Source organism: Papaver somniferum, chromosome 9 (genome assembly GCF_003573695.1).
Source record: "Papaver somniferum cultivar HN1 chromosome 9, ASM357369v1, whole genome shotgun sequence".
Classification (NCBI taxonomy): domain Eukaryota; kingdom Viridiplantae; phylum Streptophyta; class Magnoliopsida; order Ranunculales; family Papaveraceae; genus Papaver; species Papaver somniferum.
The window spans coordinates 90501145-90572675 of NC_039366.1; the positions used below are offsets into that span (position 1 = coordinate 90501145).

Here is a 71531-nt window from a genome sequence, read left to right on the forward strand (position 1 = left end):
AGTTGCTTGGATTCTGGACTGCTGAGTCACAACTAAAATGTTTTTTAAACTCCTGAGCATTGACTGGAATGGAATTGCTTTCATCCTGACTCTTTATCTCATCGGCTCATTCTTTCCCTTCTGATTACGATGATGAAATGCTTGGAATGCTTATATGGGCAAAATCTTCCGGAGTCTTTGAGTGAAGTAAACGGGCTGAGAGGCGTTCTGTTTCCGACGCGCTGCTATCAAGTCTTCAAGGACTTCGTTACAAGCGACATCTTTTCAACCATCTTCTGAATCTTGGATTGTTGTATGGAATGGGATGCGATTGGGCAGTCCCCAGTTATACTTTAGATCCGATGGCATGGTCGGATATGTGAAAATATATCTACGACGTACTTTTGGATTCGTCATTTGTTGATCAATGAGCGGGAGTCGTATTTGATAGATCTGTATTGTATTCAAACTTTTGGAAGCTCATGCACCCCTTACATAGGAAATTGGAAATCTAGAAACACCGAACCTGACTTTGTCGGCGATGTGGCAGACATGGTGCGGTTGGTCTGTGTGGCTTGCTGAGATGTTGAAACGGCTTCGGCTTCTGGAGAGGACATTGAAGCGGCTTCTGGAGAGAACGTTGAAGCGGATTTTGGAGAGAACGTTTAAGCGGCTTCTGGAGAGAACATTGAAGCGGCTTCTGGAGAGAACTCCAGTGAGGGTGCCATTAACCCTTGATTTCGAAAAACGAGTTCTTCCCAATCTTCTGTTTGATAATCCCCGGTGCAGACTACATGCTTCTTGAATATTTTTGGCGTGCCGGCTAGGCATGTAGAAGCATGGACGCATTGTCACGAATTAATAAATACAAAATCCATATGTGTAGAAGCATGGACGCATTTCCACGGACTAAGAAATCTAAAATCCATGCTTGTTAGGTTAGGAGGCTTCATCTCCAATTAATGGCGCGTGTAATGTGATTTGACGCGCCGTTTCTGAAGAAGTAGTGGCAACCCGGGAGTGTTATGTGTGCTGACTTCAAGTTCGTTGCTTCTTGGTTCCGTGAAGGGGATTCCCAAAATCCGGAAAACTGCAGACAATAAAACTTCTTCTAGGAATCTCGTCAGGCGAAGGTTGAAGCAGGCTGCTCTTCGGATGCGAAATATGCTTGCTCCAGAAAGAATGTACCGCTGCTTGATGATCTTGTGCTTTCTTTTCCTTTACATATTCCCCTCTTCGGTATTTTGAAAGACATGAGACATCTCTTGCATGGTTTGATTTTTTCTGGTTTCGAATTAATGGGTAATGATTTTGTGAGGGTTTTGGGTTTACTCGATTTTTCCTTGAGATGATTCAGGAGTAAAGATATTTCTAAAAGGGAAATGATACTTGATTAACTGACAAATTGAGACCCTAATTATGAATGCAAACAGTGCAATCATTTTGGAGGAATTACAAATATTGCATGAAAAGGGAAATTTCTAAAGGAAACACTAAAAGGAATTTTGGAGGAGAGGGAGGCGCGACATCTTAGGTATTGAAGGGTTTGAGCCATCAGGCGTGTATTACTACGCCTTCTAGCTTGTCAGTATTAATGAGCCTGCAGTAACCTCCCAAAATAATTTCCGCCACTAGGTACGGCTCGTCTTTCCTTCCTGTGGAATCGGACGGAGCAGGCTGAGCCACAACTACCATATCTCCAACTTGTAATCGGTTTGGGCGTTGCGCCATTACTCTCCTAGATTCCTTATCTTTAACTGTGACAACTTCTAAACTCTTGATAAAATACTTGAAAGTACCGGCATCCCATTCACATCTCCTAATGACGGCTGGGTTGATAGTCGGATCGAGTCCCCAAGCCTTGGCGGAAGAAGGAGTGACTAGTTGCAAAAAGGGTTGTTCAATAAGACTTACTTGTGTCCGGAATCTGAGAACAAATGTTGATGCGCTCTCTCCAGGTAGCTGTGTCACATTCGCAAGTTGTTAATACGACAACAAATAGTCTTCAGGATTGAACGGCCTGTTGGAGACCCTTTCAGGTATAGACACTGGCAAAGGGCATACTCCTAGCTTTGCTTTGTTATCGTGTATCCATGAGCGCCCCAAGATCATATTATAATTCGGATACTCTTTAACCACATGAAATTTGGCGTGTGTTAGAGCATCTCCCACCTTGATTTCGAGATTGATGTACCCGTAAGCGTCTTTGGGTTCTCATTCTGAGTTTTTGATTATGGTTGGGCGATGAACAACTTCCTGTTTTGAAATCTTTGCAGCTCTCAGCGTCTTGATGGTGACAATATTGAAATCAGAGGCCGCGTCAATCAATGTTCTATCAAACTCGACATCCTTCACGTGAGAGGTGGTTAGGAGTCCCCAGTTACATCTATCGGTCGCGCTTTCCAAGAAAGATTGGGGTTTGGGAGCGGCTTCCCTGACTGGGAACAGACGCTTGCCTGATACAATAAGGTTGAGGGCTGCAAATATGTCTTGACGCTGCTCCTTGGAGAAATACAAAATTTCACATAAATGCTCCATCATAGACTGTACGTATTTGTGGACAGAGTCCCCAGAAATCATGCAGCTCCTGACGGGAAGAGGGTCTCTGCGAACTCATTCAGTGCGTAGTTGAAGTTCCCCTGCATCTACCTTTCTTTGAAAATGTGCTTCTATTTGTTGCATTCATTGGTTGGATGACTGAAGAACCTGTGGTAATGACAATATTTAGGATTTGCCATTTCTTCCTCAGTTGGTGGGCGCCTGATAGGAGGTAGTTTGATTGCATCATCTTGAATCCATATTTCCAGGAGTTCAATTACTTCCTCGATCGGGAACGGGAAGTTTGGAGAAACATCTCCAGTTTCTTGTTGTTGCGCTGGTGCCGCACGTTTGAGTTGTTGTTCCGCTGCTAGAGATTTTCTCTTTCCTCTTTCACTAGCGATTGACTGGAGGTTGGATCTTTTATTTGAAGGACGCCTGCTTTCCTGAACATCTTTACGAGCTTCATCATTCTGGGACGGTCCGGATTGACTGAGTAAAGCAGCAGCGGATCTCTTAGCAGCTTCTGATGCAATATGGAAATTGATACTTTCCAGCAAGGACACACATAATGAAATCATCTTTTTCATTGCGAGGAATCTGATGGGAACGTGACAAACCCCACGAGTCTTCTTTCCGAGCTTGAGAAAACATCTCTTGATCCTCAGTATTGGTCCAAAATGAATTGTTGATGGCGTTTCCTCCAGAATGAATATTTGTTGGTCCCTTCGATAGTTGATCCGTGAAGTCTTTCAAAAGCGTAAATACTTCGTCTTGCGTCTTGACAATAATAACTTGATCCCTGACAATATAATTCAGGATTTTCATCAAATCGTGAATAGTTGTTAAATATTGAGACTCCATAGCCTCCACAAGGGTTTTAAATGGAAGAACAGTTTTAGGAATAACATGTGAAGTATTTTCAGTGCTAGGGGAAGTAAAGTTGGGATTGAGGGTTTCTGAACCATTTCTAAGATCAACCATCTTGAAAAACTTAGGAAATTGAAAATTGATTTTGCAACCGAGAGATTAATCTCCCATTGTGGTCGCCAGTTGTTTTGGGGTAAAAACTGATTCTGCTGTTTTTGGTAAATTTGGGTGTGTTGATGAGAAACGAATTCAAACCCTAAACAAATGTACTACACAGAAGTACTTTGAGATTCGAGAGAATAATCTGTAAGACTCTGGCCTAAACCAAGAAATGGTCGTTCCAGATTCAATTCGGTCACAAAGTGAAGGAGAAGGGTTGATCTTAGGGAGGGAAACGAAAAAGGTGTTTGAGATCAGAATGTTGAATTATGAAGGTGTGGCTGTTTTATGACTTGTATCAGAATATGGTTTCTGGCTACTTGTGTTGATAACACTTGTCCCTCTTGTCGAAATAGGTCGAAAACCTATTTATACAAGTCATGATTGAGCACACCTGATCTCGTAGGAAGTGGAGACAGTTAAGAAGTGGAGTCGTGTAAAAAGTGGTGACCATCATGTTTCCATCACGAGGGAAGACTGGTCAGCCTTACACCCACTACTCACTTACTTCTCATTAACCGTCTGCATTTTCCTGACACTTTCTCGTAATGGGCGCGTTGCACGCCGCACGTTGTAAACCGCCAGACCAATACCCCAGTGAGCATCCCCCAGTTTGTGACATGTTTGATGTCTCGAGTATTTTCGTGGAAAATATGCAGCAGATTGTTGTGTGGGTCTTGTGTGCAAGACCTATTTATTCTAACCAATCGCGCAAACTAGGCGGCGGTTGATCATGTGTGGCGAGCTAAGTCATAAGACTTGCTACAAGAAATAGCGTGTGACGCTATTAAGTTAGTCTTGGTTGGTCGCCTGAGATTTAATCTAGGTCCGTCAATTCAGATGGCGAAGTTGGACGACCGAGATTGTAATTTATGGAAGAGGGTGGTCGTTGATTATGGCCACATATTGTTAGCGCCTGCCAGTGGCATAGTGGCGTAATGGCGCGGCAACTATATCTTGGCATGTTGGTATTAGATCCAAATATGACCCAACAGTATTGGCCCTAGTTTCCGTATCAAACTTAATTCCTTAGGTGGCATTATTTGGTATGGGACGGCATAACGGTCTTAACCAAATTAGGGTTTGGCATGTAAAATCCCTAATTAGTGTGTGCGTCTATGTTTACGCGACGACCACTAGGTGTTGGCGCGGTTTGGATTTATTTAATGTGTGTGGCGGGTTTAGAGCGACCTGATTGGTCGTTGGAAAGGGGGGCCGACAAGCGGCATGGGGCCGACCTCATTCAAGGCGCATTTAGAGCGATCTGAGTGGTCGATGGAAAGGGGTCCGGAAAGCAGCATGGGGCCGGCCTCATTCTAAGTGTGTGTGGTGCATTTAGAGTGACCTGATTGGTCGATGGAAAGGGGGACGACAAGCAGCATGGGCCGGCCTCATTCTAAGTGCGTGTGGCGCATTTAGAGCGACCTGATTGGTCGATGGAAAGAGGGTTGGCAAGCAGCATGGGGCCGACCTCATTCTCAATGCATGTGGCGTATTTAGAGCAACCTGATTGGTCGATGGAAAGAGGGCCGGATAATAGCATAGGGTCGGCCTCATTCTAAATGCATGTGGCGCATTTAGAGCGACCTGATTGGTCGACGGGAAAGGGGGGTCGGCAAGGGAAACATGGAGCGTGGTCATCCGGCTACAGGTGGTGCCTGCTAGGGCGAACTGGCCAGCCATGTGGCGCGGCCACGCCTCCTCTTGTTGCTGCTCCTATTTACCGCAGCTCCTTTTTTATTTCTTGCTTTCTGATTTTTGGTAGGATTTTGCTCCTACTAGTCCGTGGCGGATTAATTTCCTAGCTTACCTAGGTTTGGTCTCGACCAATTGGGTTCGAGATATTGTGCAGGGCGCAAAAACTTAACTTTTTGCAAATTGATAAATTAGGATAAAGAACTGAATTTTGCGGGTTGCCGCAAAATCAATCACTTTTGGGTGAATTTTGCATATTGATACAAAAAATCACTAATTTAATATCAAAGGGAAGCATAACTTTGCGTGCCTCTGATTGAGTACTTCCACACGCATCTTAATCCTGACACTTCGGGAGATTCATGCTACTCGGCTGGGAGCGAGCATTAGTCGTCATGTCATGTCAGTATTAAGAGTTCAACTGGGGAACATGGCATAAAATAAACTCAGAAATATACAGAATATTCGGGGTTGCTGCTACACACACCATTATGAATAAATTTCATATAAATATGTTGAATTGCTCAATACATATGTAAGTAAAGAGGCTTGGGCACTCATCAATTTTAAATGGTTCAATCTTCTTTGCAGAATGACGACGCATTAAATACAAGGTTTTACAATTTTACCCCTGAACTAAAAACCACCATCAATACTCCGAGGTCAAGGTTTCCTGAAAAATATTAAGTTGGGTCAGACCCTAATTAAAAGTAGACTTTCGCATGCTTATAATATCGATAGATTAATTCAAAAGGTTAAAATAGTATTTGAAGGAACGAAACAAATAGAAAATAACCCTTTTAAATAAAACTTATGCATATAGGTGTCATAGTCAAAACAGTGCTTCAACATTTGTGAAATAAATAGAAGTTTCTCGAAAATGAAAGACAGTGTAAGGTCCCAAACACCCATGTAAACTACACAGAAGCTAGAACGTCTCACTCTCTTATTAGCTTAGTCACTACGATATTCTAGTTAAACTCCTTAATCGAGCTATAAAATTCACATTTGTCGTTTTACAGGTTCACTTAATTGACCAACCGTGCATTAGGTAAATAAGTGTTCGCATCGACTCTCCCATCCAATAACACCATGGAATACTATGTGACCTCTCGGTCGTCGCAATTTAATTCACGAGAGTCGAGCCAACCACGACATCCAATTACATATCGCTATGCACCGTCACATAGCGCTACCATAACTATTATACCACACACCCGTCTGATCACGACATTTTCTCAGAAAAATACAATCCATCCCCTTGGATCTTTAAACTCTAGAACCAAGATTGTCAGTAATATTTTCATTGTACGGAGCACTATTAGAACTATAAGTCCTCTTACCTATATTACATAACTCATGTACACACCACTAATCAAGAAAAATGAATCAATTAAATTATTCATGCACATTAGACTGGATTCTAACAAGAATACGACTGTGGAAGTTAATTGACCTCATAACTGAAATAACATGTACTCTGTACAACACTTTATTCCATAGACTTAGTTAACGTTAAGGTTAGCCAATTCCAACTAATACATTATTTAGATCAATTGACACTAAAAAAAATGATTGTTGACTTCTCTTCACTTGGACCAACATGAAACTTAGTAACTTAGAAATACACATCGAGACGGATCCATATCCAGATCTAACTGAAACTAATATATATACTATTAACTGTATGAAACCAGACTCACCACTAAATTCGTACAAGGTAGAAAATATTGATCAAAATACTAATAGAAGGAACAACAGTGCACGTCAGAATTAATAGGGACAAATTCCTAAAATATTCAGAAGAAAAGGATGTAAACCCAAGGCTTGCTCACATCCCTGGTTTGTTAAAAGAAAAAACTTAAACTTCACAAAAAGAGTAGACGTACTCTATTAACTTAATCCATAAACGTTATAAGGGATAGAAAATTTACTTGATTTGTGGCAAGAAGATGATCCTCCAAACGATACAAAGCTTTAACCCTTCGATCAATCTTGCTTCTTCAAACTATTTCTTGCTGCAACTAAAGTTTTTGACAGAAAATATTTTAGACGGCTGGTTTCTTTCAAGTTCTTGTAAGATGAAAAGTAACCCCAAATTAATATTCTTAGTTAACTTTCCTAAAATATATGAGATTTCTTCCACCAAAATTCTTGTGACAATTACTGATTAGGGTAATGGTGTAATATATTGTGGATACTGTTAATCAAAATAGATTAGAGGATGAGGGGGTTTTATATATCTATAAAAACATTTGTTCAAGCTCTATATATACATTGGGGTTTATGAGTTGCCAGATAAATAATATATCTCTGTTTAATTGTCAGTTATCTTTTCTTTTTACCATACTGAAATGTCTTATGTTTATACTTGCGGTGTATGAACATTGTGTTTACAGTAAAATGATTTCTTATTTTTCACAAAAAATCCAGTATTAAAATATGCACTCTTACCTGATTGTGATCGTTGAATCCTGGGGAATAGACGTCGTTAAACCATGTTGCAGCTTGAGGGGAGAAATATATTCTTAAGGACGGTGACATGTTCACGCCTCGATCAAGTTTTGCTCGCGCTTATAGCATCCTTTGCCTTAAATATCCAATAGATATATGAGTGCACGCATATGTAGCAGGACATATGGTCTCATAATCACATTAACACACCTCTTGAATGAAATAGTGAATAGAATGTACGAAGATTTAGATATAAGACAAAAAACAGTTGTAGATTCGTGGAATTTCGTAGTCAGAAAATTCAGATATGAGACCATTCACTAAAACTATTGTAGATTCTTCATACGAACTCAGATTTGATGGTTGACCCCACCATTCTGATCAGAATAAAATTTCCTATCAATTATGGGAAGTATAATATAGGACATTGCGCGAGAATATTTAGGTTTTGAGCTCGTTTAGGAGGTGAAAACAACCCGACAGTAAAAACTCAGGAGGAATTCTTCCAGTTTTCAGCCATGACCTAGCTCGCTCTTTAAGCTCTATCTTTTAGCTCGTCCATCCGATTGATGTGATTTTTTAGTATGTTATACTAGACATCCATACGAAAATTTTGGCATAGAGATTAAATTCTTTACCAATTGCTCCCAGCTGGTCGGCCAACCTTGGGTGATCTTTGGATGTTGTCCGACCAAGTTGAAGAGATATGATTGGTCGGAAGGGAAGGAGAGATGGCCGACCAAATTGAAGAGATATGATTGGCCAGACATGTGAATTGGGAGGCCAACCAAGTTGGCTGCAGGTTATAGATATCCAACCAAGTTAGAGATTTTGATTGATCAGTCACCATGAGCACGTCAGGTCAGCTTCGAGCGTTATGAGTGGCCGAAGTAAAAGAGGGGTGACATGCCAACTCCATGAGACCTGATTGTCGATCATGGAAGGTGAGAGGCCTATCAAGTTGGATGGTTGAAACCAATCCGTGACTAGCAGTCACGGCTAATCTTAATTACAATTTTGTTTGTTTCTCGACCATGATTAGGGTTTTATTGCAACCAATCATAGGAAGTCTTCACTCCATGCTTGGGCAAGCCAGCCTTCGACCAATAAGAATCAAGATACTATGCTTCACTGCAAATTGAGCAAAAATAGAGAAATTCATGCCTTCACATGAATTGACGTCTTCTCATGAAATTGAATAAAATTAAAGAATTTTATGTTTTTAGGAGTTCAGTTGAGAATTATACCACTAAAACATTTTGACAATTAAGTATTGAGGGAAACATCGAGAGGAATCCCAAAATGACATTTTTGCTCTTTTTCGCTCGACCTTCCATAAAATGACCATTTCACCCCTGACCCAAATTTTGACGAAAGACTTTTCTCGTTAAATTATAAAATGACTGTTTTTCCCTTGCAGTATAAAATTACCATTTTACCTGATCTAAAAAGTCACCCAAAATTATTGTTTTACCCTTTATCAAAAATACACCATCAATAGGGAGATACCATTATTAGCGGAGTGATACCATCTCATATAGGACAATTATAACAGATCCTAACCGTTGGATCGTTCAAATAATATCCCCGCTAATATTGGTATTCCTTTAAAAATCATGCGAAATAGAAGGTAAATATGGTGGATGATTGAAAATGATTGATTTCCCCGAGAACCTTAAAAAACGGTAAATTAGATTCCTTCTGTTAATATGACTGCATACCACCAAACAACACACTCTAAGGTGCTCGTGATTAATCTGATTCTTCAGAAAAATAAGAACAAGGTGTACAAAATAAACAGCAAAATTTACTATATACATTATAGAATATAATTACATAAATAAACTTTTTTATTGCATGAGTGTGCGTACACGGATCAAAATGTAGATATCTTGTCAGGCTTCTGCAATTTTTTTGATTATAATGGACACATAATTGGCAACAGTTTCATCTGGGGATTGTTTAAGACGTCCAATAATGGGCAACAGTTCTGAAGAACGGACAAACTGCCTACAAGGTGAGTAGGAACACATTTTTGCCAATGAAAATAGAGCAATCTTCAATGGTGATTCATTTACTGCATCCTTTCTACTCGGGCTCAAAGCTACGGTGGAACAGTCGGCAACCAACTTCAGCAGAGCCTGTAAAGGCAAAAGAAAAATAATTACCACAATCAAACAGCCTTAGGTACTTAAAAATGACAAGAAGGAAATCATAGATACTAAGTCTATGTTTCAGTTGGATACTTGGAAACTTGTATTCCTAAACTAAGTCTATTTTCCGGTGGAATCAGTTGTACCACTGTTTGTAGATGATCCACAACACTAATTTCAACTTCTTCTCAGATGTGCCACTGTTTTCTAGCGCCATCCAGTTCGACGGGGTCCATATGTAGATGATCAACAACACTAATTCTTTTGCGATTTTTTTTTTTATCCTTCTCTCCGTGTATATACCAAACAAGCCCATTCGTAAACTTTTAACGCACTGAAAGCTAGTTTAATTAATGGTTCTGAGAGAGTTGTCTTTTGGTTTTGGTTTTGATTTTGAGGTTAAATTAGCTTTAGATTGAAGGATTAAGAAAAAAAACTTCTAGAAAGATCTGAAGGTTTGTCCCCCCTAGAGAGGAAGCATGTTTAGCATATGTATCACAAACAAAGGCATCAACAAGGAATGTGTACGGATCTGACAAACCTGCATGGCTCCTTTCGAGATTATATCTTCACAAAGCCTATTAGAGTTGCGGACAAGATTGCTCAGTGCACCAGCTGCATTTGCTCTCGTTTTATCTTCCTCTGACGAAACCAGCAGACTAGTAAGTAGAGGATGGATCTCCTAAGTTCTTCATACAACAGGTCATTGTGATATGCGGCATTACCAATCTGAGACAGATAAGAACACTAAATAAGAAGAATTTGCGGGTGTAGAAGATAATGAAACCACAATATTAGATACATTAGATAGAGGAAGTGATTAGCCACATTCGCTGCCGTCAAAATTACATTTACCAGAATGCAATTTATATCCATAATCTTATCAAACTGAAACAAAGGCCTTCTATCCACTTTATCCATTGATACCCAAGCGAAAAGGATATGCTACTATTGGTCTTACAGTCAAATTGAATTAGCTTATTCTACTTGATATGGTACCCACAGAAGAGAATTGCAGGAAATATTCTTACAGAACTAGAATTAAACAGATGAACTTATATTTGGACATGAGAAGAATGCTCTTCCAACATCTCATTCTGGAATCATCAGACAGATAAAAGATATGAATATAGATTGGGAATAATCTTACAGCAAAACAAGCATATTTCTGGTACGTTTGTCTGGATCAGCACATCTATAAGGAGACTGATGATATGTTGACTTGCCTGAAAAATGGAATACATGAATAACACGAAGTGCACAGAAAATTGGATCTTTTAGAGCAACAAAACCATGTCATGCAATAAAATATAATACCACATGGATTACGTCCTTACCAGTGAGCTATAAAAGTAAGGGCTATGCCGACACATGTTCCCTATAGCACTGCAAGTTTTTGCACTACATTTGGATCTTCATGGCTAAGGAATGTCTTCATGGACTCCAAGAGATCTGCCCTATTAAGGTGTTCATACAAATCCTGCAAACCATTATACTATTTAAAATGCAAAAAATAAAATAAATAGGCAAGGAAGTAGGGAGAGAGTTAAAACTTGGCAAAGCAAACAAATTTAACCGGTTGATAACCAAAAGAATAAGAGTGTACTTGCATTATTCAATCACCACATCACATACTGAAGGTGTCAACAGTTCACATTCCAGTTTGGTCTAACTACCAAGAATTGCAACCTGTTAAATATGTTCGTTGCAGCTCGTAGGAGTTCTTAGTCCAGTATTGAGATAAGTCGAACCAGAAGGTTCCTGTGGTTATTCTGGTGACGTCGTTAATATTCTATAATTTAATACTGAGAGGCCAAAAATATCAAAATCTAAGTAGAAAGGAAATCGGCATCTCTAATCATTCTGGTTACTACCTGTCCTGATACCAAATAACCCAAACCGAAACAGGTTATAATACTATGGATATGATTTAGTATTTTGGTAGTACTTGTTCCCCAAAAATCAATATATTTAGTACCCGAAGCAAAGAATGCGTCTCACTTCTCTTCGATTAGGTCTAGGTAAACAGCTATAATTGACACCCTTAGATGAACTCATCAAGCAGCAGTGTGAGATTCTCACCTTATCCATCCGAGCTAAGTCTGAAATTATCATCATATCCAAAACAACCTCCCTTGGGTTTGAACTGTTGAGCAATTTCCTCACGTTCCCTGGATCCAACAGACCTTTCCCTAGAAGATGAAGTGCAAGGGGACGAACACTTGCCATCTTTGCCAAAAAAGCTACAGGTTTTCCTAAATCTCTTGACTTAACATAATCCAAGCACTTAAGAATACGATCAGGCACTCCTACCTGCAAAAGTGGATGTATCAGTAACCAGCACCGATGAAGCAAACTGCTTTATATTCAGAGGATTGAAGATACAACCTCTAGGAGAACTTGAACATACTTGGGCATGTTTGCCTCAATCCATATTTCGCCTATATGGATTGAGGATTGAAGGTACAAGTTCTCTTTCTGAGATCTAACTTCAGTCTCTGATTCCCTATATTCCGCCTTCTAGGTAGTATCACCAGTTGGACATCCGCCCCCATGGAGAAATCTCATACTACCTCTGTTTCTGGAAAATAGTTACTATCACTTTTTTTCAATTTGGCCTATAGGGAATGAATTTTTCCCAGTTTTACAATATATTCCTATTCATAATGTGCAGCAGAACTACTTTTGAACCATTAAACATTATAACTACTTTTGAAGTTCAACTAGATGGTCAGTACTTAGACCTTAGAGCATGTTCATTCTGATATTTGGAAGCCTAGTAGGCACCTTGTTTTAGGTGGTTCTTGCTGAGAAAATTGTGGTCAGGGATGATTATTAATTTACGAGCACGTATGTAACTGTTTACTGCTTCGAAATACTTTAAAGCCGAAATTATGAAACTCTGTTACTACTACCTAATCAGTTCTAGCAATGCTAGAAAGTAACTGGGGTGATCTGTTATTTGACTCTAGGATTGTCACTCACCAGACTATTCTATCTTTCTTGGATACTCGCAGATGTAAGAAGGGATCTATTCTTTCTCTAATCAAGCTATGACATTTTACAAAAATGTGCTGAATATTTTGGGGAGAATAGCCATAGAAGCTTGATTGCATATACTATAAAACATATATATTTACCATCAAGATATTCTGCAACACATTTTCTTTTACACTGCATGAGTCTAAGTTAACAGTTTATTTATTTACATTCTGCTGTCAATAAACTTATAATAATGACTGAAAATGGAAGGAAGAAGATAATGAAAGAAGAAAACAAACATTTCTTAAGTTTAAGACATACTGATATTCAAATTTTCGCGAGGCTTTTTCTTTGTCCACCGTTGTTGAATGCTATCTTCCAAGTTGTTCAATTGACTAATTGCGTACTGTGGGTGACACATAGTATTCAATATCAAAAGATGTAAACGAGGAACGGTACATTTTAAAAGTATGAACTCAAAGTCAATGAACTACTCTAATCATGTACAAGTTAGTTGATTATATAATTTTGAAGTCCATGAGCATTTGATAGTTTCGGAGCAGAACCCAACCACTAAAATAGTTGGTAAGCAGCAGAACCTATTAACTAACCTGTTTTGAGAAACTAGGTTCATATCAAACTAGAGTGTTACATCTTCTGTTATCTGCAGACCTGATTATAATGAGAAACATTCGCATATCGCAGGTACTTCTGGTGAATTATTGATACCACATGTATAAACTAATCCTCTACCAATTAAGACTTGAGAGTCCAGTCAGTAATGTACGGCAATCAACTTGAGGCTTGTAATACACCTAGATGTAATATAGCTATTGACTGAAAACTATTTATCATTAATGAAGAGGTAATTTCTGGTGTAACTTGACAGCATAGAGGAAGCTAAACTTACAAAAAGAGTATTCAGTCGAACACAGAGTTTTGGTGTTGTTAGGTCGTTAATTTGACTGCTCCGTCTCTCATCAGGCAGCCTTGGGTCAACACTTTCTTTTTTCACAAATGCCTTAATTCCACTTTCTTTTTTGTATCGTGTGAGAATAGGCACAGGTGGTATGAGATCTTCTTTGCTAACTGCAACAGCCCAGATAAATTTGTCAATCCCGAATCAGAAGATTATAGAAATCAACACAGAAAATTAAAACTTAGTAATGCTTGTAATAGAAGTGATGCAAATTTAGAGTAGGAGTTTTCTGTGGAGGTTTGACATCTAAGGAAACCTACAGAATTTGCCAGGGAAGCAATGTGACACGTCCCATCAGCTCAAAACTGAGAATGGTGCAGAAACACTTATTATCACTGATGAGTAAAGACAATCAGTAGCAAAGGCTAATAGCAAGTACTACATGTTACATACTAGTAGAGTTACACATGCAATACAATTTGTAAAAATGTGGTTCTAGGACCTTCGCATCATTACACATGAGGTCCACCGTATCTCTTCATGACCTATATACACCCAAGATCTACCAAAAGCTGTGGGCACATCATCAATAGTAGTTTTCAGCTAATAGAAAACAGACTATTAGTAACTTAACAATTAATAAATGAAGAGAGGTCATACTCAGTGCTTACCTAGCTTGTCGACAACATGATTTGTATAAACTTGAAAGGCATTATCAATTCCATTCAATAGGCTATTCAGTTCCCCAGATCTCATTGGAACTTTGAGAGCAAAAAATTGATCAACTGTCTGCAATTGAATATAACATATGGCGTTAATGCATCCATCATTTTGTCCTGTTCCACACATAAGTTTTTAATCGGTTCAATCAATAAAAAAAACACATGAAAGGGGAAAAAAATGATGAAACATAAAAACATCCCAATGGATAAAGATCATCGGGATTAATATTACAATTTCAACCTCCCCATCCCACTTCACTTGTCCTGTATTCCAATTACAGATGTTCTAAAATAATAACTGTCCAATTCCCCAACAAAATGTGCATTCAATTAGTACGTTAAATAAGTTTTCAGAATGACCCTTCATTTTGTATGATTAAAATGTATTCTTTATGGTGGGACCAAATTAAACAAAGACGATTTAGAAAGTGGGTTCTCCTAAAGGCTAAGTGTGGATTATATTCTAAGAAATCATTTCAGAAGATTACTTATGCTGTTGTTACTGTTAATGTGAATGATGATGAAGAAGAAAGATCTACGCAGTCGGGTCAGTGTGAACCTGAAGCTTTCATATGTCAGGTCTGAGAGGCGATTCCCCCAAAGCCTTATTTTAAAGATCCAAAGTCAGGATTTTGATGGTTCTTGCGTAACTGATGGAAGATGGAAACATATCAAATTAATTCCCTAATTCTGCATTAAATTAGTTCATTTTTTCCAAGATGTTGTGATATGGAAGCCTATTCCGATATGGCTTTCAACCACGTTGGCTGGTAAATCTTATAAATAAAAGTCTAGGTTGCCTTAAGAAAACAAGTGAAATGTGGAAAGACCCTACTTTACTATAGTTGTCAATAACAAATGATGTCTCCTGGACTTTTCAAAACGGAAAAACAAAAAGAATGGAGGGTGGGAGTCAATCTTAAACCAGAACAAGCTTGCACAGAGCAACGTACACATAGCTTCTAAGGCAAATACTTCAGTAACAACAAGAAGGGAAAAGAATAAGCATCAGGTGACGCGCTAATCTCTTTTGCTGATGCAAATGTCATGCCTCTGCTCATTTTACTTCATAGTTATTATTTTCTTCTGACCTCTTTAAAAGATAATTCGTACATAGTCTTGATCAAGTAGGAAGCGATATGAGTGCAATCAGATATATGTTCATCGTTGGATTATGTGCAGCAAATAATAAGAGGTTGTAATCAGCGGGCAAGAGGCCTTAAACAAGCAAAAGTTGCATAAAAGATACTGTTAGTGTATGCCCACGACATTACACATGCGGACAATCCACTGGTGGTGGACTGTAGGGAAACTGAGGAATTCTTAGAAAGTGGTTTACCCCACACATCTTCTGATTTGAATATACATTTTGCCACATGTGTAGGAAATTTCACGCAGTTAATTTTTGCACTGTAGTCATGATTTTCATGCTTCTTTTTTTTCAAAGAACTAGGTCAATTGGGTTAGTGATATATGGTTAAGAGTTTGACGCACCAAGGGATGTGTAGGAACGTTGGGAAGTAGAGGTTAGCGTTAGAGCTGCTAAAATGATGAATTTACACGTATGTGTAACAAGATTGGGATGTAGAGAACTATTTAGTAGTAATATCAATAACGTGAAATAATAAACGCAATTCAGGATCACGGAGAAACAGGTAGTGACCTTAAATATAATTAAAAAGCAGAAATATGTCTTACGGAGATGCTAAAACAAGCGTAACAAACATGCATACCTCTTCCACAATCCGGTAAACTTCAACAATTGAACTCCCATGTCGTTGTTGAGCCGATATCGGATTCCATGCCTGCACACAATATTTCACAACCATTAATGTGGCATCAAACCAGAATGATTCATTAGGCGAGAGAATAGAACCATCAACTCATATAAAAGACGAATTCAAGGTATAAATTTCAATTATATCTTAAAGTCACAAAGACCTTCCTTACGAGTTGAAGCTGAGATGGATTCAGTTGGTCTGTCCGTAGTTATCAAACTCATGTGTGCTCTCAATTTTTAAGCGAAGCGTTTATCCACTAAGACAGAAAACCCAAGTTCTATAATAAATCAAACAAACAGTTGCTTTACATCCTTGAACTAGAGGACTTTTTACATCCCACCATCAGAAAATCGTGGTCTCAAGGGCACTAAGCCAGTCATAGGAACCCAAGTTATATTGGGGCACTCTCCCTTCAAGGACCAAGAGCTGCTTCTTTTAAGCAAACCCCTCTTAGAATATTGGTCTGTAACCTGAGTGATATAGTTGCATGGAAAAAAAGTAATATACATATTTCATAAAAAGTTCAGATATTACCTCTTGTTGAATAGCACGTTCAACCCATGATAATATTCTTCCAAGTTGTGAATTCACCCAACGTAACACTAGTGTCCCAGATATAGTTTCAAGCTGAAAAAAGTACAAAGATACCCAAAGTTGTCAATTCAAACATATGAACCATATGAAGCCAAAATCTGACAACTTTTGTGAGACAAAACCTAACAGATCCTGACATTGTGACCCGTACAAAGAAAGGATGTACAACAAAAAAATAAGTGAAGCAACAACAAGAAGAAACATCCAAAGGAGTTGTAGAAGAGTTAGCCTAAATGTCGTCAATGTGAAGGACGGACAAAATGAAAATCAAGCCATGGATACATAAAAAGCTAGAAAGAGTAAAACCTACACAACTATAGGGTGGAAAACAGGGAGATAAAGACAATGACCTAAAAATAGAAATAATATTTCCATATTTCCAGGAGTTCAATTACTTCCTCGATCGGGAACGGGAAGTTTGGAGAAACATCTCCAGTTTCTTGTTGTTGCGCTGGTGCCGCACGTTTGAGTTGTTGTTCCGCTGCTAGAGATTTTCTCTTTCCTCTTTCACTAGCGATTGACTGGAGGTTGGATCTTTTATTTGAAGGACGCCTGCTTTCCTGAACATCTTTACGAGCTTCATCATTCTGGGACGGTCCGGATTGACTGAGTAAAGCAGCAGCGGATCTCTTAGCAGCTTCTGATGCAATATGGAAATTGATACTTTCCAGCAAGGACACACATAATGAAATCATCTTTTTCATTGCGAGGAATCTGATGGGAACGTGACAAACCCCACGAGTCTTCTTTCCGAGCTTGAGAAAACATCTCTTGATCCTCAGTATTGGTCCAAAATGAATTGTTGATGGCGTTTCCTCCAGAATGAATATTTGTTGGTCCCTTCGATAGTTGATCCGTGAAGTCTTTCAAAAGCGTAAATACTTCGTCTTGCGTCTTGACAATAATAACTTGATCCCTGACAATATAATTCAGGATTTTCATCAAATCGTGAATAGTTGTTAAATATTGAGACTCCATAGCCTCCACAAGGGTTTTAAATGGAAGAACAGTTTTAGGAATAACATGTGAAGTATTTTCAGTGCTAGGGGAAGTAAAGTTGGGATTGAGGGTTTCTGAACCATTTCTAAGATCAACCATCTTGAAAAACTTAGGAAATTGAAAATTGATTTTGCAACCGAGAGATTAATCTCCCATTGTGGTCGCCAGTTGTTTTGGGGTAAAAACTGATTCTGCTGTTTTTGGTAAATTTGGGTGTGTTGATGAGAAACGAATTCAAACCCTAAACAAATGTACTACACAGAAGTACTTTGAGATTCGAGAGAATAATCTGTAAGACTCTGGCCTAAACCAAGAAATGGTCGTTCCAGATTCAATTCGGTCACAAAGTGAAGGAGAAGGGTTGATCTTAGGGAGGGAAACGAAAAAGGTGTTTGAGATCAGAATGTTGAATTATGAAGGTGTGGCTGTTTTATGACTTGTATCAGAATATGGTTTCTGGCTACTTGTGTTGATAACACTTGTCCCTCTTGTCGAAATAGGTCGAAAACCTATTTATACAAGTCATGATTGAGCACACCTGATCTCGTAGGAAGTGGAGACAGTTAAGAAGTGGAGTCGTGTAAAAAGTGGTGACCATCATGTTTCCATCACGAGGGAAGACTGGTCAGCCTTACACCCACTACTCACTTACTTCTCATTAACCGTCTGCATTTTCCTGACACTTTCTCGTAATGGGCGCGTTGCACGCCGCACGTTGTAAACCGCCAGACCAATACCCCAGTGAGCATCCCCCAGTTTGTGACATGTTTGATGTCTCGAGTATTTTCGTGGAAAATATGCAGCAGATTGTTGTGTGGGTCTTGTGTGCAAGACCTATTTATTCTAACCAATCACGCGCAAACTAGGCGGCGGTTGATCATGTGTGGCGAGCTAAGTCATAAGACTTGCTACAAGAAATAGCGTGTGACGCTATTAAGTTAGTCTTGGTTGGTCGCCTGAGATTTAATCTAGGTCCGTCAATTCAGATGGCGAAGTTGGACGACCGAGATTGTAATTTATGGAAGAGGGTGGTCGTTGATTATGGCCACATATTGTTAGCGCCTGCCAGTGGCATAGTGGCGTAATGGCGCGGCAACTATATCTTGGCATGTTGGTATTAGATCCAAATATGACCCAACAGTATTGGCCCTAGTTTCCGTATCAAACTTAATTCCTTAGGTGGCATTATTTGGTATGGGACGGCATAACGGTCTTAACCAAATTAGGGTTTGGCATGTAAAATCCCTAATTAGTGTGTGCGTCTATGTTTACGCGACGACCACTAGGTGTTGGCGCGGTTTGGATTTATTTAATGTGTGTGGCGGGTTTAGAGCGACCTGATTGGTCGTTGGAAAGGGGGGCCGACAAGCGGCATGGGGCCGACCTCATTCAAGGCGCATTTAGAGCGATCTGAGTGGTCGATGGAAAGGGGTCCGGAAAGCAGCATGGGGCCGGCCTCATTCTAAGTGTGTGTGGTGCATTTAGAGTGACCTGATTGGTCGATGGAAAGGGGGACGACAAGCAGCATGGGCCGGCCTCATTCTAAGTGCGTGTGGCGCATTTAGAGCGACCTGATTGGTCGATGGAAAGAGGGTTGGCAAGCAGCATGGGGCCGACCTCATTCTCAATGCATGTGGCGTATTTAGAGCAACCTGATTGGTCGATGGAAAGAGGGCCGGATAATAGCATAGGGTCGGCCTCATTCTAAATGCATGTGGCGCATTTAGAGCGACCTGATTGGTCGACGGGAAAGGGGGGTCGGCAAGGGAAACATGGAGCGTGGTCATCCGGCTACAGGTGGTGCCTGCTAGGGCGAACTGGCCAGCCATGTGGCGCGGCCACGCCTCCTCTTGTTGCTGCTCCTATTTACCGCAGCTCCTTTTTTATTTCTTGCTTTCTGATTTTTGGTAGGATTTTGCTCCTACTAGTCCGTGGCGGATTAATTTCCTAGCTTACCTAGGTTTGGTCTCGACCAATTGGGTTCGAGATATTGTGCAGGGCGCAAAAACTTAACTTTTTGCAAATTGATAAATTAGGATAAAGAACTGAATTTTGCGGGTTGCCGCAAAATCAATCACTTTTGGGTGAATTTTGCATATTGATACAAAAAATCACTAATTTAATATCAAAGGGAAGCATAACTTTGCGTGCCTCTGATTGAGTACTTCCACACGCATCTTAATCCTGACACTTCGGGAGATTCATGCTACTCGGCTGGGAGCGAGCATTAGTCGTCATGTCATGTCAGTATTAAGAGTTCAACTGGGGAACATGGCATAAAATAAATACTCAGAAATATACAGAATATTCGGGGTTGCTGCTACACACACCATTATGAATAAATTTCATATAAATATGTTGAATTGCTCAATACATATGTAAGTAAAGAGGCTTGGGCACTCATCAATTTTAAATGGTTCAATCTTCTTTGCAGAATGACGACGCATTAAATACAAGGTTTTACAATTTTACCCCTGAACTAAAAACCACCATCAATACTCCGAGGTCAAGGTTTCCTGAAAAATATTAAGTTGGGTCAGACCCTAATTAAAAGTAGACTTTCGCATGCTTATAATATCGATAGATTAATTCAAAAGGTTAAAATAGTATTTGAAGGAACGAAACAAATAGAAAATAACCCTTTTAAATAAAACTTATGCATATAGGTGTCATAGTCAAAACAGTGCTTCAACATTTGTGAAATAAATAGAAGTTTCTCGAAAATGAAAGACAGTGTAAGGTCCCAAACACCCATGTAAACTACACAGAAGCTAGAACGTCTCACTCTCTTATTAGCTTAGTCACTACGATATTCTAGTTAAACTCCTTAATCGAGCTATAAAATTCACATTTGTCGTTTTACAGGTTCACTTAATTGACCAACCGTGCATTAGGTAAATAAGTGTTCGCATCGACTCTCCCATCCAATAACACCATGGAATACTATGTGACCTCTCGGTCGTCGCAATTTAATTCACGAGAGTCGAGCCAACCACGACATCCAATTACATATCGCTATGCACCGTCACATAGCGCTACCATAACTATTATACCACACACCCGTCTGATCACGACATTTTCTCAGAAAAATACAATCCATCCCCTTGGATCTTTAAACTCTAGAACCAAGATTGTCAGTAATATTTTCATTGTACGGAGCACTATTAGAACTATAAGTCCTCTTACCTATATTACATAACTCATGTACACACCACTAATCAAGAAAAATGAATCAATTAAATTATTCATGCACATTAGACTGGATTCTAACAAGAATACGACTGTGGAAGTTAATTGACCTCATAACTGAAATAACATGTACTCTGTACAACACTTTATTCCATAGACTTAGTTAACGTTAAGGTTAGCCAATTCCAACTAATACATTATTTAGATCAATTGACACTAAAAAAAATGATTGTTGACTTCTCTTCACTTGGACCAACATGAAACTTAGTAACTTAGAAATACACATCGAGACGGATCCATATCCAGATCTAACTGAAACTAATATATATACTATTAACTGTATGAAACCAGACTCACCACTAAATTCGTACAAGGTAGAAAATATTGATCAAAATACTAATAGAAGGAACAACAGTGCACGTCAGAATTAATAGGGACAAATTCCTAAAATATTCAGAAGAAAAGGATGTAAACCCAAGGCTTGCTCACATCCCTGGTTTGTTAAAAGAAAAAACTTAAACTTCACAAAAAGAGTAGACGTACTCTATTAACTTAATCCATAAACGTTATAAGGGATAGAAAATTTACTTGATTTGTGGCAAGAAGATGATCCTCCAAACGATACAAAGCTTTAACCCTTCGATCAATCTTGCTTCTTCAAACTATTTCTTGCTGCAACTAAAGTTTTTGACAGAAAATATTTTAGACGGCTGGTTTCTTTCAAGTTCTTGTAAGATGAAAAGTAACCCCAAATTATATATTCTTAGTTAACTTTCCTAAAATATATGAGATTTCTTCCACCAAAATTCTTGTGACAATTACTGATTAGGGTAATGGTGTATATATATTGTGGATACTGTTAATCAAAAATAGATTAGAGGATGAGGGGGTTTTATATATATCTATAAAAACATTTGTTCAAGCTCTATATATACATTGGGGTTTATGAGTTGCCAGATAAATAATATATCTCTGTTTAATTGTCAGTTATCTTTTCTTTTTACCATACTGAAATGTCTTATGTTTATACTTGCGGTGTATGAACATTGTGTTTACAGTAAAATGATTTCTTATTTTTCACAAAAAATCCAGTATTAAAATATGCACTCTTACCTGATTGTGATCGTTGAATCCTGGGGAATAGACGTCGTTAAACCATGTTGCAGCTTGAGGGGAGAAATATATTCTTAAGGACGGTGACATGTTCACGCCTCGATCAAGTTTTGCTCGCGCTTATAGCATCCTTTGCCTTAAATATCCAATAGATATATGAGTGCACGCATATGTAGCAGGACATATGGTCTCATAATCACATTAACACACCTCTTGAATGAAATAGTGAATAGAATGTACGAAGATTTAGATATAAGACAAAAAACAGTTGTAGATTCGTGGAATTTCGTAGTCAGAAAATTCAGATATGAGACCATTCACTAAAACTATTGTAGATTCTTCATACGAACTCAGATTTGATGGTTGACCCCACCATTCTGATCAGAATAAAATTTCCTATCAATTATGGGAAGTATAATATAGGACATTGCGCGAGAATATTTAGGTTTTGAGCTCGTTTAGGAGGTGAAAACAACCCGACAGTAAAAACTCAGGAGGAATTCTTCCAGTTTTCAGCCATGACCTAGCTCGCTCTTTAAGCTCTATCTTTTAGCTCGTCCATCCGATTGATGTGATTTTTTAGTATGTTATACTAGACATCCATACGAAAATTTTGGCATAGAGATTAAATTCTTTACCAATTGCTCCCAGCTGGTCGGCCAACCTTGGGTGATCTTTGGATGTTGTCCGACCAAGTTGAAGAGATATGATTGGTCGGAAGGGAAGGAGAGATGGCCGACCAAATTGAAGAGATATGATTGGCCAGACATGTGAATTGGGAGGCCAACCAAGTTGGCTGCAGGTTATAGATATCCAACCAAGTTAGAGATTTTGATTGATCAGTCACCATGAGCACGTCAGGTCAGCTTCGAGCGTTATGAGTGGCCGAAGTAAAAGAGGGGTGACATGCCAACTCCATGAGACCTGATTGTCGATCATGGAAGGTGAGAGGCCTATCAAGTTGGATGGTTGAAACCAATCCGTGACTAGCAGTCACGGCTAATCTTAATTACAATTTTGTTTGTTTCTCGACCATGATTAGGGTTTTATTGCAACCAATCATAGGAAGTCTTCACTCCATGCTTGGGCAAGCCAGCCTTCGACCAATAAGAATCAAGATACTATGCTTCACTGCAAATTGAGCAAAAATAGAGAAATTCATGCCTTCACATGAATTGACGTCTTCTCATGAAATTGAATAAAATTAAAGAATTTTATGTTTTTAGGAGTTCAGTTGAGAATTATACCACTAAAACATTTTGACAATTAAGTATTGAGGGAAACATCGAGAGGAATCCCAAAATGACATTTTTGCTCTTTTTCGCTCGACCTTCCATAAAATGACCATTTCACCCCTGACCCCAAATTTGACGAAAGACTTTTCTCGTTAAATTATAAAATGACTGTTTTTCCCTTGCAGTATAAAATTACCATTTTACCTGATCTAAAAAGTCACCCAAAATTATTGTTTTACCCTTTATCAAAAATACACCATCAATAGGGAGATACCATTATTAGCGGAGTGATACCATCTCATATAGGACAATTATAACAGATCCTAACCGTTGGATCGTTCAAATAATATCCCCGCTAATATTGGTATTCCTTTAAAAATCATGCGAAATAGAAGGTAAATATGGTGGATGATTGAAAATGATTGATTTCCCCGAGAACCTTAAAAAACGGTAAATTAGATTCCTTCTGTTAATATGACTGCATACCACCAAACAACACACTCTAAGGTGCTCGTGATTAATCTGATTCTTCAGAAAAATAAGAACAAGGTGTACAAAATAAACAGCAAAATTTACTATATACATTATAGAATATAATTACATAAATAAACTTTTCTTATTGCATGAGTGTGCGTACACGGATCAAAATGTAGATATCTTGTCAGGCTTCTGCAATTTTTTTGATTATAATGGACACATAATTGGCAACAGTTTCATCTGGGGATTGTTTAAGACGTCCAATAATGGGCAACAGTTCTGAAGAACGGACAAACTGCCTACAAGGTGAGTAGGAACACATTTTTGCCAATGAAAATAGAGCAATCTTCAATGGTGATTCATTTACTGCATCCTTTCTACTCGGGCTCAAAGCTACGGTGGAACAGTCGGCAACCAACTTCAGCAGAGCCTGTAAAGGCAAAGAAAAATAATTACCACAATTATACAGCCTTAGGTACTTTAAAATGACAAGAAGAAAATCATAGATACTAAGTCTATGTAGAACTTGTACTTCTTCCTGAACTTCAGTGGGAATCAGTTGTACCACTGTTTGTAGATGATCTACAACACTAATTTTCAACTTTTTTTCTCAGTTGTACCACTGTTTTCTAGTGCCATACAGTTCGACAGGGTCCATTCGTAAACTTTTAACGCACTGAAAGCTAGTTTAATTAATGGTACTGAGAGGGTTGTGTTTTTGTTTTGATTTTGAGGTTAAATTAGCTTTAGACTAAAGGATTAAGAAAAAACTTATAGAAAGATCTAAGGGTTCCCCACCCCCACCCCGAGAGAGGAAGCATGTTTAGCATATGTATCACAAACAAAGGCATCAACAAGGAATGTGTACGGATCTGACAAACCTGCATGGCTCCTTTCGAGATTATATCTTCACAAAGCCTATTAGAGTTGCGGACAAGATTGCTCAGTGCACCAGCTGCATTTGCTCTCGTTTTATCTTCCTCTGACGAAACCAGCAGACTAGTAAGTAGAGGTATGGATCTCCTAAGTTCTTCATACAACAGGTCATTGTGATATGCGGCATTACCAATCTGGAGACAGATAAGAACACTAAATAAGAAGAATTTGCGGGTGTAGAAGATAATGAAACCACAATATTAGATACATTAGATAGAGGAAGTGATTAGCCACATTCGCTGCCGTCAAAATTACATTTACCAGAATGCAATTTATATCCATAATCTTATCAAACTGAAACAAAGGCCTTCTATCCACTTTATCCATTGATACCCAAGCGAAAAGGATATGCTACTATTGGTCTTACAGTCAAATTTGAATTAGCTTATTCTACTTGATATGGTACCCACAGAAGAGAATTGCAGGAAATATTCTTACAGAACTAGAATTAAACAGATGAACTTATATTTGGACATGAGAAGAATGCTCTTCCAACATCTCATTCTGGAATCATCAGACAGATAAAAGATATGAATATAAGATTGGGAATAATCTTACAGCAAAACAAGCATATTTTCTGGTACGTTTGTCTGGATCAGCACAGCGATCTATAAGGAGACTGATGATATGTTGACTTGCCTGAAAAATGGAATACATGAATAACACGAAGTGCACAGAAAATTGGATCTTTTAGAGCAACAAAACCATGTCATGCAATAAAATATAATACCACATGGATTACGTCCTTACCAGTGAGCTATAAAAGTAAGGGCTATGCCGACACATGTTCCCTATAGCACTGCAAGTTTTTGCACGTACATTTGGATCTTCATGGCTAAGGAATGTCTTCATGGACTCCAAGAGATCTGCCCTATTAAGGTGTTCATACAAATCCTGCAAACCATTATACTATTTAAAATGCAAAAAATAAAATAAATAGGCAAGGAAGTAGGGAGAGAGTTAAAACTTGGCAAAGCAAACAAATTTAACCGGTTGATAACCAAAAGAATAAGAGTGTACTTGCATTATTCAATCACCACATCACATACTGAAGGTGTCAACAGTTCACATTCCAGTTTGGTCTAACTACCAAGAATTGCAACCTGTTAAATATGTTCGTTGCAGCTCGTAGGAGTTCTTAGTCCAGTATTGAGATAAGTCGAACCAGAAGGTTCCTGTGGTTATTCTGGTGACGTCGTTAATATTCTATAATTTAATACTGAGAGGCCAAAAATATCAAAAATCTAAGTAGAAAGGAAATCGGCATCTCTAATCATTCTGGTTACTACCTGTCCTGATACCAAATAACCCAAAACCGAAACAGGTTATAATAACTATGGATATGATTTTAGTATTTTGGTAGTACTTGTTCCCCAAAAATCAATATATTTAGTACCCGAAGCAAAGAATGCGTCTCACTTCTCTTCGATTAGGTCTAGGTAAACAGCTATAATTGACACCCTTAGATGAACTCATCAAGCAGCAGTGTGAGATTCTCACCTTATCCATCCGAGCTAAGTCTGAAATTATCATCAGAATATCCAAAACAACCTCCCTTGGGTTTGAACTGTTGAGCAATTTCCTCACGTTCCCTGGATCCAACAGACCTTTCCCTAGAAGATGAAGTGCAAGGGGACGAACACTTGCCATCTTTGCCAAAAAAGCTACAGGTTTTCCTAAATCTCTTGACTTAACATAATCCAAGCACTTAAGAATACGATCAGGCACTCCTACCTGCAAAAGTGGATGTATCAGTAACCAGCACCGATGAAGCAAACTGCTTTATATTCAGAGGATTGAAGATACAACCTCTAGGAGAACTTGAACATACTTGGGCATGTTTGCCTCAATCCCTTTCACCATGTCCTTGTCTTGGACACCTAGCTTTCCACCGGGTGAACCCATGTTGAGAAGGAAACCACTGCTAACTGAAGCAGTGGTTGATGGTAAACCTGAGGTAACATTCTGCACTGCAACAAAAGGAAATGCTAGGAGATCTATAACTGTATTGATTAGATCTCTGACTCCATCAGTTCCACCACCAGGTCCACTCCAGCATTTCAAGATCTTGAGGTGTGCTTCAGATATCAAACTAGATATTAGCTTGACATTGTCACTCCTAACCAAGATCTCACGAAATAATAACGCTCCATTTGAAAGACAATGACAAATTGAAGATACCATCCACGTAACACCAGTAGGTGACAAGCCAATTAAATCTTTTGATTCATCCATCTCAACATTCGGAAGACGATTTGCTAATAAACAAAGAAGTATCTGTGGAGCTTTCTTTGCACAGGCTTGCTGAACTGCTAATGGTCCACCCCACTTTAATCTAGTTTCTAATAAACCAACGCAACCATCTCTAACCCCATGCCAGTATGAGAGCATACCACAATGGTTAGAAGACGCTTCATTTCTGTCTGTTGATGGAATAGCGAGAATGCTACATAGTGTGGTAGTTGGGGGTATCATAGGCATCGCAGACTCAGAAAGAGAGGATTCAGAAGGAACTCCACTTTCAAGAGATAAAACAGAAGCAAGAGCTAACATGGCAGAGAGACAATGTGGTTGTAAGGAAGTTGTAACCGTATCATTAGAAGAAGAGTAATGTGCAAGGACTGAAAGTCGAGAAAGTTGTTTTTTGGGAGTAGTTGTGAGAATGAACGACGCCGAAACTCGTCCAGACAGCTTCAAATATTGTGCAGTTGTGGCAAGGATGAGGCATGAATGCAGGACAAGGGCATTCGGGTTTGATATTTTCGATTTACTTGCTTCTCCTGTTGGCGGTTCTTTGTTTGGATGCAAAGTGCAGAGACATAATATAGAGAATATTTCTGAAATGATTGTACCATCTCCACCTCCACTGACCACAGTTGTAGCAGGCAAGGAATTAGGTAGGCCACAAAGCAAACCACATATGGATTCATTATGAACGCAGCACCTTAACATCAGCTGAAAGGGAAGTGATGTTATATTAGCATATATATGCATAAATAAGTAAAGAAGTGGCTTACTATGTGAGAAACTGATAAATTCGATGAAGTTAACGAGCTCAGTAAGATATTGCTAGTTAAGAAAGTGAATGTACGGCGTGCCCCAGCACTAAATCCATGCAGAATGTCTGACAGATAAGATACTGCTATTTCATTAAACAAAAATGGATACATTTAGTGGCATGAGAGAGTAAGTAAGACCTGAATAGCAGCAGATAAAGCAGATTCCATGCGTTGATGTAGACAATAGTAAATTGCAACCTGCATTGCTTTTGATTTGATCAGAGCTTTTGCTACTGCATCAATAACTTTTGCTGATTCTATTCCAAGCATTGACCCTCTTTCATGCTCCCCAATGTCAAGTCGATGTAAAGAATGGCTCCAGAAAGTTTTTAGTGGGAACAAATAAATATTTCCTGCTGTGAACAAAATTTCAAATCCGTTCACCAACGCCCACAGACCCCTGCACGCTTCGCAAGCAGCACGTAACATATTTGGAGAACCTGCTATTAGACTGGTTCCTGAAGCAACTAAGCAAACAGACAACGACTCTGCCACTCCAGCTGTTTTTGCATGACGCAAGATCTGTTTCGGAACTTCATTTGGCGAAGCCACCTCTGGGCCTCCACCTACAAGAGATCTTTTAAGTCCCTGCACAACTCTAGATAACATAACAGCAATGCACCCAGTTGACTCATTCAAGACCCTTCCAGATGCATCCTCGGTATAGTCGACCACCTACATCAAAATGATAAGATGTTGAGAAAAACAGAATCCACAGGTGGTGGTGAAGATCGATCTACTCCACAAATCAAGCTAACCTTTGAGTACAGTTCTACTAATATCGACCAATGCTGGATATAAGAATCTCGAAGATCAGTTCCGCTAATATCCACTAATTTCTTCATAAGTGAGAAGCTCTGCAGTTTGGATTTGAAACCGCATCAGACACATCGAAGCATCAAAAGAATACAAAAGCTTTAACTGCCAGTAATACTAAAATAGCCTTAGAACCATTAAGTACAAAGACACCTCGCAAGATAACACGAAAATAAAATGCAATTACAGAATCAAGATATGAGAAACAGAAATATGAAGTGTCTTTCATGTTATTACCTTCTCCGTTAAACCATTACCATCCAAAGATTTCATGTTGATTACATTATCAGTGAAGACAAGAAGTTCCCTGATCATGTCGTCGAGTGCCACATTAGAATGAAGAGCACCTGCTACGGCTAAGTTGGACAAGATTCTAAGAGACACATTTACACGAACAATATCCTGAGCCCTGAACAATTTGGGCAAGCAAATTACTTCATAGAGCATGGCTCAATAACCATATCACAAAAATTCAAGCAATAGCAAATGTACTTAATGCACTGCAATGAAGTGAAATCGTTTAGTACTGAAACAGTACATCAGTAGCTGAAGATTCTGACTACAAATATATATATTCATTTGTACAGGGGAAAGGAACGGACTTCTATTGTCATTTGTTAAAAGGAAGCCTACTAAGATTGGTTCAGTGAGGAAGTGAGGAATGAGGATACACAATTAGGCAACACGTGAAGGTTCCCTAAGTTATTGCATTGTTTTTTCAAAAAACAATTTGAAAAGACTTGCTATTAAAGGAAGTTAGATTTAAAAAAGATCTCAAATGAAAGCAGTGTTGCTTAGATGACCTCCATACTAACTGCAATAGGATTTTTACAATGATTTAGAGCATTCTTTGAGAGTGGATATTGTCGTATGAGGGCATACAGTAATTATGATAAAGCCATACAGTAATTACGCGCACATGCTATACGTAATTACATATTTCCAGTCAAATGCACAAGCTATACGTTATTACATATCATGATATGTTAACTTAAAAACTTAAAATGCAGACAATGTGAAAGAACCTAGCATCTAAGCGAGCCTTGTTCAGCAGCCACTATGTCTGCCAAAGACTTGAATGACTATCTAGTAACATATGTATTTGGGGGGAAATGGTACAATTTTGAGAAAGTGTAGAAATTTCAATTCACCTGCTTGGTTTTGATGAATCTTTGGACCAGTCCATTAAGGGCATCAAAACAAGTGACATTGCTTCACTATCTTGACCAATGAAATTTGCTCCTTTCATTGTCCTGGAGTTACTTTCCAACCTATCCAACACCTGGCAGCCTGAGCATGGACAAACTTACTCAAAATTCAATATATATCTGAATCATAAACAGGTACCAGAACTATCCATTACTAACTACAAGAGTCACTAAGTCAGGCAAAAGTTAGTTTGTGTCTGTTAACTTTTGCATATCAACCAATTGCATAACTAACCCCGCTCAGCTGAAACTAGGCTCACTGAATTATGGTAACAGTTAAAGCAGAGAACTTAATCTCTCAGAGCGACTTTCCTACGTAAAGAAGACAAATTGCTACTAACTACTAACTAACAAACTCATTAAGAAGCACCCAAGCACAAATTATTTCTAGATTCACCTCTGGTTTTTTACCTTTTGCCATCCTGATCTAATCATGTCAAAACAAAACAAAAAATAATGCCTTACGTCGTCAACTAAGAAGAAAAATTCTGACCACCTTATCTAATGTGTATACCATCAACTGTCCCAATCTAATTATTTGACAACTAAGAGTAAGATGTCAAAATGAACCAGGATCTATATTTTCATTTTCACTATGTATATACCTGAGTTAACAGAAGGAACTGTTAATTCTGAGGGATCTTCATGAGGAAATGGACTGTCCATGGCTGCAACAGGACTATGTAATCGATCATTAGTCAAAGGACTTCGGGAACCTTTATTCTCAGGAGTAGTAGAAGAATGAGCTTTTTCTGCAACAACGAATTTTGGAGCAGTTAAAAACAATAGAAAGCAAAATATATGACCTACAAACTTTATACCCAAGATTCTCACTCTCAGGAGTTGCAGCATATGATCCAGCAGGGGCCGCATGTTTGTTGTTGTCTTCGCCTCTCCAAGCTGCATCATTACCCGTAGCTGCAGCAGTTGCTATACGTGATTCCTGTCAGGTATTTGTCGGATCAGAATGCAAGGGATTTAGGAACACCTGTCTTCAAATTTGATTGCTAAACCTTCAAAAGAAAAATCATAAAAATAAATGGAACACTACCATGGCCTCCAGATCATCTGAGGTTTCTTTAACAAAGGGGTGCTCACGAAGTGCGGGCCATGTCAGCCTTCTTTGTGGCATCTGTATAGGTTATTCTACATCAGTAAGCATTGACGTGGAACATACGAGCATTACAGAAATGACACTAACTTCACATAGTAATAACCTTATTGAGCAACCCCTTAAGAAAGCTTTTAAAATTTGAACTCATGGTGTCCGGATACTTTACAGGATCCTGTAAAAGTAGAATGATTCTCAATCAACAACTCATTCTATGATATATACAAAATACTGGAGAGAGAAAGAGAGAGGCTTGGGGGAGCACATGTACCTTTATAATGTGTCGAACTAGTTGATATACTGAATTTGTATAAAAGGGAGGCTGGCCAACAAATAGCTCGTACCTGGTTACGCCCAAATAGCAATTCGTTAGTTCCTTTGATAAACATAGTAATGTCAACGTACAATCTTATGAAGGGGCAAACAATACAATATTATGGCAGCAGTATAGCACATCCGGAGAATTTCTGGTTCAAGAAACAGTCAAAACCCCAAACTAACACCATGTGGTACTGCAATATTCAATATGATAATGGATATAAATATACTTGTTGAAATCAGAAGAAAAAGCGAAAGGCGTAGTTACTAGCAGATGCTATTGACAGTTGGGTTCAGTCAAATATGATCAGATTAAGTCTTCTTCCTTCATATTCTAAATTATGGTTAGTCCAATCTCAACTCGGTGATTAAAATGGTGCAGGTTCAAGAGGATTCACGCATGCATTATGTACACGGTGCAACATATGATACTTGACGTCGAGGGAGTGATCATTGGTCTAAGATAAGGATTAGGAGGAAGAAAATAAGTCAGGGTGAGGTTCCCAAACCTGGACCGCCCTTACAAATATCATGAATAAAAAGATGAGTTAGGCCTGTATGATGTAGAGCATAGCCCGTACTACTCTGGTGGATAGCACCATGAAACTTTCAGCAAGGTTTTGACTTATAATATAATACAAATAAAGGGTAGAACTGAATTCAAAGTGTGTTGAGAGTAAAGGCTAGTGATGACTCAAGGAAAACTGGATTAGCATTATATACAAGATAAATAGTCTCAGCCAATCTAATATTCATAAGCTTTTAGTTTGAAAAGGCTTTAAAGTTGAAAATTCTAGGTTAAGTTCAAATATCTGACAGGATTAGGAATTAAATTATATAACACGCAATTATGACTAATGGCGAGAATATAAAATGATTGTGTTGTTGCTGTTATAAGTACGAACAGTACAAGAGAGTCAAGGAAAACCGAGAACATACAATATAACTCCAAGAGACCATAAATCAGCAGTGTGGTTATAAGGTTGTTCCTGTACAAGTTCGGGAGCCATGTACAAAGGAGTACCTGAAAAAACCCAATTTTTATTAATAGAGTTGGTGAAAGTCATTTGTCACCATCAATTTGATAAAGCATTGGTTTAGAGTTTAGACATATTACAACCAGCGGAATAAGAAGGGATCTTTACGTGTATACAAAAAGTTTGAAGAAAATGCATCTGATCTCAATGGTAACATTAAGAATTGACATCAAAAATTACTTGCTGTTTCCTCTTATTGATAATTTCAGGCATATAGTTAAGAATATTAATTAAGTCAGCATAACACAGCATTTTAGATGTGAACATAAGCATAATATTTGCTGTCTACTGGGAAACATGCAAACCAAACTCCATCCTTCAACTAGTAAAGTGGAACTGGACTAACCTTTGATAGAGCGCAACACTACGGTGTTTGTGGACATTGCCCTCGCGAATCCAAAATCACAAAGCTGTAAGACAAGATTAGGCTAGCTTTTACCATACATCACATTGGTATAAACTATGTAATAATATGTAGCGATCAAAGTCTGCATTAGTATAGGATTCAAGGTTCACAGTTATGGTCATAATTGTAAAGAAGATGGTTGCTGCATTTTCTAAGCAAATATAATATGACCTAGATAGGATTTTAGAAACAAGAAAAATGTTTAGTAGATTTTCCAACCTTAACGATAGACCCGGCTCCAATTAAAATATTCTGAGGCTTCATATCTCGATGAATGATGCGGTTTGAATGCAAGTAATGCAATGCTCTCACCTGAATTGGAAGGAAACATTATTTAGTATAGGTAAACCTTGGGTGGCTTCGTAGGAACATTAGTTAGACAGCAGTCCAGAATAACAATATTGAATGCAGGAATTCCATCAATTTTATTGTGTTTTTTTTTAACAGTACAGGAATTCCAAAATTGCAGTGTGTTAGGAAGTAAAGTACCAACTGCTTTGCGATAGCTTGAACTTGTTCTTCCGGGAGGCATTTGTCATCCTCGAGAATTTCAAAAAGCTCACCCTATAATAAAAAAAAGGTTAGTAGACAATCTAACGGCAAGGTGTTACAGAACAAAAGATAATTGTAAAAGTAGGTTACCTGTGCAAACTCAGTCACAACACAAAATTCTTGCGGAGTTTCAAATGAGTCCAGCATTGCAATTATATTTTCATGCTTTAGCTTTCTCAGGATCTGTGCATTTTAACAAAATTTCGCAACCAATAATTAGTTAAAGTAACCATCAAATTAAGCAATACAAGCAACACAACAAGTCAAGAACCGATACTGTTCCATACTTCTTTACTTAAATAAAGGTTCTAAGAAAAAGATACATGTAATCATTTTTCTATGCAAAGAAACTTCACTTTTTTTTTCCTTGTTTCTGCTATCAATTGCCACTAACAATGTTTAGTTTACTGCTATCACCCTAAATTTATTGTTTCTGCTTTCAGTCTCATATTCATTTATATCAATTTCCAGTATCTATTATCTTCCACTTTGTAAATTACTACAGCAACAAATTCCACAATCAAAACCCAAAATTACCTCAATCTCCTGCCTTAAATTCTGTATATCTTTGTCGCTTTTGCCATGTTTAAGAATAAATTTCATCGCAACAGTCTAAAAAAAAATCAAAAATTATAAAATCTTCAGTAAGCAATCAATCAAAAGATGAAAAACAGACATCCTAGAAAAACAAAAAAAATAGAGTTACCTGTCCTGAAAACTTGCGTCGTCCTTTATACACCTTCCCAAACGAACCTTCGCCTACCATTTCAATCACATGGTAATTTTCGACTCCCATATTTCAGATCTATAACTCTAAACAGCTTTCTAAGACTTAGATTGAAAAATCCCTACACAGAAGAAATCATATGAAATGATTAGGGTTTCAAAATGAAAGTAGCTAAATCTCTTTTGATATTTCAAAATTTAAACCTAAACAGTAAGATTTAAGAGTGCGATAAAGTAATCGAACCTAATCTTTGTTTCTTCAACAAAACACTCGAATTTTGTTGACTTCGGATAGAAAAAAAAGCGAATACAGTCGAAACCTACTTCATCTCTTTCTCTCTCTCGGTTTTGCAATTCAAAATTTAACTCCCGCCTTTGCTCTCTAGAAACACAAATAGGGCCGGCAGCGTCACCCAGTGGACTCGGATTCCATGGAATATGCAAATTTAGTCTTAGTGTTTGACCTGGGTCAAGGTCCCTAAACTTAATTTAAGAAACATAGTGGGTGTTTCTACAAATGAGACAAAAATGAAAGACTTAAAGCCCTAATCGTCTTCTTCTTCATTCAGTTCCCATCTATACGGCAAGGGTTTGACTGAAAACCGTAGAAATCATGTCTCTCTATCATTCTATCCTTCGTTCACTACGACGTTCTTCTTCCTCAACCACCACTCTCAGATCATTTTCATATTATTCAGCTCAGCAAATCCCACCTCCACCACCACTTTCCTCCGATTCTAATACTGATCATACAACCTCTTCCAATTACTACACTTCTAACCCTAATCCCACCACCACCACCACCACAAATCACAACCAATCATATCAATACCCCCCGCAACAACCTCCCTCATATCAATACTCACCACAACAACCTCCATCATATCAATACCCACCACAACAACCTCCCTCATATCAATACTCACCACAACAATCTCCCTCTTATGGGCCTTCCTCTCCGACAGCTTCTACTACTGCTCCTCCTCCATTCAGAAATGTTTTTGAACCTAACCCTAATTCCACCACCACCACCACCGGAAATGTTTCTGAGACGACCCCTAATTCCACCACCAAACCCTTTAAAAATGTCTTTGAGCGAAGTACTAGTTCTACCACTCCTAGCTCTATTTTGTCCAATTATAATTCTAGTTCTGTTAATGGAACACAACCTCCTCCTCGTTATGGTTTCTCTTCAGCAGAAGAAGCTGCAGCTGAACGACGTCGTCGCAAGCGTCGCCTTCGTATTGAGCCACCACCTCATGCTCTACGCCGTGATCCTGCGGCACCACGCCCTCGTCCTGATCCTAATGCTCCACGCCTCCCTGATTCCACCTCTGCGCTTGTTGGTAACCGACTCAATCTCCACAATCGAGTGCAGTCCTTAATTCGATCTGGTGATCTTGATGGTGGTGCTGCCTTAGCTCGACAAGCAGTTTTCTCTAATACAAAGCCAACTGTATTCACTTGTAATGCAATCATGGCTTCCATGTATAGAGGTGGACGTTATGAAGATGCCGTTAACCTTTTTCGGTATTTCTTCATTCAGTCCAAGATTATTCCAAATGTTGTTTCTTATAATGTCCTAATCAACACTCACTGTGATGCTAAACGTGTTGATGCTGCGTTGGATGTTTATAATCAGATTCTTAGTCATGCTCCTTTTAGTCCTTCCCCGGTAACTTATAGACATCTTACTAAAGGACTTGTTGAATCTGATCGTATTACTGAAGCCATTGATCTTCTTCGTGAGATGCTTATTAAAGGTCATGGTGCTGATTCATTAGTATATAATAATCTCATTTTAGGGTTTTTGGAATTGGGAAATCTTGAAAGGGCATTAGAATTTCTTGATGAACTTCGTGAAAGATGTCTTGTTTATGATGGGGTTGTACATGCCACTTTCATGGATTGGTATTTCAAACAAGGAAGAGAGAAAGAGGCAATGGAAAGCTATCAAAATCTCTTGGATCGCCAATTTAAGATGACACCTGTTACTTGCAATGTTCTTCTAGAGGTACTTTTGAAGCATGGTAAAAGTTCAGAAGCTGAAACGTTATTCCAAAGTATGTTAGATTCACATGCACCGCCGAATACCCTGAGTGTTAATTCCGATACATTTAATATAATGGTGAATGAATGTTTCAAATTGGGTAAGATTTCAGAAGCCGTGACAGTTTTTAAGAGGGTTGGAACAAAAGAGAAGTCAAAACCTTATCAAATGGACGCCGCTTGTTTTAATAACATTATGGGAAAACTTTGTGAGAATGGGATGGTTTCTGATGCAGAGGAGTTATTTGCAGAAATGCCCAAGAAACAAGCCTGCCCGGATTTTACTAGTTACAAGATTTTTATTGAGCTTTACTTGAAAGAAGAAAGAGTAGATGATGCAGTTCAATTTTTTAATAAAATGTCTGAGACCAGTATAAGACCTGGCAAGGGTTTTTGTGATAAGGTTTTTGATGAATTAGTAAAAAGAGGTAGAATCGAGGAGGCTTCAGATATTATTGGGAGAATGGGAGAGAAAGATGTGAAGCCTGATCCATTGAGTTATGAGTATGTGGTTATGGGGTTGAATAATGTTGGAAGATTAGACCGTGCTCGGGACTTATTGGACCAGATGGTAAAAAACAAAATTGCAGTCACTCCTAACCTTCGAACTAATGTATTTGATGTTTTTGGGAAAGAAGGCAGAATTCATGAGATCGAGAGACTATTAGGGAGGCAATGTGAAAAAACCTCAGTTCCTTCTCCGGCACCTCATGGTTCCACTCCCATGGGCAGACAGTATGGAGCATCATCATCAGCTCCACTTCAGAAGCCAGGGCAGGAAATGGGATTTCAGAATACACAATCAAACTGATATTTCTGAATCCTTTCCATTCTCCTTAATTTTGATTTTAGTTCAATAGACACTGGTTCTTAATTTAATCTAAGTGAATCTTTGTCAGTGACCCGTGTTAAAAGCTTGAGAAAGTCCATAATCAGAAGAGGGGTAGAGGTGTGGGGATATCATTCATGTGAGTACAATGTTATATTTGTAGGTTATCATTTATTATCCAGTGATTCTAAATATTCTTGGTTGTTGATACCTGTGCTTCATAATATTAATTAATTAATAAGATGTTTCTTCCACTCGTAACTTACAGAACCATAGCAATTAAGCACTTTCATCATACTGAACTGGCACAAATATAAATTTGCTATTTTACTGTACTCGGAATGGCTTTTTATGGAACTTTTCTTTTTCTTTGTATTAGTTTGCAATCTGTATTTCAATATGCATTTTATAGCCAGGGGTTTTCTGTTTCATGAGGTTAAAGCTAAAGTTTTGTGCAACTTTCTTCTCTATTGTATGACTTTTATCTTGAAGCTTCCTGATTTTGCTGCTTGCATTTTCAAGTCGTTGGGGCTGCAAGAGTAAGCCTCCAGTAGTTTAGATCATATTAAAATTGATCTCGTAATCTAGTGTTCTACTTCGTTGTTTTACCTACAAATCTCTTTTATGGTGCACATTATTAGTATTTGAGATAATTGCTTTTGCATCTTCATTGTGCACTTAAATAACAACTTAATTGATCACCCAGGGTTTCAGTTCTGATTTACTTGCTCATTGCCCTCATATGGTTCTATATCTTACTATACTTAAACATCTATGGTGGGAATTCCTTTTCCTTGATATTGGCGCATCTAGTTATCTAGTCGGTGCATCAATTGGTATGGCACTATGGCAGTCATTGCCTTTAACCATTTCTCTAAATATGTGAAAAAGAGTATACTGGGTTTTCAGTTTGCTGTATTTTCACCAGAATCCAGAGTCCATTATATTTGTTCCTACATCTATCATTCTTTGTTGGGTTTTTATTTGGGATCACTTAGGTGCGCTCGATCTACAGTCAATGTGAGGGAATGATAGCTGACACTCTTGTGGAATATTGAGATCTTGAAGCCGAACAGGTGGCTGTACGTAGGTTGAACATTGGTCGTCCAGGTAGACTGCAGCGTAACACTAACAGTCTTAATGGCCAAGTGAAAGCTGGTATTGTTTTCTGTATTTAGTACATATTGTTAGTGCCAAGTGATCTTATTTTGTTGTTTGTCACGGTAGTAACTGGAATCTGGATTATATATATTATAGATGTTGATTGTGAAAATAGGTAAATAGGTAAATAGGCAAAGATCATTCATTGAATTACTATATAGTATAGTTGATTCTGAGGATTTTCCCCTGAATGTTATTCCGGGAGACACTGCAGCAGCACAAGATCATCAAGGTTATCCTTGAGAACTAGGTGAAGAAGTGTGTTGAGATGCAGACTGCTGAGAACGGGGATTACAACAAACTCTGTGTGGCCTTCTTAAACAACCTCAAGCTTGGTATCCACGAAGACACACAGAAACAAGGCCGAGTTTGCTGAATTGTAACTGGGATGAGGAAGACCAGAGTGCCATCTACTTTATGGAGAGAACAAGAAGGCTGTCGAGAATTCTCCGTTCCTTGAGGCTCAAGAAGAGAGGTTATGAAGTACTTTTCATAGTCGATGTGATTGATGAGTGCGCACCACCAAGTTGGTCAGCTGAAGGAGTTCAAAGGAAAGATTTTGGTCCAGGCGACGAGAGTGGACTAAAATTTGGTTGAAAGCTCGCCGGAAAGTATGGACTGACAGCAAACGTGGGATTGGGTACTGACGAAATGCCGCCATTGGAGGAAGCTGATGCCAAGAAAAGTCGATTATGCTTTGAAGATTGAAGAAAGAAGATGTAGATATGTAAGTCAAATCACACCTGGACATGTGGAGAATACTAAACAATATTTGTAATCAATAAATAATTGCCAAAATCTTTAGATTTTGTTTCCTTTTTACTCCCTCCGTCCCACTATTAAGTGACCTATTTGATTTTAGATTTTGTCCCACTAATAAGTGACATGTATCACTAAACAAGGAGATATTTCTAAAATTATCCTTTTAGTTAATTGTAAAAAATATAAGAAATATGCATAATTTGATAGGCATGTTTATATTCATTATGTAGGTGTTTTAAAATGCTTTTCAATGATATGAAGTTTACGAACATCCGTGGAATAGTTTGAGATATAAATCATTTCTAAATTTCACTAATTATTATCCATAAGGATATAATTGTAAAAAATGCTTAAAAATACTATTTTCCTTGCTTGTCTTAAAATTTGTGCAAACTTAAACTAGGTCACTTAATAGTGGGACGGAGGGAGTACCATTTATGAAAAAAGAATGTTTATGCCTTGTGTGGTTGGTTACTAATTTATGAAAAATAAATGTTGATGCCCTGTGTGGTTGGCTACTAATCAACTGTGCACCCCCTATCAACAGGAGGTGCTTCAAATTGGAGTTGCGAATAGCTCAAATATGAAACAAGTTTAGAAGCTGATTTTCGTTTTCTCTACAGTAGTAATACCTTTATTATTAAAATACATTTTGCTCTATACAGAACGTATTTAAGAAAAAATAAGAAAAATACGAGGGAAACACATCTTCTCAACACAAAAATATGGTGTGATTATTTCGTACCAGGACTAATTGAAAAATTACAATTACATTAATAACAACCCAATCCCCTAGGCCCTGAGGTTATTCCAACTTCTAAGGCTATGCAGTAGACCTAGGTATTTTATACTGCTTCTTGAGAAATTGAGAGGCTTCTGAATCACTTCTGTGGCAAAGAATTCTTAAAAGGGTTTGTGTATCGGCACCCAATTTACTTCTACCTCTTTGCATTTCTAATCCACTCGCGGATCTCAAGTCATCAATCAGTACCCGAGTCTGACAACGTAAAAACAAAGACATTTCTATCAAGTAAAAACATATGGAGAAAGTCAATGTGTAATAAAGAACTAGTGATTAGCTTCAAGTATTAAGCCGAATTTGTAGTCTCCAGCTATCTACATTATACTCTCTTCTTACATGCAACAAAATTACTCTTCTGTAGCTATGTAAAGCCTACTTAAAACTGAGCAAGGGCTGATGTTTACTTGGGGAAAGATGTTTCACCATGCAGGCTCACGTTATGGTATCATGTGAGATATACTCCTCTACAGAGAGATTAGCATGCATGAAGTTTCTAAATTCTCAAATCTCTTAAAGACCATTGTTTGCTTAAGTAATACTGTAAAAGCCAAGAGTTTCTTTGACTTCACAACAGAAGGAAACTCATTAAACTCAAAGACGGTCTTTGTTCTAAGAAAAATGCTACACAGTAACCAAAATGATGCGAGTTTCAGCGAGGATGATTGAAATGGCGAGTAACACCCACAAAAACAGGTGTTGGGTCGATCATACCCATGTGGGGCACCACCAGTGCATATAGGTGCGTGAGTAGTAAAAGGCAAAATAAATGGGCATATTACTGGAGCATACAAAACTACCCTAACTAATTAATCCTCTTCAAAACATGTAAAAATAAAATTATCCTAATGCAGATGAAAACAAATTACCAGTCAACTCAGTTACTGATCAGTTGTTTAAACTCTGAAACAACAAAGCAGATGCAACTTACCTCATATCCAAGCAACTTAATTACATGACGAACACGCGAAATGTGGTTCTCAACCACTCCTCTAGGAAGCCCATCTCCTCCAGAAATATAAAATTCCTGCAAGAGAAAATCATAAACATGTTTCGTTTGAGATTAGTACATGAATTCATCCTAAGACAATTGGTAGAGTAAAGTGCCTAATATTATCAGTGGCAGAGTATATACTTATTATCAGTGGCAGAGTACGTACTTACCATTTGAATGTATTAAATATATTGCTAATACAATAATAGCGAAAATGAGTAGACATATTTATGTTCTGTACAGACCTTTAAGATATCTAGATCTTCCTCTAGGAAGTTAGCATCACTTGGGAAGAAGAGACGGGATGAGCCTCCATCTAATATCACACGAAGCAGACCCTCCTGCAAGCAGAATAGATTCATGTAACTACAACGTCAAAATTTTACTGCACATGCTTTTGGAGAAAAACGTAGGGTTCAAGCACAAACCATTGATGCTTGAAGAAGAGCTGTGACAATGCGATCCCTAAGGGGCTCCACAATGACATCACATAACTGATTCAGTACCTGCAACAAGGGATAGTAAACTCAATATACGGTGTTACTTGGTAATTGAGAATACTGATTGCAGAAATTATGCTGGACATCACAATTTGCAACAACATTTTCAGTTATCTTATTAGTTATTACATTTGTTTTCACTGTGTGATACACATAGTAGAATATTGTGATTTGCAATTTAAAGATCCAATACTACTTCTGTTCTCTGCTACGATCTACACCCTAAATCTTGGGCAAGGCTATTACATTCTTATTTTGCAACCCTCTTTCTGGCTAAATTACATATTTTGCACCCTTATCAAAACGGTGTGCCATGTCCAATCTTTCAGGACTGACTGGACAAGTCCTATCGACACCCCATGTTCAATCGCAGAATCCCTTCAAATAAATTCACGAAATTTCTAATACCTTCAATCGGATAGTATATCCAATTGTATCAAGTTGATGGTTACGCAACTTAGTCTCCCTGTATTGACCACATCGGAAGTCATTTCCATGACATTCGATAGTACCTTAATAGTTACCAGCCTTGGGCACCAGGCAGACCATCAAACTTTGGTCATTGCCGTTCCTATCTTTAGCCTCCATTCTGGGCTTCAATTTCTACTATCAGGAAAGTTTATTCTGTTTTAGTTGCACATAAGTAAAGAGATTGAGAAAACAGAGGAAAAACTTACCAAATCAAGTGGATCAATTAGCAACTCCAGTCTAGATTGCGAGACATTGGGTCTGTATAAGTTGTTTATGAATGGCTCTCTTAAATCCCAAAACACAATCTTAGTTCCTACAAAAATAAAAATAAAACTAGAATGATACACAATCTCAAGATTGGTTCTAAAGCGATAAACTGAAAAGCACTAAATGAGTGTGTACCTGTAAACTCACTAACTCTATCAATAGCTGCATTTATATCTTTTCTACTGCCATCAAATGAGTCTTTTTGTGCAAAACTTCTCGACTTACCATCCATTGATCTTTCTACACAAGATGAGTAACACAAACAATTCATCGAAGAGAAATAACATGCATTTCAAGCTTGAATGAACAAAAAATTTAACTATATGTATCTGCTAGATGCAATTGGTCTTTTCAGCAAATGATACCAACTCTTGAGTTCATTGTGTTGGTACAAGTTCTCTTTCTGAGATCTAACTTCAGTCTCTGATTCCCTATATTCCGCCTTCTAGGTAGTATCACCAGTTGGACATCCGCCCCCATGGAGAAATCTCATACTACCTCTGTTTCTGGAAAATAGTTACTATCACTTTTTTTCAATTTGGCCTATAGGGAATGAATTTTTCCCAGTTTTACAATATATTCCTATTCATAATGTGCAGCAGAACTACTTTTGAACCATTAAACATTATAACTACTTTTGAAGTTCAACTAGATGGTCAGTACTTAGACCTTAGAGCATGTTCATTCTGATATTTGGAAGCCTAGTAGGCACCTTGTTTTAGGTGGTTCTTGCTGAGAAAATTGTGGTCAGGGATGATTATTAATTTACGAGCACGTATGTAACTGTTTACTGCTTCGAAATACTTTAAAGCCGAAATTATGAAACTCTGTTACTACTTACTACCTAATCAGTTCTAGCAATGCTAGAAAGTAACTGGGGTGATCTGTTATTTGACTCTAGGATTGTCACTCACCAGACTATTCTATCTTTCTTGGATACTCGCAGATGTAAGAAGGGGATCTATTCTTTCTCTAATCAAGCTATGACATTTTACAAAAATGTGCTGAATATTTTGGGGAGAATAGCCATAGAAGCTTGATTGCATATACTATAAAACATATATATTATACCATCAAGATATTCTGCAACACATTTTCTTTTACACTGCATGAGTCTAAGTTAACAGTTTATTTATTTACATTCTGCTGTCAATAAACTTATAATAATGACTGAAAATGGAAGGAAGAAGATAATGAAAGAAGAAAACAAACATTTCTTAAGTTTAAGACATACTGATATTCAAATTTTCGCGAGGCTTTTTCTTTGTCCACCGTTGTTGAATGCTATCTTCCAAGTTGTTCAATTGACTAATTGCGTACTGTGGGTGACACATAGTATTCAATATCAAAAGATGTAAACGAGGAACGGTACATTTTAAAAGTATGAACTCAAAGTCAATGAACTACTCTAATCATGTACAAGTTAGTTGATTATATAATTTTTGAAGTCCATGAGCATTTGATAGTTTCGGAGCAGAACCCAACCACTAAAATAGTTGGTAAGCAGCAGAACCTATTAACTAACCTGTTTTGAGAAACTAGGTTCATATCAAACTAGAGTGTTACATCTTCTGTTATCTGCAGACCTGATTATAATGAGAAACATTCGCATATCGCAGGTACTTCTGGTGAATTATTGATACCACATGTATAAAACTAATCCTCTACCAATTAAGACTTGAGAGTCCAGTCAGTAATGTACGGCAATCAACTTGAGGCTTGTAATACACCTAGATGTAATATAGCTATTGACTGAAAACTATTTATCATTAATGAAGAGGTAATTTCTGGTGTAACTTGACAGCATAGAGGAAGCTAAACTTACAAAAAGAGTATTCAGTCGAACACAGAGTTTTGGTGTTGTTAGGTCGTTAATTTGACTGCTCCGTCTCTCATCAGGCAGCCTTGGGTCAACACTTTCTTTTTTCACAAATGCCTTAATTCCACTTTCTTTTTTGTATCGTGTGAGAATAGGCACAGGTGGTATGAGATCTTCTTTGCTAACTGCAACAGCCCAGATAAATTTGTCAATCCCGAATCAGAAGATTATAGAAATCAACACAGAAAATTAAAACTTAGTAATGCTTGTAATAGAAGTGATGCAAATTTAGAGTAGGAGTTTTCTGTGGAGGTTTGACATCTAAGGAAACCTACAGAATTTGCCAGGGAAGCAATGTGACACGTCCCATCAGCTCAAAACTGAGAATGGTGCAGAAACACTTATTATCACTGATGAGTAAAGACAATCAGTAGCAAAGGCTAATAGCAAGTACTACATGTTACATACTAGTAGAGTTACACATGCAATACAATTTGTAAAAATGTGGTTCTAGGACCTTCGCATCATTACACATGAGGTCCACCGTATCTCTTCATGACCTATATACACCCAAGATCTACCAAAAGCTGTGGGCACATCATCAATATAGTAGTTTTCAGCTAATAGAAAACAGACTATTAGTAACTTAACAATTAATAAATGAAGAGAGGTCATACTCAGTGCTTACCTAGCTTGTCGACAACATGATTTGTATAAACTTGAAAGGCATTATCAATTCCATTCAATAGGCTATTCAGTTCCCCAGATCTCATTGGAACTTTGAGAGCAAAAAATTGATCAACTGTCTGCAATTGAATATAACATATGGCGTTAATGCATCCATCATTTTGTCCTGTTCCACACATAAGTTTTTAATCGGTTCAATCAATAAAAAAAGTAACACATGAAAGGGGAAAAAAATGATGAAACATAAAAACATCCCAATGGATAAAGATCATCGGGATTAATATTACAATTTCAACCTCCCCCATCCCACTTCACTTGTCCTGTATTCCAATTACAGATGTTCTAAAATAATAACTGTCCAATTCCCCAACAAAATGTGCATTCAATTAGTACGTTAAATAAGTTTTCAGAATGACCCTTCATTTTGTATGATTAAAATGTATTCTTTATGGTGGGACCAAATTAAACAAAGACGATTTAGAAAGTGGGTTCTCCTAAAGGCTAAGTGTGGATTATATTCTAAGAAATCATTTCAGAAGATTACTTATGCTGTTGTTACTGTTAATGTGAATGATGATGAAGAAGAAAGATCTACGCAGTCGGGTCAGTGTGAACCTGAAGCTTTCATATGTCAGGTCTGAGAGGCGATTCCCCCAAAGCCTTATTTTAAAGATCCAAAGTCAGGATTTTGATGGTTCTTGCGTAACTGATGGAAGATGGAAACATATCAAATTAATTCCCTAATTCTGCATTAAATTAGTTCATTTTTTCCAAGATGTTGTGATATGGAAGCCTATTCCGATATGGCTTTCAACCACGTTGGCTGGTAAATCTTATAAATAAAAGTCTAGGTTGCCTTAAGAAAACAAGTGAAATGTGGAAAGACCCTACTTTACTATAGTTGTCAATAACAAATGATGTCTCCTGGACTTTTCAAAACGGAAAAACAAAAAGAAATGGAGGGTGGGAGTCAATCTTAAACCAGAACAAGCTTGCACAGAGCAACGTACACATAGCTTCTAAGGCAAATACTTCAGTAACAACAAGAAGGGAAAAGAATAAGCATCAGGTGACCGCTAATCTCTTTTGCTGATGCAAATGTCATGCCTCTGCTCATTTTACTTCATAGTTATTATTTTCTTCTGACCTCTTTAAAAGATAATTCGTACATAGTCTTGATCAAGTAGGAAGCGATATGAGTGCAATCAGATATATGTTCATCGTTGGATTATGTGCAGCAAATATAATAAGAGGTTGTAATCAGCGGGCAAGAGGCCTTAAACAAGCAAAAGTTGCATAAAAGATACTGTTAGTGTATGCCCACGACATTACACATGCGGACAATCCACTGGTGGTGGACTGTAGGGAAACTGAGGAATTCTTAGAAAGTGGTTTACCCCACACATCTTCTGATTTGAATATACATTTTGCCACATGTGTAGGAAATTTCACGCAGTTAATTTTTGCACTGTAGTCATGATTTTCATGCTTCTTTTTTTTATCAAAGAACTAGGTCAATTGGGTTAGTGATATATGGTTAAGAGTTTGACGCACCAAGGGATGTGTAGGAACGTTGGGAAGTAGAGGTTAGCGTTAGAGCTGCTAAAATGATGAATTTACACGTATGTGTAACAAGATTGGGATGTAGAGAACTATTTAGTAGTAATATCAATAACGTGAAATAATAAACGCAATTCAGGATCACGGAGAAACAGGAGTAGTGACCTTAAATATAATTAAAAAGCAGAAATATGTCTTACGGAGATGCTAAAACAAGCGTAACAAACATGCATACCTCTTCCACAATCCGGTAAACTTCAACAATTGAACTCCCATGTCGTTGTTGAGCCGATATCGGATTCCATGCCTGCACACAATATTTCACAACCATTAATGTGGCATCAAACCAGAATGATTCATTAGGCGAGAGAATAGAACCATCAACTCATATAAAAGACGAATTCAAGGTATAAATTTCAATTATATCTTAAAGTCACAAAGACCTTCCTTACGAGTTGAAGCTGAGATGGATTCAGTTGGTCTGTCCGTAGTTATCAAACTCATGTGTGCTCTCAATTTTTAAGCGAAGCGTTTATCCACTAAGACAGAAAACCCAAGTTCTATAATAAATCAAACAAACAGTTGCTTTACATCCTTGAACTAGAGGACTTTTTACATCCCACCATCAGAAAATCGTGGTCTCAAGGGCACTAAGCCAGTCATAGGAACCCAAGTTATATTGGGGCACTCTCCCTTCAAGGACCAAGAGCTGCTTCTTTTAAGCAAACCCCTCTTAGAATATTGGTCTGTAACCTGAGTGATATAGTTGCATGGAAAAAAAGTAATATACATATTTCATAAAAAGTTCAGATATTACCTCTTGTTGAATAGCACGTTCAACCCATGATAATATTCTTCCAAGTTGTGAATTCACCCAACGTAACACTAGTGTCCCAGATATAGTTTCAAGCTGAAAAAAGTACAAAGATACCCAAAGTTGTCAATTCAAACATATGAACCATATGAAGCCAAAATCTGACAACTTTTGTGAGACAAAACCTAACAGATCCTGACATTGTGACCCGTACAAAGAAAGGATGTACAACAAAAAAATAAGTGAAGCAACAACAAGAAGAAACATCCAAAGGAGTTGTAGAAGAGTTAGCCTAAATGTCGTCAATGTGAAGGACGGACAAAATGAAAATCAAGCCATGGATACATAAAAAGCTAGAAAGAGTAAAACCTACACAACTATAGGGTGGAAAACAGGGAGATAAAGACAATGACCTAAAAATAGAAATAATATTCAGAACTAACAAACATAAAAATCTTAGAGGAAAATATAACTAAAGCAAGACTTATGTCCAAACAGAAGGGAGGGGAAATGAAACAAGAAGAAGTCCCCAATTATGTAAAACTTGCAGCTTCACCTGATATAAAGTTACTTTCCCCCTCAAGTATGCGTCGGCAGTTTCCTCTCCACACGAAGAAATAACAAGTGTAATTACATACTGCTCAAGACTTTCAGCTGCCGGAAATACAGACACAACATCCTCTGTAAGGTGCTCAACGCCATCAAGAAAAGGTTTCTGACAAACAAATGCTTAAATAAGTCCTCATTTCTTACAACTCAGTATAACGTTAGTGTGGTGGATGAGCAATAAAATGTGGGAATCGGATTATATAGTTTTAAGGGTATAAATATACCAGCTTGTTTCCATAAAGCTTGTGAAGAAGAGATGCTGCAAAAGCAGTTGCTCGGGGATACCACTGAGATAAAATTGGCATGAACAAGCTAGAATCCTTCCTCAGAAGTTTTTGGGTCTCCATTGCAAGTGATGCTAATGGATGTTCATGTGTCCCAGCAGCTTTGCTTTCAACATCAAGTATAATCTGTATAGAAAGATGACAGAAATCAAGCTAGTTGGTTTAAGTGGGCCTCTCTGACAAACAACGAACCGCTAATCTTATGGCACAATCAACAAATTTTTTTATTAACTTTTTATCTCTTCTATTTTCTACTTGAGCAATAAATAAAATTAATACTATCTGAAAACATCTGCTTGCTTGAAATGAAATTTGTAAACAAAATCACTTTCTGGATACAACCCCTCTTTCCGAAATGAAAGATAAAAGGTTGATAAAGTCTGGAAGTGTTTAGAATCAACATTTAGAGCAGCTACTGCATCAACTTAAATTTAACCAATAACAGTAATGCTGGAATGGAGATGATGATGAGGTTAGCAAGGTTGTACTAATAATTAGTGTGCTACTGCTGCTGGAGTGGCACTAGATAGAGTCTATGCAATAAAGGTGGAAGCGGTGGCATCCTCGTTGAATGCAGAGATAATCATCGTAGTGACAGTTGCAGATGACAGATATATCTTTTTTATTCCGTCTAGAATTGATTGTACAGTATGCGTGCTTATAACCTACCCCTTATGCCTTGCATTAACGATCTAGAATGTCTAGAAACAGTTCAGTCCTTATCCAGCATGGGCATGATAGCATTGAGTGGGTGCTGTGATAAACCTTTATACTGCCTAACTTCACGAGCTGAATATAAGCGGAATCCCGCTCACATCCACCACAGAGTAAAAAAGCATGCAGTTTAGGTATTCATGTATTCTGAAACAAATTGAATGAGTACCAGGAACGTTTTCCAGTAAATTTCCAAAAACTTTTTGGTCAATACAGCATCTTCCCGGCGGGAGTTCATGATGCTATCATAGACCAACTACGAACTTCTGAATGTATGCAAAGTTCAGTTGCTCACCCTTGAAAATTCACTTTTTAAGGATGATGATATATATGATTCAATATGGTCCTTTTCCGTGGATTGTGTCATCTGCGTGAAAAGAGCATATCAACTTTTAGCTACTTGTTTGTTTTCATTTGAATAAAAGCTACAAAAAAAGAACATACTTCAGTTCAATGAAAGAAAAAATTTAGGATTTCAACTTGAGAATCAGCATAACATTTGAGACGCCCAAATATTGCAAACATGTGCACTCCCTTTTCCAGGTGCCCATTCATAAAATACATGCACATTGTCTATTTACCTGATCTGGTTCTTCCACTAGAAGTCTTCGCGCACTCATTGCAACAGTAAGTATATCCTGCAATGCTGATGCCCCCTGAAAGTATGAAGATAGCTGAAATCAGAAACTCTGTTGGCGATCGGCCTTGCCAACCGATAAAATTAGAGATTTATTGATTTTGTCAAGATAAGCCAAACGACCTAATGGGTTGCACAAGCATAATCAAAAAAAAAAAGTCAAGAAGTAAGAAGGTTTATTTTGTAATCTGGAGACAGTATTCATAGTTGTTACAGAAATTAGACATGTTAATGCACATGTTGCACAGTGATGAGTCACGGATGTGCCTGCATGGCAACAGCAATTAAATTTATGAGTAAAATAAAACATAATTTCCTTAAATGCTACCAAAAGTTTGTATACCTCTGCGAACTGCAGGTGGTAGTCTCCAAGCTGTTTATCAGCCCATCCCTGAATGGGTGAAAGCAAGGACTGTAGAAAAGTCAATTCCTGAAACCCGTCGTCGCTTTCAACTTTGGAACGAAGACTTTTCAAGTGTAATCTTTCCTGCGGACCTCGCTGTTCCTTCAATGGTATTTTCTTCAATTGTCCAATGGCATACTTCAAGATTTCTGACTCACCTGTAACAACAAACTGGATTGACAGAGCATTTGAGATAGTTGTCAGCCTTAAGTTACACATAAAAGATATAGGGTATAATGAATACACATATAAAGGTTACACAGAATATTTATATATCCTCGATTAGTAAATATTTTATTGTGGGCGAGGACATTTAAAAAAGAAAACATGGGCAACACTGAGGGTATAATAACGAATAAAACATAATCATTTAACGGAATCATCACCAGTAAAATGTTCATATTTACAAAGGAAATCTAAACACAAATTCATACATCAAATGTCTGCAATTTTCCTAAGCTCGTCCTATAATGCAATTTTCCTAAGCCCATCCTTTAAATATAATAAGAAACTTGTCTGCTTGTACATTTCTTCATCACCACACAGCTGAGTCAAGAGTCTAGACTTCTGAGTCTCGCTAGGACTGAACGATTATGAAACAGCATGGTACACTGGTAACAATACTAGAGTGGATGTCAAATAATTCTAAAACACGTGGTGCATTAAACAACTGTAGAATGGAAGGAGCACTTCCTTAGATCTATAATACCTGGCGGAATAATACCCATGCATAGCAAGTATAATGGATGGTCTCTGTGATCCCTAAAACGCGCCATGTTGATTTCAGAAGCTCAAGAATTTCTTCAACTTCCTGAATGTAAAAAACAGGCAAGAGCGGTCAACACTGTGTTAGATATAAGGGTCACTAAACCCAACGCCATGAAGGGGGTTTGAGGCGATTCTATATGGGAAGACAAAAACCTCTGTAAGCTTTCCTTCATCCAACATATCAAAAACACTACAGAGCAACTTCTCATAGAGACAAATGTTGAGGTGATAGCCATCTGCCCAATGGCATACTTCACCAGTTAGGTCGCCCCGAGCTGGCCTTTCGACAAGTGGTATAGCAATTTCCCTAAGAGATCTTAAACATTCTGTTCGTTGGAGTTCACCAGCAGTAGGTGGAAGAGACTGTAAAAACAAAAAATTAAAATTAAAACAACTATCAACGAAAAGAAATGGACTACAACAAAGTATTTGACATAAAAACGAGAAAAGGCAAGAAGTCAATCATTAAAGCTTATGTCTAAGAGCATCCAGTTATAAGTAATAAATATGCAAACATAGAAGACTATAGAGGAAGTAATTCGTAGGAGGATCACTATACAAGACCAGAACGTAAATAGAGAAAGAATCCAATACAATTAGGTATTTGCATCATATGAAAAATAATCCAAGAAACAAGCACCTCAGATTCCTCAATCTTCCTCAATAAAATTCTCGACTCACTCGCTTTACGACCAGACTCCCCAAAGCCAACAGCAGGATGATTTATAAGCCCTTCTTCTAATATGTTCAACTGTGCCAGAGAAGTTTATAAAGGAATTCATCAAAATATATCCTTGATATGTTATTACTATACCTTGGCGGAAGGACCACATACCTGCCTCTTTAACCATCGTAGATACGTTCTCTTATCGGCAAACTCTGTTCGTGATATACAGCACAGCAATTCCAGCGGAACCAATAAAGTGTCCATTCTCTTCCCAACTTTACCATCCAGGGCATGAAGAAGGCCTTGCCTGGTTCTTATATCCATTGCCTCTGATATCTGCATGAATAGCTTTTTAAGTTGTTAAAAAGGAAAAAAGATCTGTAACAACTCTGATAAGCTAATGCAATCTTATTAAACCATTTACATTTGTTGGCAAACGTGCAAGACAGCTCTTTTATTAATAAGACAAAAAGGTAGACAATACATATATAGAAGGTATGTCTTAAAATAGAAGTCAAAATTTTAAACCTGGAAACTTCGTATTTGAAACTAATCCTAAAAGTCCACAAACTCAAAAATGAAAGAGTGTAATACTTGCCTCTAGTTGAACACGCATGGTCTCCAACAAACCAACTAATCCAGTCGCACGTTGAGGGGGTGCAACATGGTCACTCTTACTACGACCAAGCTTCTTAAGCAATTTGGATTTCTTGTCTTTCTTTTTCTCTTTTGACGGTACAATGAGACCGCTGTGCACAGAATGAAAACATATTGGATGCCAAAGAAGGGAAACAGAATAGACGAATGTCTTGTTGTTGAATAGAAAAACAATAAGTAGATTTTTCAGGGAAACATGATGTTTGAACACACCCTGAAGCTCCAGCGCAAGCAAGGAGGATTTCAAATGCTGATTCACGGAGGTCATCATCTGTAATCCCTGCACGCAAGTAACATCTGGAAATCAAATGATGTCAAGCTACCCTATTTTATAAAACAACCATGTGTACTTTGAAATTTTAATTGCTCGTCATTTAGTATAATGTTAAATAGTTCTCAGGTTATTTTTCTTCCTTTCTCTCCAGCCACTACTACATGTTATTTATCGAGTTTTTTGTTATGGAAGTAAAAACTCTCTACCAATATGTACTATTATGACTTAACACTTCCAATGTCATCTAAATCCAAATATCCAAACTCTGGTGAACATAAACAGCCTTCATTCAGTTCTAGTTTCAAATCTCAAGCAACTTTTAGCGTGAAAGGTTTGAGAGACAAACGCATTACGCCAAACTATAAAAAGAAAACTAACATAAAATGTATCTAAACCATGCTTACCAGATGCAAAAGAAGGCAGTCCTAAATGAAGATCAGTAGCATCATTAGGGGTTCGTCTTGAAATCCTGAGACTGTTTACTTCCTCCTCATTATCATCATCCGTAAAATCATCAATGTCATCCACAGATAGCTCTTGTCGTGTCGAGTGAAGTGACTGTGACTTAGATAGATTAGGCATTATGGGCGACGGCATGTCGATCAAAATTGGTGGCGGCGCCCTTCTTGGAGGTGATCCTGAGCACTCCGGAGCTGTGACCAGAAAGAATTCATCTGCGGAACTACTCTGGAAAAGATAGAAAAACAAAATATGAATCAAAAACAAGTTTCAAGTACCAGCAGAAAATAAATTCTGCATAATAAACAAGCCAGGCACAGACAAATTGTAAACAACACTAAAAATTACTCCTAATAAAGCATATCCACATATGACAGACCCTTAAAGGAACATATCTTGTGTTGCATCTGTTTCTGGATGCATTAAGGAACACGCAGAAGAACCTGAAGCGAACAAAGGTGCTTTAAATATGAATGAGGAACGAACAAATGTATCACAAGATATGGGACGTTGAGGAGCTCTCACATGTGCAAACATGGTTTATTAGGTGCAGTCTGATGCTGGAATTCAGCAAATATGTGGAACCCAGTTCCAGGAATCATGTTTTTCTGTTTTAAACTTTTCAGCCGTTCGAGAAAGGTAAACAATAAAATAACAAAAGAGCATTTATGCTACAAATTAGTCTAAACAATGTAAAGATGGTTACAATCATCTCAAGCTGCAAGACATACATTATTCAGCACTATGTAACTATACAGCAACCTAAAAGTTCTTCCGTATGCATCCACATGGTTTATCATCATGTGCAGTTACTAACTAGTAGCATGATTGCTAGAATTTATCAAATAACTTAAGAAACTACACCAGCATATGCACTAAAAATTGAAGCTTACAGTAACTGGAAAACTGGTTCTATCATGGTAATCTCTAATTGCTTCTGAGAGTTCAAGCATTCCACCTGTAACAATAAAACAATAATTTAGGAAGAAAAATAGAGCCCAAATATTAAATTTCCATAATAAGACTCTTTCAAAATTCCGTCACCTTTTTTAGCACATTCAAGAACATAATCGATACTGACTTGATCTAAGTCGATGTCATCTAATGAAACAGCCCCCGGGGGCATTACAACTCTCTTAATCAAACTACCCGAAAGTATGAAACTGAGAAGTACACGCCTATCACGCCGATATCGTTGTAGAAGCTTGGTGCCATTTTCCCTGATTCATCACAACGTCAGGATTTCTCAGATAATTACTAACGAATGGAAAAGTAGATTATTAAAGATGAAACACATACTCATCAGAATCCATGCCAACCAGAATCCAGTATAGAAGCCAGCAACTGTTATTCAATTAAAAATCAAAGCTACCAACCGACTCTCCACCTGAAAGACAAAAAAGTTAATGGATGTACGGGTTCATTTATTGTATATTACAATGCATTCTGCTTACAACGTTGACGTGACACTGTTAACTAATAAGTTGTACTTTTCCGTTCCAAATTTACCAGAATTGATCAGTGCAAGTATATCCAGAAAGATCTTTCATGAGTAGCATAGAGTAATTCCTACAGCATTTTAGGAAATTCATGCAAAAACACGGGGATATCTCTATCAAATGGGGAAGTTAATCTATTCCATTCTTTCTTAAAATTTAAACAACTGTCAGTGTAATGGAAGTAGAAGAAATAATTTAAGACAAAATTCAGTATAATTCCACGATGTGAATTCAAAATAGTTTCAGTATAAATCCTAAACTGTCTGAAATTGCCCTAATAAACCATAATAACATTAACACCAAAGATAAGATCCTGAAAAACTAGATTCATAAAATACTTAATGATAAACTAGATAGATCTCAGAAACTGCGGTGACATTTTTCGAAACAGAATCAGAAACTTTACCAGTTGGGAGATCTATGAGTAACTGACTAGCGAGAGAGAGGTGATTATGCCGAATTGACACTAGATTAGATACAATCACCATAAACAGCTCAATATCCAACAGAAAATCCTCAGCATAAATTTGAAGAAGATAATATCTAGGGAAATTAGGGAGGAGAAGGGGGGATGATTTAAAAAAAAATGGACTGAAAAGGGGATTTTTAGTATACTGATACTTTATTTTAAAGGGCGGAAATGGACTAGTAAGTAGTCCAGTCGCTACCTATGTGAAAGAAGATTGGGAGAGAGAATAAAGCGGAAGGATTGTCGGGAGTCGTGGAGATATTGTTTTCATTATTGTGCCTACAAAGACTGCTGTACTGCACCAATGTGTGTGCATGTTGTTTGTGTGTGGTTTTAGCCGTGGAGGAACTTCCAGGAGTAACGCCAAGTTTTATGGTGCTAGTTTTGCTTCTAGATTAGACAAAAAACATTCATATTTTCATTTTCTATTTCTCTTTCCAGATACTAGGTGTTGCACATGTGCTTTGCACGGACCTAGATATCTTGTGCTGGGGAATTTTTAGTTTGAAACATGAAACAGGAAAAAAAAAAGTATCAAATATCCAATTAGTAAAAATAATTATATTAAAATTAGTCAATTAATCAATTAAAATTAGAAACAACAAAATTAATTAGAAATAACAAAATCTAACATTGCTTCCATTTATCGTAATTGCAAAATCAAAGAAACAACAAAGGAAAAAAAAACTCAATAGGAGAGACTTACAAAACATGATCTAGAGGTAGGTGTTTCGAAAATTGGTAATACGCAAACAAAGTTGTGAATTCCCATTGTAACTGACTTCCAATGTATAACCCTCCCTTAAAAAGTGATGTTCTGTGAATTCCTTCCGACCACTGTAAAACCTTACCCTGCCTTCAGATCTCTTCAGTTGCACATATGAAAGTCTACCATTAGCGTTTTTCAGAGCACAATATCAGACATCGTCCTTCCCATTTTTCTTACCACCTTCTCGGGAATCTCCTGCAAGAAACAAAACATCAATTAATCTAACTCCATTTTAGCAGAATTTAAAGATCATTATCTATAGAAAGAAAGTGCATTAACACCACGATGACCAACATGGTACATTCGGTTAGTTCTAACATGAAAAAAAATGATATGAGGAAATACATCGAACGCTGCAACTACATTATTGCTACTACCAGAACGTGGACATGTCGTTCTTAAAGATTTCAGGAGTCTTGGATCGATGGATGGGTCAGGCTTGTTTGTTCCCTGGTGATCGTCAAGCCCGTGGAGGAAGCTCTTACAATGAGAGAAACCTATTGTTTGTGCCTCTGAAAGGGCAATTTTTTCGTTAAATCTTCGACACCCAATCCCTTGGAACATAAGAGATTGATAAGTTCATCAACAGTATTATTAGTTAGGTCTTGGTATAATCGAGGAAATTCACCACCTGGAATATCGATTGTAACGTGCTTGATCTCTCGATATAGATGGTGTTGAGTCATATCCGCAACATGTCTCCCGCGATCACTGCGGCACACCATTAGTGATTGGTGTTTAGTTGCAGCGGGAAAATTATCGTTGTTAGGCAAGTCTCTCTTATTTTTAGGTTTTTTTTATCGTTGTTGATTGAGAGGCAACAATTTGGTCTTCCGATGCAACTTTGCTGGACAATAACAATAATAAACTCATTAGAACACTCAACACATAAAAAAGACAACATTAAGCAAAGTAATTCATTCACATAAGTTAGTTTCCTCTCATCTTCTAGTTTTCGTGTTCTCACTACTCACTGTATACAACTCGATCCCAAGAAGAGTTGTAGCATTCAACCTTCGATGTACTCAAACTATCCAGTGTTACAACAAACAAATGTAAAACTCATGAGAAGAGAGATTCCACTAATTATGCTTCTCAATTCCATATTCATCTCATCTGTTCCATCAAATTAAGGAATTAAGTAATCCAAACTAATTAATCATTACAACAACCTTGTATCCCATCACTTGGTGCAATCACTTGAAAAATCATCCATATCATCCGTTCCATCAAATTAAGTAATCCAAACTAATTAATCATTACAACAACCTTATATTGAAAGTGAAATAGACTGACCTACCATTCAGCAGTTAGAACCTCCCGTTGTAGTTAACCATAATCTTCTGTAAACCTAACCAAAAGATATCAAAACAAAATTTTCAATCAAACACTAAACCTTACAAAAGTGACAACAATCAATATCAAATTCTGCAGAATCGAAACTGAAAAAAAGCGAAAAAAAAAAAAAACGTTCTTAAAAGACTTTTTATATGTCAGTCATTAGGTAATTGATCACCCAGCCATTAGGTAATTGATCGCCCAAACAGTAAGAGTAAAATAAGATCATAATTAGCTGAGCAAAAAAAAAAGATCATAATTCATGAATTATATTGTACTTTAAATTACCCCTAGCACATAAGATCAGAATATAGAAGAACACAACGGAAAGCGCGCCTTGTTAAGGGGTTTCTATTAGAGTATGAATGAAAAAGATTTGTATAAAGGAGAGAAAGAAAAAAAAGAATCAAAATAAGGAGAAAAGAGATGCGGCCAAAGAAATTAAAAAGGATTTGGAAAGAAATATGGGGTGCTACCGGACGAAGTATTGGTGGTGTGAAACAACATGATGATCCTATTGGCTGAAATATACCACGGTGGGGCCAGAAGCTCTCGGAAGAGAGCTTTGTTCAGCTTTTAACCACAGCAGAGGAAAATCACCTCATATTATTAATATCTCAAATGCTAACTAGTACCCAGACAGTTGCGTTGTTTCATTTAGTGCAACCAAAATTCTACTTTTCGCGGAATAGTTCAGCGAGATTGTTTTTATTTTTTGATCTGACGGATGAGATGGTTGCGTTGTTCCATTCAGCACGACCAATATCTAATTTTCACGGAATGGCTCAGCGCATCTAGATGCTAGATTGGAATGACCATAAGACTTGGGTGGATATTCTAGCTGATGTGGGATTCCAATCTAGATGATAGGCTGGAAGACCATAAGACTAAGCCTAAGCCTAAGGATAAAAGAGTACAAATCTGTGAATTCCTCTTGCACTATAAGATTAATCCACTATGAAATGCTTTATAAATTTATACCCCACCTTTTTCCCCCAAAATGTTTCCCCATCGACCTGTTGCTCCCCACTAGTCCATGACATTCATTCCAGGACTTACCGAATGGGTCCTAAAAAGTTCAAGACTTTTAGATATGGGATTCAGATGTGGCATGTAGGGAAATGGTAGTGTCAAAATCTAGGGGTATTTAGCAGTGTTGATCCTCTAGAACCTTTGTAATTTTTAACGATTAGATAATGTTTGTAAATGATGTGTCACACTTGAGAATAATAACAGTACAATTTGGAGGATTACATTCAAGCCGCGTTTGGTATTGTTGTGAGTTTTAAAAAATTGTTTTTTGATTATTTTGTGTTGGTGATTTTATGTGTTGTAGAAGAAAAATAGTTGCATATTTAGTAAATTATAATAAAGTGTTGTGAAACGAAAAAAATGTAAACTCTGTGAGGTAAGTGCAAGTTTTTTGGAGATTGGATAATCAGCATATTTGATAAGCCACGTGGATAGGCAATCTAGTTCTGACCAGTGGGAAAATAGTTTCTCGTAAAAACATTAGTCGACCATAGCGATCTAATTGAAAGTAGAAGTTTTCACAACGGGTGAAATGACTTAAGATAGTGGATTATATCTTAGGATTCACGTGCGTAAACCAGGTTGCTTGTAGGCGTAGGGATACTAAAGGAACTGAGTAACCAGGATTATTTTACTATATCTCAACTATACGAAGTTTCGATAGTCAAGTTGTATAGCGGCTTAATTATGGGAGTATTCAAAAACGGACTAGGTTCCGAGGCTTTTTTTGCCTTACAGTTTTCCTCGTTAATAAAATCTTGTATGTTTGTTATTTATTTACTTCCACGTTATATTTTTTATCTTTATAATTAAAGTAAGTACACTCGTACGTTAAGCCACTTGGTATTCAATCGGGTAGTTAGTTCGGTTTCGAGCATATAGTTATATACCAAGATAACATCTTGTTGAGCTTTTGGCAGTTATTTTTTCTGTAAGATTTGACAAGGTGTGTCTATAATGGGTAGAACGAAAAGATTGTGGTCTACTTGGTACGCTTGTCATTTCGACTGGTATCAGGGCAGGCAAACACGATAAGATGTAACAATCTGTGTTTGGAGCAATCGAACCTACCGAGACAATGAATTCGGGTTCACGCGATTCGATTTCATTTAATGTACCGTCAAGATTTGATGGATTCAATTTTTCATTGTGGAAGACACGAATGAAGATGTTGAAACTCTCTTTACAAAACACTTTTGAAAAATAGATGAAAGCCACAAGTACCACAGGTCTACTTTTAAGACCACTATCATATTGTTATAATGACAACTTGAGAAAAAAAATTATTTCTTCTCTAAGTGAATCTACCTTGGCACGTGGTGCATCTTGGTAAAGCACTGCACGGTCAAACTCGCAAGCATTGTTATCTCAAGCTTGTCTGTCAAGTTTAGTTAATCAAAACTATATACTTGATTTTTAGTCTACTTATAGCTATGTCTCGGATTAGGATAGAATGTGTAGTTGACATTAGAGTTCATGGCGTTCATCGATTGAAGACGAAGATCTACTGAGGAAAGCTTGAAGGAACTTCATCAACAAAAGGTATGTGGAGACAAAACCCTATTTATCACTCAGAAGTCTATTCTATTCAATCTTCTAAAGAGACTAAGTCGTATAGCTATATAGACTTTTACATTATACACAATTGAAATTTCGAGCCGAGTTTATCTCGTTTTACATATTTTTCGAAATACGTGTTGGAAGCTTTTAACTTTAGCTAAAATTCATCATCTACTTGACGAGTTTAGTTGAAGACAACTCATTTGTTGGAAACTAAATATTAATTCAAGATGATCATGTAAAAATTAACTTGAACATCTTATATGATTTGTGTAAGACAATCATTTGATGTTAACTTAGGAAGTTTCGTATCGATTAATCACTTGAAAATTACTTGAAGCTAGTGGTATATGTAAGATTACCATTGTCGTCTTCTAAGGATATTTCAATGATTAAATGAGAGTTTAGAACGACTATCAATGCCTGGATATAACACAATATGTATACTTTGTATGTACACTGTGAAGTTCTAGTTCAGGTCCGGAACTCTTGTTTGTGAACGGGTTTACCTGTGAAAAGGTCTGGAGCTGTTGTTTGCGTACTCTGTTTGCGAACGACATTGCAAAGTTCGGAACTATGGTTCGCGTACTCTGTTTGCGACCGGTTTACCTGTGAAAAGGTCTGGAGCTGTTGTTCGCGTACTCTGTTTGCGAACGGCATTGCAAAGTCCAGAACTATGGTTCGCGTACTCTGTTTGCGAACATATTGGTTAGGTTCTAAAATCGGTAAGTATGTGTTTATGGGTAAAAACTGTTTCTGCTGGTTTTGGTAAATTTGGGTGTTTGGATGAGAAACAAATCTAAACCTAAAACAAATGCACTACATGGGAGTACTTTAGATTCGAGAGATCAATCTGTACAATCCCGGCCTAAACCAAGAAATGGTCGTTCCAGTCTTGCTTCGGTCACAAAGTGAATGAGAAGGGTTGGTCTTAGGGAGGAAAGCGAAGAAGGTGTTGAGACCAGAATGGTTAATTCTGAAGGTGTGGCTATTTTATGACTTGTATCAGAATTTGAAACTGGCTTGCGGAATGAAAGTTATCAGTTCTTTGGCATTTTTCTGGATACTGTGTTGTTGTCCTCACCAAAACTTGTTGTTTTGTTGAAATAGGTAAAACCTATTTATACAAGTCATATTGAACGCACCCTGATCTCGTAGAAAGTGGGAGTGATTGAGTAATGGAGAAATGGGGTTGTGTGTAAATGCCAGAGACCACGTTCCCACCATGCAGGAAACTGGTTAGTTTACACCTACTACTTCTTACCGCCACTAACTGCCCTGCTTTCTGACACTTTCTTATAATGGGCGTGTTGCACGCCGCACGCTGTTGTTTATGGGTGAAAACTGTTTATGCGGTTTTTGGTAAATTTGGGTGTGTGTGGATGAGAAACGAATCTAAACCCTAAAAAAATGCACTGCACGGGAGTGCTTTCTGATTCGAGAGATCAATCTATACAATTCTTGCCTAAACCAAGAAATGGCCGTTCCAGATTTGTTTCGGTCACAAAGTGAAGGAGATGGGGTTGATCTTAGGGAGAGAAGTGAATAAGGTGTTGAGAGTGTGAAGGTGTTGGTTTTTTATGACTTGTATCAGAATATCGAACTGGCTTGCAATAATGTAAGCAATCAGCTCTGGGTGTTTGAATACGTTGTATCAACACTTGATTTCTGTCTTGTCTCCTGTGTTGTTTGGAAATAGGTGATGGACCTATTTATACAAGTCATAAAGCACAAACCTTGTCTCTTGTAGGAAGTGGAGGAAGTGGAGTGATGAAGTAGTGGGGTCGTGTGTGAGTTATTGCACGATCACGTCTTAGCTCACTTCTCCCATCATCGCTAACCGTCCATGTCTTCCTGACACGTTCTTGTAAGGGCGCGTTGCACGCTGCACGCTGTAAACCGCCAAACCAATACTCCAGTAAGTATCCCCCAGTTTGTGACATTCTTGATGTCTCGAATGAGTGGATCGTGGAACCCACAGGGAGTAGCATACGATGCTAGGTTAAATAACTGAGTTATTTAGGAAATCGATATTCATGAAATATCGTGTATACTCTATGCATGTAATGCATAGAATATAATCAATGTGTATGAAGCATCGTTGTTTTAAGGCTTAACAGAGTAAGTCGCGGATTAAGCGTCATCAAACAGATGCATGCTTAGCTATCTTCGAATGATAGTTTGGAAGTTACACAGGCAAGCCCTCCCTTGGCCGATCATATGATGTGGTAGAGTGACGGATGGTAATCACCACGACACCTTATTGGCCATTTAACTCCTAGCCTGGGCTGCCTAACCAAGCTGGTAGACTTGGACGGACGAGATGATATATGACGCTCATCTGCGACCGTTGATGAAGTTTTAGGGTTTTGAAGAGGTGCGCAAGCATCAGTCTTCAGTTTGGTCGAAACCAAGCATGGGAGGCGTTTTTGGAAGGACCGACCGGGCATGCGTGTAGACGTCTTGCTGGTGTACATGTTTGTACCTCACTGTCTCATGAAGGTGCGATCTAGGCCACTCAATTTTCCCGGTAAAGAGGAGTGGTCGAGATCAAATTTCGACAAGAATCCTATGCCGCAAAGGATTCTTAAAGGGGCGCGGCATGCCACCTTCACTGCACACGAATCGAGGCATCCAGCCATGGCTTGTCTTGGTCGGTCGGACATAGAGATAGACGGGCCCACAGTGATCACGTGGATACTCTCTGGACTTCCTTAGTCTATTCCTGCACCCTTCATCCAAGCTGGCGAAGATGGACGCTCGTGATCGATTAACGATACATGTAACATGCCGCAAACCCTAATTGGGGTTTTGGATCGGTCGTGCGCATGCAACTTCAACCAAACGGTTTGGCAAGCTATGTTCCTCCCTTGGGGAGGCCGATCATGCGTGGTCCACATTGGGCCGACGATGAACGTGTTTGTACCTGCCTCGTGGTCCTAGGTGTGATCTAAGCCATCCAACCATGCTTGCGAAATTGGATGGTCGTGATCAATTTAAGACACTAGTGGACTTCCACAGTTTTTTAAAGCATCACGCCATCCATGTTTTGAGCAATCGTTTATTGCTCCATGGCTTGGGCGTGAGAGAGCTAATCATGTAGGTGAAAAGTGGGCCCGCAAATGTGCATACCAACACTTCACTGATCAATCGCGGGATGATCCAAGCCGTCCAACCATGCTTGCGAAGTTGGACGGTCGCGACTTCTTTGAGATTGTTTTTAACTGCTTTGCGCATACAAGCCACTTCATACTAGCTCGACCATCCTTCTTCAAGGCTGGCGTTTGGTGGTTGTTTGGGGACATGGCATGTGTTCGACCGGCCAGGGCATAAACGGGCCCTCTGGTGGTCATTGTGGTGATAGCCTGCTCCTGCTGAGGATCGTCTAGGATGGTTAAATCATGCGGCCAACCTGCGTGGCCGTGATCGTTTCTGAGACTGACATGGGTAGTCCAGATTTCCCTTACGAAATATGCTCAATCGGGCTAGTATAACACACCGAGAGAAATATGCTCAATCGGGCTAGTATAATACACCGAGAGATGTAGCTTGTACGGGTATTTCGTGCATGACTCACTATCGACACTTGGAGATTCGTGTTGCTCTGCTAAGAGCAACACTCAGTCGTCATGTCGCACCAATAATGAGAGTTCTGCGGGAACAGCACAGGAAATACAAGGCTAATCATGCATTAATTAATAATGCTATAAATCCACATAATATCTGGATTGTTGCTATATGCTCCGTTATGGGTGTATTTAATTCACAGAATACTAGGATTGTTGCCACATGTTCCATTCTAGGTGAATTAGTAAAGTGAAGAAGTATTCACCACTCGGATAGCTTTATCCTCTGCAAGATGTCGGTGTATTAAGTTCGGCTTTTACAATTTTAGACTTGAACAAAAATCCACCATCAACAGCTGTAAACCGCCAGACCAATATCCTGATGAGCATCCCCCATTTTGTGACATGTTTGATGTCTCGAACGTTTTCATGGAAAACATGTAGCAGATTGCTATGTGTGGCAAGTCAAAGTCAGGAGACTTGCCACATGAGAATAACTTGTGATGATATTAGGCTTGTCTTAGTTGGTCGCCCAAAACTTGTCGTAGCCCTGTCAATTATGTGGCGAATTTGGACGGCTGATATCGTAACTCATGAGAAAGGGTGGCCATTGATTATGGCCACATTCTGTTGGCGCCTGATGGTAGCACAGCGGCGTCATTGGCTCATGCCAATGGCATAGTGGCATATAGCGGCATGACAGTAGCATAGTGGCGCCTGGCATAGCCATGGTATAGTGGCGCCTGACATATCCATGGCATATTGGTGTTAGACCCAAATGTGGCTCCGGCAACATTGGCCTTGTTGCTATATCAAACTTAAAGCCTTTGGAGAATTACTTGACCTAGTTGGCATGGCAACTTTAGCTAAATTAGGGTTTGGCATATCGAAACCCTAATTAGCGCGTGTGGCATGGCTGCGGCACGGTGGAGCTTTATGCAATTGGTGCCATGGCCAAATTAAAGGAATTATGGCAGGACATAATATGGGAATAACCACAGGCGCAAGGATGGCCGCGGGTGATTATAGAATGGCGCCATTTTTAGGGTTTGTCGGTCCCACATGGCTTGTGGCATGTTGTAGGGCCAAAGTGGCGTAATTAGGCCACAACTGGAAATTAGGGTTCCGACTAATGCCACTAAGGCAGAACCGTGTTTGGAATACTCTAATTGGAATATGTTATGGCGTTTGGCCACGAAAAATAAGTGGGTTAGCACGTTGGCGCTATTTATGGCACGTTGACACGTTCGGCATGCTACTGCGGCAAAGTGGCATGTTTGGCATACCAATTAGCATATTGGCGCGGCATGGCATGTTCGGCATGTCACTAGCATGCCGGAGCGGAATGCCACGCTTGGCGCGGCTTTTGGAAAGCCAGTTTGGCGTTGTGACCATCTGGCGCAATTTTACCTCTTTTAATACTGTGGCAGGTTTAGAGCGACCTAATTGGTCAATAAAAAAGGGGGTTGACCAAACGTGGGCGTGGCCACACTTCTAGTGTGCATGTGGCAGATTTAAAGCGACCTAATTGGTCGATGGGAAATAGGGGCCAGTTGAGCAGCATGGGGTGTGGCCACTTGCAAGTGGCGCCGGCTGGCCTATGGCATGGCCACACCTCCCTTTGTTGCTGCTCATATTCCGCGGCTCCTTTTATTCCTTGTTTTCTGATTGTGGGTAGGATTTTGGACCTACTAATCCATGGCGGATTAATTGCCTAGTTCGCCTAGGATTAATTTCGACAGGAAAGGTCTATTATACTGTGTTGGGCGCAAAACCTTTTTGCAAATTAGTTAGGGTAATATATGAATCTTGTGGATTATCACAAAATTGATTGAATTCTATGTGTTGACACAGAGTTCTTTAAGTTTATTGCCAGAGAGCAGTATGCTTTCTGATTGAATACTTTTATGCAAGGACCTCAACCTTGATACTTTGAAATTCGTGTTACTCTGCTGCGAGTAAACACAAATTGTCATGCCATATCAATATTAAGGTTTCAGCCGGGGAACATAGCACAGAAAGCATTCAAAGAAACTTATATTAACTGAATAATACAGACAAGGTGCCAATGTTTACAGAATATCTGAGATTGTTGCTACATGCACCATTTTGGATAAATTTCATGCGGATATATTAAGTTACTCAACAAATGTGCCAGTGAAGAGGTTGTACACTAATCACTTTTACATGCCTTTGTCTCTTTGCAGAGTGACGACCTATTAAATGCGAGGTTTTACAATCTTAACCCTGAACTAAAAACCACCATCAACATTAAGTCCCCTGCTTAGCACGAGATGGTGACAGACAAGCGATAAAAGGCCAAGATAGGGTAAGTAAATATTACCAGGAAAGTGGCTGCCTCATATTCTCAGGATGTGTTTTTTTCCAGGGCTTCTAGCTGGAGAAACGCATCCGTCCTTTGACTATCTGGCTGTTTCCTTCTGGTCTTCCTTAGGGTTTCGATGAGAAACATTACCCGGTCAAGGTTGAATCCTTGGCTATCGGATAAGTCCCGTTGGGGTTGTTCGGCATCCGTTTCTTCTTAGGGTTTCCTCAATATATATGCAGGTGAAACTAGATTGTTCCTATCAGTTCAGAATAAAGACTCTTCTTGTTGAATTCATATCTCTTCATCATGTCGAACAGAAGTGAATCATCCTCGAGCCAGCCATATTCCTTGGTCAAACACAGGCGGCTCGCTTCCAGAGTATGATTCTAATTACCTCTTGATTTTGAAGTGATAATTCTTCTTTTCATCATAACATCGCTGCTTCTTTTTTTTAGAGTGGGCAAACTCCTGGATCTTGTGACAACTCCCCCGTCCTGATCATCCGAGTCAAGAAGATCATTCAGGTATGCTTTTCACTGACAAATAGATATTTGCTTTCCACCATCAGTAGTTAACAAAGAGAGATTTTCTTTTGTGTAGAGGTACCCAGTTGGAACATGCGTGACCGTGGTTGATGACGACGATCTGGCCACAACTCTTCCTTCAAACTCGAGTATGCCAATTGCTGCTGACCTGGAAAATAATGATTTGGGTATTTCCTGCTACGAATATCCCAATGTAGGTTTGTCGTTCGATATCCACATGAAGTGTTTATCTTCTAGCTACCAAAGTGTAGGTAGATTCTTAGTGCGGAAGGAGTTCGTGTCTTTGTACACGAAAATATGGAGAAGATACGGCCACATTGCAACCAGGAACGTGGTGCAGCATTGCTCGTCTGTGTTGGTCACCACAGTGAACTGTCTTCTGCCCATGATTGTTGAAATGGAAGGCACATCCATTCGCGACGTCACTGAAGCAACTGTTGAAAAGTGGGAAAACAGGGTATCTACCTGTGAATCCCTGGAGTTTAACGTAAGCTGGCTGCGGCACCGTCTTGACATTGTCAAAGTTGATCGAGCCGGCATCTTTGCCAACGTTGTTCCTGCTACAAAGGCCATTTTGGAAGAGGAAAAGGCTTTGACTGCTGAATCTCAAAAGGTGGAACAGGCAATCCTGGATTTGAAGAGTATGACTGAAAGGTACCAAAACAGGTTGAAGATGATGCTTTCAAGAAACTACAACTTATTGGATGGTCTTTTCTGAGTTTTTATTTTGAATGTGCAGCCATGAGAATGTCTGATTTTTCTTTTGGGTTCTGAACATTTTTTTTTTTGAATGTATTGGTTTTTGGAAAAGCAAATGGAATTTTCATTAATAGATTCTGACTAAATGAAATTTTGATAACTCAAATATGAGGGAAACGGAAAAATGCCTGGCTGGCCGTGTCGTGAAACGGCAAGAGATGGAGTGATGGTCACGCGTAGTATGCCTTGAGACATTTTTCATTGACGTCCGCTTCCAATTTGCCTCCATCTTCTTTGACAATCTTGTAGTACCCACTGTTATATGATTTGGTAACCACATAAGGTCTTTCCCATTTTGGAGAGAATTTCGGTGAAGACATGTCTTGTTGAATGTGCTTAGCAGTCTTCAATACCAGATCTCCTGTTTGAAAAATTCGAGGTTTTACGGCCTTATCGTATGCTCTGGAAACCCTATTTTTGTATACCTGAGCATGTTCTTGCGCCTTAGTTCTTTTGGAGTCCAGAGCATCTAGCTCTGCTATTCTGGCACTTGACGCTTCAGCTTCATCCCATTGAACTCCACTTGATGCTACAATTCTGGCCGACAAAATTTTAATCTTTGCTGAGAGAACTGCATCCGCGCCATAGACAAGTGAATAGGGGGAGACGCCTGTGGAGCTTCTAGGTGCCGCTCGATATGCCCATAGTGTTATAGGCAGTTGTTCGTGCCATGTCTGTGGATTATCATGCACTGTTCGACTGAGAATTCGAATTAAAAGTCTTGTTGGTACTCTCGGCTTGCCCATTCCCTTGGGGATAGTAAGGAGTAGAGAAGACTTTCTTAATTTCGTATTCTTCGAGTAAGTCTTGTACTTGCTTGTTGGCGAATGGAGTGCCATTATCAGTAATGATGTGCTTAGGCACGCCAAAACGACAAATGATGTATTCTTTAATAAATGCTGCAATTGTCGCTCCAGTAGTCCCTCGCATAGGAATGGCTTCAACCCATTTAATAAAATACTCCGTTGCGGTTATGATACATTCATGCTGCTTTGACGATGGCGGGTTAATCTTCCCAATGATGTCAAGTCCCCAGCTGTAAAATGGCCACGGACTACTCACCGAGTGCAGGGGAACAGAAGGTGCGTGGATGAGGCTTCTGTGAATTTGGCGCTCGTGACACCTTTGAACAAACACTGTTGCATCATTTTCCATAGTAGGCCAGTAATATTTCTCATGTATCTGGAGGAATAGTTTCTTCTTCCCTTGGTGTTCACCTTCATGCGTTTCTTTCAACATAATTGGGATTTCCACCTTTGCCAGACATCGTAGCAGATCACCTTCAAAGCTTTTACGGTACAAAGTTCCTTCATGAAAAACAAATCTTTTGGTTCTTTGCTTCATCTTGGATGCGTCCTTCTTATTGGCAGGGAGTACACCGTCGCGGAGATAATTAATGTATGGCTCTCGCTAGTCCCCAGCATGGCCAATGTTAAAGACCTCCAATTGATGTGGCGGTGCTTGACAGTTGGGGAAAGACCCTTGGAGTAATCGAGATTGAGTCTCCATATCTGGCCAATAGTAGCCGAGGCGTTGAAGGCGACGATAAAGAGCCACCACCAACATTTGTCCACAAATTTCGCCACGAACATGGTTAAGCTATAGCTGTGCTTCTTCGTCTCCAAGACATATTGACAGGGAGACATCCGGGTTTCGATGATATAACACTTTGTGAAGCATGAAGAAATTTTGTAGGGTATTGAGACTAACCTTTCCTTGGGAGAGCGAACTGTTAAGCTCTTGGATAACCGGGGTCCTCCAATCATTGGCTTCAGTATCCTTAGACTGCAAAAGCCACGTCGACGCTACAGTCCGTCTCTTCACCACTAAAGTTTCTTCTAAACCTTTGAATTGCAGCTTCGAGGCTAATGTGGCTAGGAAATCGGCGTGTTTGTTGTTGTTTCGACCGACATGAGTTATGGTCGCACCAGCGAAATAATTCAATAACTTTTGTGCCTCAACCTATATGGCGCCAGTGTCACTTCTTTTAATGCGTAAACTTCATTCATTTGGTTAACCAGTAATTTAGAGTCTCCTCTCACTTCCAGGTGCGTAGCGCCTGCTTGTTTGGACAGTGACAATCCTATGACAAAAGCCTCATATTCCGCTGAATTATTGGTGCACTGAAAGTCCAGCTTGAAGGAATGCGAAAAGACTTCACCAGCTGGAGACACCAGAACTACACCCACTCCTCCAGTATTATTTCTAAGGGTGGCGCAGCCATTGAAATAGAGTAGCCACGCTTCATATTTTCGGAAATTCCCCAAGAAGGTCTTCATGCAGTGCGGTGGTTCCTTCTCCCGGGAAAGCTGCTAGTAAATCTGCGACTGCTTGTCCTTTGATAGCCCTTGGGGAAGCGCATGTTATATCTAGCTCCGATATTTGGAGGAGCCATTTGGCCGGCCTCCCTATCAAGGCCGATTTTGAAAGCAAAAATTTCACAGGATCAGCCTTAGATATCAGCACCGTTTTGTTTGACAGCAAATAATGCCTAAACTTCTTAATGGAGTGAATTAGGGCTAAGCACGCTTTTTCTGCTTTAGGATATCTGAGTTCAGCATCCCTCAAAGCTCGACTGAAGTAGTATATAGGATGTTCAATTCCTTCATCATCTTCTTGGTCAAGGAGAGCTCCAACGGCAGCATCGCTGAAAGCAGTGTAAAGGCACAATGGTCTTCCTTGTACAGGAGATCTCATGACGGCTGGGGATGACAATATTTGTTGGATCTTCCGAAACGCCTCTTTTTGTAGTGCGGTTCAGACAAAACTTGCTCCGTTCTTCAGAAAAGGGGTGAATGAAGCAATAAGCTGGGCTAAACCAGGTACAAAACGCTGAATGTAGTTTACCTTGCCCATGAAGCTCTGGAGTTCTTTCATAGTTCGTGGAGGCGGAATCGTGAGAATGTCTTGGGTATTGGATGGATCAACTTTGATTCCCTCAGCAGTTACCTGGAATCCTAGAAATTTTCCCGAGGATACGCGAAAAGCACACTTCAAAGGGTTCATTTTCAGTTTGTACTCGCGACACCTTTCAAACACTTGCCGCAGAACCTCTGTGTGGGCCCTCGGGTTTTTGATTTGACTACTATGTCATCCACGTAATCTTCAACTTGCTTGTGCATCATATCATGGAAAATTGCGGTCATGGCGCGTTGGTAGGTTGCGCCGGCATTTTTCAAACCGAAAGGCATCATAGTATAATAAAAATTTCCGAGAGGAGATAGAAAAGATGTATTACTTGCGTCGTGCTCGTACATCTTTATATGATTGTAGCCGTTGTACCCGTCCATGAAGGAGAACATGCCATGTCCACTGGTGGCGTCGACTAACATATCAATGTTGGGAAGATGAAAATCGTCCTTGGGGCAGCATTTGTTGAGATCTCTAAAATCGACACAACACCTAATTTGACCGCTCTTTTTTTTTTACAGGAACGACATTGGCCAACCAAGTAGGATGGTGAATAGGTTTGATGAAATCGGCAGCTAGCAACTTCTGAATCTCAGACTTGATTTGTTCTTCCACGTCGTGTATGATCTGCCTTGGGGATTGCTTGACTGGTTTGAACCCAGGTATTATATGTAGATGATGAGTGACCAGTTTTTTTATCCAAGCCAGGCATTCCTCGTACGTCCATGCAAATACATCTTGATATTCCTTAAGAAGGTCCACAAGTTTTATGCGCTCATCTGTGTATAGAGCCGAGCTAATGGAGACGGGCTGTGGAGATTCTTCACTTCCGATGTTGACAACTTCGAGTTCATCTGTGGTGGAGTTGGTTCTATCTTGTAATTGTCGTGGTGCGTCCGACACATCTTCTTGTGGATTGTTGTTGTGGTTGCACTCTATTGGGCGGAGAGACTGGGTGGCAGTCTCCCCTGCTAATTGCTAACAGCGGCGCCGATATACGGTTTTCCCTTTTTCGTCACGACTTGCAACAAAAGCGCGCTCCCTCTTGGTTGATGAGGGAGAATTAGGGTGTCCTGTCGCCGGAGGTGTGCCACAAGATTGGGTTCCTTTGTTTAGCAATGCAAGTATGTCCTCCTCTTCAATGGAGGTCCATGTGGGGAGTGGAGTGCAGTAAACCTTTCCTGATGAGTCTCGCGAATTTTCCTTCGGCTCGAACAACTCTACACCACAAGTTAGTGCATAAGGAGACAATGACGCGGGGATACGAACAACTTCTTCGTTCAGCATGGTCTTCAGGCATTGGTGATACGTTGAAGGGACGATTCGGTTATCATGGAGCCACGGCCTCCCCAGTATCATATGGTAGTCTGGCTCCTTCTCTATCACTTCGAATTTCACCTTCGACTGGACTGGCCCCACTGACAGATTCAGACTGATGTACCCATATGTGCTGGTTCGGTTTCCTTCGAAATCTGTCATCATGGTAGGATGTCGTGCGATTTTACTTAGCCATACCTTGGTTGTCCTGAGTGTTCTAAGGGTGATAACATTTGAGGATGCTCCCGTATCAATGAGAGCTCTTTTGAATTCTGAATCCTTGATGCGATCAGTGACATGTTATGACCTTCTTCTGCCATCATGTTGTCTTCAGTAAATGTAACATTATTGACCGACACCTCAGAAATTTGTTTTGGTTTTATCCCCAAAATCGAATCTAGTGAAAAACATACTTTCCATTTCTCCTCCCTCTTCTTCTTCTTCTTCTTCTTCTTCTTGTTTTCTTCTATTGCTTTTGAATCGAGAGATAAAATTGACGTTTTGAAATTATGAGAAAGAAAAATGATCAGGGTATGAGTGATGATGGTAGTACCGATTCAATTGGTTGCTTCAGATTCACAGAAAAAGATAATTCAACTAGAATAGGTTAGGAATTATATTAAATTGATGAAGGATTGATTTAAGTTAACAATTGAAGATGGGTTTCACATATGCTCTCCCAAAACCTATTTTTGAAAAATTAATAGGCCTGTTCTTAGTATCCTTATATGGTAAGTAACTACTGCTATTAACAAACTATACTATTAAATATTATAACAATCAAACGACATTAACAATGAAAACGCTTAAACTCATGCCCAAGTTAATAAATTATTTGTGTATTTTTATTTTGCCCAATTTTACAATATGCTATATCGCACAATACTAGTTCTACATTAAGATTTAACTATGGATTTTAACAAGAAAAACACCTACGATTTATATAATTATTATATAAAAAATAAGTTTCCCACAAATTTCATTAGAAAAAACTCGTAGAATTTTCCATTATGTTCAATTAATGCATCATAATCATATATAAAATTAAATAAATTGCGTGACTAATCCAAACCTAACATTTGAGATGAGCATAGCAAGGTCCACTAGTTCTTTTGCGGAGATTATATTGAATTCGTGAATAAGTTTACTTACAAAAATTGTTAATTAATTTGGGGGCGGGGGGTTACTACCAAGATGATATGAAAACACCAGTTGATTTGATTTTT

The 71531-nt window shown here is 38.6% G+C and overlaps 5 protein-coding genes across 6 annotated transcripts; 1 reads left to right on the forward strand and 4 right to left on the reverse strand.

Moving 5' to 3' along the window:
* Positions 1-9394: 9394 nt before the first annotated feature.
* LOC113312264 (serine/threonine-protein kinase TIO-like) lies at positions 9395-10769 on the reverse strand. The gene is made up of 3 exons (XM_026561025.1): positions 10704-10769; positions 10390-10530; positions 9395-9836 (listed from the first exon to the last, which is right to left on the reverse strand). The coding sequence occupies exons 1-3, from the start codon at positions 10767-10769 to the stop codon at positions 9591-9593; spliced, it is 453 nt and encodes a 150-aa protein (XP_026416810.1). The 3' UTR covers positions 9395-9590.
* A 509-nt stretch (positions 10770-11278) lies between these two features.
* LOC113314064 (protein unc-13 homolog) lies at positions 11279-16902 on the reverse strand. Its single transcript, XM_026562840.1, has 6 exons — positions 16787-16902; positions 16205-16276; positions 14421-14538; positions 13741-13919; positions 13152-13236; positions 11279-11328 (listed from the first exon to the last, which is right to left on the reverse strand). Exons 3-6 carry the CDS (start codon positions 14503-14505, stop codon positions 11318-11320), a joined length of 360 nt encoding a protein of 119 aa, XP_026418625.1. The 5' UTR covers positions 14506-14538; positions 16205-16276; positions 16787-16902; the 3' UTR covers positions 11279-11317.
* Positions 16903-23846: 6944 nt separating this feature from the next.
* On the reverse strand, positions 23847-34418 carry LOC113310574 (serine/threonine-protein kinase TIO-like). Its single transcript, XM_026559292.1, has 23 exons — positions 34273-34418; positions 34009-34150; positions 33840-33914; positions 33393-33485; positions 33240-33314; positions 32970-33062; positions 32691-32754; positions 32247-32331; positions 31261-31333; positions 31096-31164; positions 30930-31010; positions 30713-30821; positions 30484-30630; positions 29822-29960; positions 28908-29079; positions 28613-28711; positions 27993-28529; positions 26605-27750; positions 26296-26529; positions 25546-25689; positions 25354-25434; positions 24741-24929; positions 23847-24289 (listed from the first exon to the last, which is right to left on the reverse strand). Exons 2-23 carry the CDS (start codon positions 34096-34098, stop codon positions 24044-24046), a joined length of 4041 nt encoding a protein of 1346 aa, XP_026415077.1. The 5' UTR covers positions 34099-34150; positions 34273-34418; the 3' UTR covers positions 23847-24043.
* Positions 34419-34586: 168 nt separating this feature from the next.
* On the forward strand, positions 34587-38889 carry LOC113310575 (pentatricopeptide repeat-containing protein At1g10270-like). The gene is made up of 2 exons (XM_026559293.1): positions 34587-38064; positions 38282-38889. The coding sequence occupies exon 1, from the start codon at positions 34642-34644 to the stop codon at positions 36886-36888; it is 2247 nt and encodes a 748-aa protein (XP_026415078.1). The 5' UTR covers positions 34587-34641; the 3' UTR covers positions 36889-38064; positions 38282-38889.
* Positions 38890-39413: 524 nt separating this feature from the next.
* LOC113309570 (protein unc-13 homolog) lies at positions 39414-54406 on the reverse strand. Of its 2 annotated transcripts, XM_026558012.1 has the most exons (27): positions 54118-54400; positions 53512-53599; positions 53257-53432; positions 53106-53170; positions 52158-52440; positions 51693-51759; positions 51421-51571; positions 50991-51158; positions 50796-50906; positions 50309-50518; positions 50097-50198; positions 49328-49558; positions 48929-49003; positions 48643-48714; positions 47574-47759; positions 47297-47455; positions 46744-46836; positions 46162-46233; positions 44368-44485; positions 43686-43864; positions 43095-43179; positions 41996-42100; positions 41800-41906; positions 41051-41128; positions 40868-40963; positions 40560-40655; positions 39414-39826 (listed from the first exon to the last, which is right to left on the reverse strand). In XM_026558012.1, exons 2-27 carry the CDS (start codon positions 53523-53525, stop codon positions 39653-39655), a joined length of 3273 nt encoding a protein of 1090 aa, XP_026413797.1. In that variant the 5' UTR covers positions 53526-53599; positions 54118-54400; the 3' UTR covers positions 39414-39652. The 2 variants fall into 2 exon arrangements, with proteins under 2 accessions (XP_026413797.1, XP_026413798.1); XM_026558013.1 differs by lacking the exons at positions 39414-39826; positions 40560-40655; positions 40868-40963; positions 41051-41128 and adding an exon at positions 41621-41725 and having other exon boundaries at positions 54118-54406.
* Between the last annotated feature and the right edge of the window lie 17125 nt (positions 54407-71531).

Excerpts from the sequence above, each read along its gene's own strand:
- LOC113314064 (XM_026562840.1), bottom strand. The coding sequence starts at position 14,505 with ATGAGATCTGGGGAACTGAATAGCCTATTGAATGGAATTGATAATGCC. Across the intron at positions 13,920-14,420 it reads TCATGTTGTCGACAAGCTAG|TTAGCAAAGAAGATCTCATA; the intron begins GTAAGCACTGAG and ends GGGCTGTTGCAG. Across the intron at positions 13,237-13,740 it reads TTCGACTGAATACTCTTTTT|TACGCAATTAGTCAATTGAA; the intron begins GTAAGTTTAGCT and ends TGTCACCCACAG.
- LOC113309570 (XM_026558012.1), bottom strand. Across the intron at positions 49,004-49,327 it reads ACCACCTGCAGTTCGCAGAG|GGGGCATCAGCATTGCAGGA; the intron begins GTATACAAACTT and ends TCATACTTTCAG. Across the intron at positions 46,837-47,296 it reads GGAAAGTAACTTTATATCAG|CTTGAAACTATATCTGGGAC; the intron begins GTGAAGCTGCAA and ends TACTTTTTTCAG.
- LOC113310574 (XM_026559292.1), bottom strand. The coding sequence starts at position 34,098 with ATGGGAGTCGAAAATTACCATGTGATTGAAATGGTAGGCGAAGGTTCG. Across the intron at positions 31,165-31,260 it reads TAGTTCGACACATTATAAAG|GATCCTGTAAAGTATCCGGA; the intron begins GTACATGTGCTC and ends CTACTTTTACAG. Across the intron at positions 28,712-28,907 it reads GTAATGGTTTAACGGAGAAG|AGCTTCTCACTTATGAAGAA; the intron begins GTAATAACATGA and ends TCCAAACTGCAG.
- LOC113312264 (XM_026561025.1), bottom strand. The coding sequence starts at position 10,769 with ATGGATAAAGTGGATAGAAGGCCTTTGTTTCAGTTTGATAAGATTATG. Across the intron at positions 10,531-10,703 it reads TGGATATAAATTGCATTCTG|GAGATCCATCCTCTACTTAC; the intron begins GTAAATGTAATT and ends TGAAGAACTTAG. Across the intron at positions 9,837-10,389 it reads TCTCGAAAGGAGCCATGCAG|GCTCTGCTGAAGTTGGTTGC; the intron begins GTTTGTCAGATC and ends TTGCCTTTACAG.
- LOC113310575 (XM_026559293.1), top strand. The coding sequence starts at position 34,642 with ATGTCTCTCTATCATTCTATCCTTCGTTCACTACGACGTTCTTCTTCC.